General features: G+C 34.8%; 3 protein-coding genes across 3 annotated transcripts in view; 2 read left to right on the top strand and 1 right to left on the bottom strand.

Moving 5' to 3' along the window:
• The window catches only part of LOC117913061 (phytoene synthase 2, chloroplastic), a 4,944-nt gene extending 3,142 nt beyond the window's left edge, over nucleotides 1-1,802 (top strand). The window contains 3 exon segments of the mRNA XM_034827956.1: nucleotides 129-364; nucleotides 680-872; nucleotides 1,419-1,802. Coding sequence (XP_034683847.1) covers nucleotides 129-364; nucleotides 680-872; nucleotides 1,419-1,595 — 606 coding nt within the window. The 3' untranslated portion in view covers nucleotides 1,596-1,802.
• Nucleotides 1,803-16,637: 14,835 nt separating this feature from the next.
• On the bottom strand, nucleotides 16,638-18,932 carry LOC117913093 (glutathione S-transferase F12). The gene is made up of 3 exons (XM_034828007.1): nucleotides 18,710-18,932; nucleotides 18,395-18,443; nucleotides 16,638-17,254 (listed from the first exon to the last, which is right to left on the bottom strand). Exons 1-3 carry the CDS (start codon nucleotides 18,854-18,856, stop codon nucleotides 16,809-16,811), a joined length of 642 nt encoding a protein of 213 aa, XP_034683898.1. The 5' UTR covers nucleotides 18,857-18,932; the 3' UTR covers nucleotides 16,638-16,808.
• Nucleotides 18,933-42,719: 23,787 nt separating this feature from the next.
• LOC117913240 lies at nucleotides 42,720-44,252 on the top strand. Its single transcript, XM_034828199.1, has 2 exons — nucleotides 42,720-43,064; nucleotides 43,188-44,252. The coding sequence occupies exons 1-2, from the start codon at nucleotides 42,720-42,722 to the stop codon at nucleotides 44,250-44,252; spliced, it is 1,410 nt and encodes a 469-aa protein (XP_034684090.1).
• Nucleotides 44,253-72,089: the final 27,837 nt, after the last annotated feature.

The following is a 72,089-nucleotide window of genomic DNA, read 5'->3' on the forward strand; positions in this document are numbered from 1 at the left end:
ATTCTTTATTTTAGGCCAATACATACTGCTTATCGTCATGTCATTTGACTGTTAATCTCCTTGAGTCAACAATTATGGCCTTTGATTTCATGAACTGCTATCTAATTCATGGATCTATTGTTTTGCAGCCATTCAAAGATATGATTGAAGGTATGAGGATGGACCTTAGAAAGTCAAGATACAGAAATTTCGATGAGCTATATCTGTACTGTTATTATGTGGCGGGAACTGTTGGGTTAATGAGCGTTCCAGTTATGGGCATTGCACCTGAATCACAGGCAACCACAGAGAGTGTCTATAAGGCAGCCTTGGCATTAGGGATCGCAAATCAGCTGACTAACATACTCAGGGATGTTGGAGAAGAGTGAGTAAAAGGCTATAAAAAAATAACTTGCCTATGTCACATATGCTTCCCTAGAGGAGAGAAAAATGGATAAACAAATGAAACATTAGAAAACTTGAGAACTAGTCAAAAATCCCTGTTAGAGTCTTTTTTATTTATCAATTTTATTTATTATTTGTTTTTCTCCTTTTTGATCACCAGTATTAAATAGACTGTAAGTGAAAAATCAGTACCTGCCACATATCGGCTTTTGATTGAAGAATCTCTCTCATTATTAGTGACTTTTGAGTTTTCCTTTTCACTTTTCATAATTCTTTTGGGATTATTTTGATTCAGTGCAAGGAGAGGAAGGATTTATTTACCACAGGATGAGCTGGCACAAGCAGGGCTCTCAGATGAGGACATTTTTATGGGAAGGGTAACAGATAAATGGAGAAGCTTCATGAAAGATCAAATTAAGAGAGCAAGGATGTTCTTCGATGAGGCGGAAAAAGGAATTACGGAGCTCAGCTCAGCTAGTAGATGGCCGGTAAGCTGTCAGGGTCTTTGATCAATCTAATGTAGTAGTACATATAAATATCCCAAAACTCTATTGAGTTGTCTAAATAACACAGGAAAAAGAAGATAAGACTCAGAATTTTACTACTATTTGGGGTTAAAAGCATTTGTTAATAGGGTGCCAACCAATTTCTTCTATCTTCCTCCATGTTCTTCCACTTGAACAAAATAAGACTCAGAGTAGGAACTTTTAACAAGAAAATAGTTTAGATCAACCTCTGAACTTCTCAAATATGGACCTATGGTGCGGTAATGTTGGATCTGCTCTGATGCATTCCTAACTTCTTAATGTAGATTTAGTGATATCATCAAATGGTGATATGGGTCTATAATGATATTACAATTTAGAAGTCACTTTTTCTTTTCTTTCACTTTCTTGGCATCCAAACAAATCATTTTTTTCTTCTTTTTTTAAACCCCTTTAAGGTGTCAGGAAAATTTCTATAATATTCATTGGGTTCATTATTAGCAACAGATGTTTCCTGATGTATGTGTTGGAATGTCTTGGATGTTGCAGGTATGGGCATCTTTTCTGTTGTATCGGCAAATACTGGATGAGATTGAAGCTAACGATTACAACAACTTCACTAGGAGAGCTTATGTGAGCAAAGCTAAGAAGATAGTTGCTTTGCCACTAGCGTATGCAAGGTCCCTTGTGAGGCCATCAAGAACAACATCTTTAGCCAAGGCATGAATGGACATCAAATTTGTAAAACTGATTACACAGCTTCAAAAGAAAAGGCCAAATTTGTATACTAGAAAATTTTCTTAATGCAGTGAGAATTCATTGAGAAGTAGGGGAGTAACTTCAACCTTTTCTTCCTTCATATGTATAGATGTGCCATATGGGATTGTAACTTCCTGCTAATATAATTTTGAGAAGATGGACCCTACACACAAACACAAATACGCGCAGTCTATATCTAGATGGAATATCTCCTATATGAACACAAGAAGAGGGAGAATGGGGAAAAAAAATGAAAAACTTCATATAAAAGTTTAAAAAGATGGGAATGGTTCTAGAGAAGTCTGTATGAAAATGAGCAAAATGGAAATGAAAGATGTAGGCTCTCCTAGGCCGTAGGATGATAGGATTGAAGTAGCCGGGTGCAACGAGACAATGGGTAAGGAAAATTTATTAAAAGGACATTCCTCTAAAAAGGGAAGTGATATATGTATCTACTGCAATTCTTTTTACATTTATCTTATTTACATGTCCTTTTGAAAATTTAAAACTTATTAATATATTCATCTTATAATTTTTAAAATACCTAAAATACCCCTCATTCTTCTTTCTCATACCCAAGGAGGAAAATGTCGGATAAAAAAACAAATGACGTCCCAACATAAACGTCGGCCTTTTTTGCTCTGGTGCCCAACCGTACCATCGAACTGTGCTAGTCAGGGATATCACAGAGTGGCCTCCCTAGGATTCAAACTCAAGATCAAGGTCTTTTTGGTTGCCGCAACGTCCTAAGCCTTAAGGCCCACAGGACCCAAGTTCGAATCCTGAGGAGGCCACTCTGTGATGCCCCTGCCCGGATAAAAAAACAAATGATGTCCCAACAAAGCGTAGGGAGGAGAAGCAGTGAACAACTCAATCCTCCACTCCAAAGCCAAGACAAGACATCACACTCGAGGATTCTCGAAGAGTGGAGACACTTAGGTGGGTCAAATGCTGGTGGGGGGCCATTGTTGGCCTTTGGCTTCTTATTTTGTTTTTTTGATGTTGATGCTTTCACTTTTTAGACTGTGAAGAAAATTACAAGTTTATTGACTTGAAAAAACTTCACATACAATGAGAGTTACAACTGAATTTATAATGAACCAAAACTGAAACAGAAAAACTGATTCAGCCTTATCCTAGATCACTAGAATCCTTAGCAATTCAAATGATTAAATCCTTATTAGTTGAGTTCAAACTGAATCTTTATCCTCATCAGACCGCTTAATTTTATTCAAAACTTCTTCAATGGTTGAGGGCAATAAAAGCTTGGGTTCTCCCTCATTGCTTTCGCTATCGTGTTTTTAGGTGTATTGCCACTTTCTCCGACTACCCTTGTTTTTGTTTCAATCAATCCAATTGCTCCGAGAACCATGCTGATTAGCAGGAGCTTACATATCACACCCCAAAATTCATTCTAAGGACATGACAGTTATTTCATACCTCAAGTCCAAAGGTTTAAAGTAGAAATAATACAAACATTCATCTTGTAACTGGAAATTACTTATTACCAAATTCTTGTTTAGGGTAATAAAATAAATAAATTCTATAATCCCCAATTCTCAACTTTAAAAACTAATGCATCAATCAAAGTGTTATTGTTCAAATAACTCTAAACTCAAATAATTCAAATGGAAATTAAATTTTAACATCTAAATGATGTCCAAAATAAAGTTACACCATAATCCTATCAAAGAAAAAAATTTCCTAGCCTAACCATAACTCCTCGCCCGAATTGAGATTACCTGAAAAATTATCAATGAATGGGCATGAACTTAAAGCTTAATAAGGAACATCAATACAATTTCATGGATCAAACATTTTCAATTATAATTATAAACATGACATATATCATATAATTAATTTCATAAAAACCTTTGAGTTTAAAATGCTAATACAATCAAACTTTTCAACAAAACTTTCTCATATCTAATTCAAAACAATTTCTCATCAAAACCAAATCAAATACATTCAAAATATATTTACTATAGTTATCAAATAACAAAATAGTATCCAATTAGGTGAAACTTTACAAATGAGTGACTAGTTTCAAATTTGTTCATTCAAGGTGAATAAAACCAAAGATTAACAATTATAACCCGTTGACTAGGGTCATAAGGTTAACTATTATAATACGTTGACTAGAAACAAATAATATCAACTATTATAACCCGTTGATTAGACCTGAATATGTTAACAATTATAACCCATTGATTAAGGTCATAGAAACCAGAGTCAAACACTTCATTTCATTAATTCAAAACTTACAAAACAAAATATCATATCTCCACAATTTTCATTTTTCATAAACAAAGAAAATGCTCAAACATATTTTTCATACAAAACATATATTTGATTCATGCATAGAAATAAAAATAATATTTTTACACATTTCAAAATATAATATTTAAAAAAAATTATTTTCTTTTATAAAATCTGCATTAATTTTCCTTACTTTGATTATTTTGAAGAAACACTCAAAATCTTGAAGTATTTAACAAAAAAGAATTTTCTCTTCACCTAACATAATATCATACACAATATTTATTATCGATTATTTATTTAAATATATAAATTTGACAATCCTAAAAATATTTTATTTAATATTAGGGATCCTAATTAATTTCTCATGTTAATATTATTACCATCCAATATTATTTTCAACTTCCTAAATAATAATTTATTTTTCTTTTCTAATTTATCTAAATTAAATCTTTTAAAAATATTTATTTACATTAAACTATTATTATTATTATTTTATTTATTAACTTAAAATTAAATATTATTATTTTTATTAAATTTCAAGTCCAATACCAATTACCTTCTTATTCTCAATACACACACAAAACCCTAAATATAAAAACAGTGAACATCTTGTTTTTTCCCATTATTATTATTATAATATTATATTTACATATACACCTTTTTCAATACCTAATTCTCTACTTGGCAACACACGCGTCTTCCATTTTTTTTCTTTTTTAATCCCACAACACCCTACAACCATCTACATACCTCGTATGGTTTTATTTATTTATTTATTTTTATTTTTTTTTCAAATGCCGCGACATAATGCCCTGAACTCCAAAATCCAAAATCTTCTTCTTATTATTATTATTTTAGATCTACTTAGTTGAATATTTACATTTTTCATTTCATTTTCATATTTTTTTTCATCAGTAACTCTACCTATAATCACAAATTTCCAATCTTTTTAATTTTTTTTAAAAACTTAAATAAACAAACCCTAATTTAGGTTGAGATCTCTAAAGTATTCAAGTCTAATTAACGAATATATAATACTAATTTAAGGATTTAAAATCTTACTTAAAAAGATTGATCTGTAACCCTAAGCCTCCAAATCTTCAACCCCATACTCCCTAATCTCTCTTATTTTTGTGTAAAAAGATTTTCTGAATAGAGAAGATAGGAAAAATCTAATTTATACCTACGGGTTTTAAATACGAAAAGACCTTTTTGCCCTTATTACTTTAATTTAATTAATTAATTAATTTCTAAATAACGGTTGTACCCTTAAATTAGGTTTGGGGCATCACATCCGTCCATTCTTAATAGAAATTTAGTCTTCTAAACTTGAAATGCATGGGTCTTCAAATGAATGAGGATGCTTTTCTCTTATCTCTTCCTCTAATTCCTAAGTGACATCTCAAATACTAAGATTGCTTCATTGGACCTTTATCAACTTGACAATAATAGAACATAATATCTTTTCCATTTTGCACCACATAGACATAAAACCCTTAACAATCCTTCCTAAGCAAGGAACTAGCCTATAAAGTTAAGATCATACACAACAGTCAAACCACATGCTTTCCCTCAAAACTAAACTTATATTGGTCAGGAATATGAAAATCACCCTTTTACCAAAATAATTAACATATGCATAATAGGAAGCTAACAAATTTATTCCCAAAATCACATCAAAATTCTAAAGATCAAGGAGTACTAAGTCAATTTACATCTCTCTATAACCAATCATCACAAACAATCTCTAAACATTATATTGTCCACAATAGAATGTCCCATAGAAATAACAACAACCAAATCAAAGTCCAAGCTACCAACAAGCATACCCAACAAACCAACAAAAGGTACTGAAACAAAGAGTGTGTTGAGTTTGGGTCAATCAGGGCTCTAACAATTAAAGTGTGGATTCAAATAGGACCTGTCACCACATCAAAAGTGGCCTGAGCATCATAATGAGTCATAGAAAACAATCGCCCTTGGGCCTTAGGCTTTTGTTTTCGTCCTTATTCTCTTCCTTAGGCTTCCCAATTATAAACTTCTTATTCTCTAGACAATCCCGAATCATATGTCCATGCTTCCCACAACCAAAACAAGCTCCTATCTCTTTATAGCAAGGCTTACCCCAATGTTTCTTACCACAAATAGAACAAGTCGCATTTGAATTTTGCACCGTTTCCTCTTTATTTTGACTCTGAGTTGAACCAAACCTTTTTGGTGCTTAGTTATCATGGGCACCATCACCCCTATTCCTCTTCCTTTGTTGCTTTTTGTATTGCTAAAACTCCTTATTATCATTCTATGCTATAAAGGCTTTTATCTACAACCTCTGAATAGACACTAAGCTTCAAAATGGATATTTTGTTCTTCAGATAGGGTTTCAATCCATCCTAAAACTTTAATGCATTTTTCTCCTCTATAGCAATCAACTATGGAGAAAAACGTGACAACTTTGTAAATTTGGTCTCATACTGGGCCACTGTCATATTTTCCTGTTCCAAACTCTCTCACCTTTTATCGTCTAAAACTATCAGGGAAGTACTTTTAGTAGAATGTCTCCTTAAATTGTCTCCAAACTATAATCCTTGATCCTTTAAAATCCTCTTGGTCATATGCCACCAATGATTTGCTTCTTTATCTAACATAAATGTTGCATAAAAGACTTTTTCCTCCTCAGAGCAATCTATAACATCAAAGAATTTCTCTATCTTAAGAATTCAAGCTTCCGCTTCCATTGGGTCTGAAGTACTAGAAAAGTAGGGGGGACCTAACTTCTTAAAGTCATCAAATGAGCTACCCCTAGAAGATGAGGATTGTCCAAGGGCTTGAGTCTCAACAGCTCTAGCCTAACCCTCAACCGAATGAGCTAAAGTCTCAAGATACCTATAAAGCCCTTCTACATTCATGGGAGGCAAACCCTCAAGCGGAGGAGGTACATCATTATTAGTCTACCTTTTTTGGGAAGATGTTAGTCTTCTTGGTGGCATGTTGTCCTAAAAAGCATTAGGTACAACTAAATTAGTCATTAAGAAACCAATTAGACAATTTAGAATAAAAGAAGAAAACAAAATTTATACTAGATGAAATTGAAACTTAAACTAATGTGTGACTCACTTATTCCGAATCTAAATTAATTCAAGTTCCCAACAAGATCATAATTAAGTGCTCTGATACCACTCTATTACACCACAAAACCCACTCTAAGGGCATGACGATCATTTCACACCTCAAGCCTCCCACTTTAAGGGCATGGTGATCATTTCACACCTCAAGCCTAAAGGCTCAAAGTGGAAACAACAAAAACATTCATCTTGTAATTGGAAATTATCGATTACCAAATTCTTGTTTAGGGTAATAAAATAAATAAATTCTATAATCCCCAATTCTCAACTTTCAAGACTAACACATTAACCAAAGTGTTATTGTCTAAATAACTCTAAACTCAAATAATTCAATTGGGAATTAAATTTTAACATCTAAACAATGTTTAGAATAAAGTTGCAAAAAAATCCTAACAAAGAAAAAAATTCCCTAGCCTAGCTATCACTCCTTGTTTGAACTAAGAGTACCTAAAAAATATCAATGAATGGGCATGAACTTAAAGCTCAATAAGACACATCAATACAATTTCATGGATAAAACATTTTCAATTATAATTAAAAACAGGACATATATTGTATAATTATTTTCGTAAAAACTTTTGAGTTCAAAATGCTAATACAATCAAACTTTTTAACTAAACTTTCTCATATCCATTTCAAAACAATTTTTCATCAAAACCAAATCAAATACATTCAAAATATCTTTACTTTGGTTATCAAATAATAAATGGTGCCCAATTAGGTGAGACTTCACAAATGAGTGACTAGTTTCAAATTTGTTGCATTTAAGGTGAACAAAACCAAATGTCAACAATTATATCCCATTGACTAGGGCCATAAGGTCAACTATTATAACCCGTTGACTAGGACCATATAATATCAACTATTATAACTTGTTGATTAGGGCTAGATATGTCAACAATTATAACCCATTGACTAGGGCCATAGAAATGTCAACAATTATAACACATTGACTATAGCCATAGAAACCAGAGTCAAACACTTCATTTCATTAATTCAAACTTACAAAACAAAATATCACATCTCCACAATTGCCATTTTTCATAAACAAAGGAAATTCTCGAACATATTTTTCATATAGAACATATATTTGATCCATGCATAGAAATAAAAATAATAGTTTTACACATTTCAAAATACAAAATAAAAAGAAAATTATTTCCTTATTATAAAATTTGTTTTAATTTCCCTTACCTTAAAGAACCACTCAAAATCTTAAAGTATTTAATCCTAAAGAATTTCCTCCTCATCTAACATAATATCATACATAATATTTATTATTGATTATTTATTTAAATATATAAATGTGACAATCCTAAAAGTATTTTATTTAGTATTAGAGATCCTAATTAATTTCCCATGTTAATATTATTACCATCCAATATTATTTTCAACTTCCTAAACAATAATTTATTTCTTTTTTCTAATTTATCTAAATTAAATCTTTTAAGAATATTTATATATATTAAACTATTATTATTATTATTATTATTATTATTATTATTATTTTATTTATAAACTTAAAATTGAATATTATTATTTTTATTAATTTTCAAGTCCAATACCCATTACCTTCTTATTCTCAATATACACACAAAACCCTAAAAATAAAAATAGTGAACATGATGTTTTTTCCCATTATTATTATTATTATTATAATATTATGTTTACACATACCTAAATCTCTTGGAAACGCATGCTTCCCCTGTTTTTTTTTTTTTTTTTTCCTTTTTTAATCCCACAACACCCTATAGATGCATGTTTCTCATGTCTTTTTTTTAATGTCACCCCAGCACAATGTCTCAGTCTCCAAAATCCAGAAATCTTCTTCTTATTATTATTTTAGATCTACTTAATTGAATATTTAGATTTTTGTTTTCCTTTTTTTTTTTCATCAATACCTCTACTTAGACTCACAAATTTCCAATCTTTTTCATTTTTTTTTTAAAACTTGAATAAAAAAACCCTAATTTAGGTTGAGATCTCTAAAGTATTCAAATCTAATTAACAAATATAAAATACTAATTTGAGGATTTAAAATCTTACTTGAAAAATTGATCTTTAACCCTAAGTCTCCAAATCTTCAATCCTATGCTCTCTGATCCCTTTTAATTTTGCATAAAAGGATTAAAGAAGATAAGGAAAATCTAATTTATACCTATGAGTTTTAAATATGAAAAGACCTTTTTATCATTATTAAATTAATTAATTAATTAATTAATTAATTTCTAAATTACGGTTTTATCCCTAAATCAGGTTTGGGCCATTGCATTATCTTTCCTCTTTTTGTTGGTTTTCTGCTTAACTTCATTTGAGATTTTCTTAGGGATTATGAGAGTTATGTGAGTAGAGCTTTTTTATGATGATTTTGTGTTGTTTAATGCTATTATACTATATTCAGTGGCGTCTTACCATGGGTTCATGGTTTGTTACAAATTCTTGAAGGGTAGAAGATTATTTTATGTTCAAGAAATACAAGAGCGTACTTGGATTGGTCCCAATTCGAGAAGCTATTTTGATTTGTTTGTGGGCTCTTTATAATCCTTGCTTGAAAGCCTGTGGTGGGTTCATTATGAAGAGAACAGAATGGGGATTCAAGATGCGCATGAAAAGTATAGGTCCCACGCTTGAAATGATATTTAATGTACCACTTGGTTGATGCTTCTTTCTAAAAGTCACTTTTGTTGAGATATGGACTCACATATTTGACAATGATACATGACTAAGCTATTCGCTTATTGATATTTATTTTGTATCAGTTTTTCATAGTATGGGCCACCTTATGTGTAGAGCCCATTGCCATCACGGGCCTTAGATGATGGGCCTAAGACTCGTGAGGCCCAATAGCCAAAGGGTATGGTCCCTAAGGCAGGAGGGTATAAAACCAAAGGTTAAGTGTCTGTTCAATTTAATTACATCATTTGAAATAAGAACAAACTCGTTTTCTCTCCCACTCCCATCGTCTGAGAGAATCCAGAAAGAGGTGGTGCCCTCCACAGTCTTAGAAGATCCATACCTTGTTCAAACGTAAAGCAAAATGGACTCAGGTATGATTCACTCAAATCAAAGGCATATTTCTTCATATGATTTGACATGAGATTCCTGGGTAGACATTCTTGGATTTATGATGGCATTGTAAACAATTGGTATCAGAGCAACATGTTAAAATCATTAAGAAATTGCCATTTTTTATTTTATTTTTCTGGGATCGCCATGCTCTCAATTTCACTCACCAAAATCCTCAGTCGCGGCACGATTTCGGAGGCCATTAGGGAGGGTGGTGATTAGGGTTTTGTGAGAGCAAGGATGGCGCTGTGGTGGGCAAGGATAGAAACGAACCTCAGCGTGGAAATGGCGTCATTTGGCGTTGCTGCCTGTGATGGCGGTGACGCTGTTTCCGTTTTGACGCCGCCTAAGGAACACGTTCAGGCGCCATTCAGGCGCAGTCCCACACAGCGTTCAGCGCCACTTTTAGGCGCGATTTGAAACGACGTCGTGTTGGGGATCAAAAGGTGCCATTTTGGTGCCGTTCAGCGCCACTTTCAGGTGCGACTTGAGGCGTTGCAGGCGTTCGTTCAGGCGCAGTCCCACACGGCGTTCAGCGCTACTTTCAGGCGTGATTTGAGGCATTGTAGGCGTTCGTTCAGGCGCCATCTCAGTTTCAGGCGGCGCTGTTGTTCTGGCGCTGCCTTTCTGGCGCCTTTTCTAGCAGAATGGTGGCGTTTTCCTTGCGACGCCGTCTGTAGGAATGCGATAGACGCCGTCGTTTGGCATCAAGTTGCTGTGGGTTTGCATTGTTGTGCAGTATTCATTACTGTAGAATATTTTATTTTATTTTAAACTTCCCATTATATTATTGGTATTTTTCACAGCATGTCACTTTATTGGTATGTTTTATACAAAATTGGAGCCAATCGTGCACGGGGCTATGGAAAAATATATATATAATTTTTGGGCCAAAAATACCCCTGAACCATACCGCGGGGGGCTATGCCCCCCGCACCCCCCTCAATCCATAGTTCACCCACAAAAAAAAAGAATGCAAGCCTAAAGGGCAATGTCGTCACTCTACTGCATTCCATTTCACTACACTCCACTTTGCTCCCGCATTTGCCTTCTTTTCTCCCATCAATTATTATTAAGGCTTGTATATATACATAAATTTATGCACAAATAATTTTGATTAAATTATTGCTTGCTATATTTGTGTTTAACATTTCAAAATGAATAAGTTATGTATATTTGTTGCCAAAGTAACATATGTTACATAATTTTATTTGTTTTGAAATATATAAGCATGATATTATTGTATAAAATAATCAACCTAAAGGAGGATTATTTTAATATAATAATAAATAAAGTAATCATAAATATATGACATATAAAGTTTATCTTACATTTAATATGTTAGTCCAAAGACAAACATATTATTTTCGGTTTTATTATCAATATTTATGAATTAATATTGAACAAGATGCCATTTACAAATTGATATTTTTGTCCAAAGACTAAATATTGATGTTTATGCTAAATATTGATGTTTATGCTAGGTATCTTGTTATATGTCCACATGCATATATATGTTAAATTTTTATTTATTCATGTATGTGTGATGATTATATGACTGATTGTGAGCTTCATTATTATCTCAGCATCTTCTATATTTGCAAATGTTAATAACATTCTTGTGCTTAACGGCACAAATTTCAAGAAATGGAAAGAGCACGTTATAATTGTGCTCGGGTGCATGGATTTAGACTTTGCATTAAGGGAGGATCGCCCTTCAGATCTTACTAGTGCCAGCACTGCTGAGCAAAGGTCTACTATGGAAAAATGGGAGCGATCCAATCGCATGAGTCTAATGATTATGAAGCACTCAATTCCATAAGCAATAAGGGGTGCAATACCTGAGGAAACCCAAGCCAAGGCATTCTTGGACCAGATAGCAAACCGATTCGCTGCAAACGAAAAGGTTGAGACAAGCACTATTCTTAGTAAGCTTGTCTCTATGCGGTATAAAGGGAAAGAGAATATTAGGGAGTACATTATGGAAATGTCTAATCTTGTGACTAGACTCAAGGCACTAAAGTTAGAGTTGTTGGAAGACATACTCATGCACTTGGTCTTGATCTCTCTGCCTACACAATTCAGTCCATTCAAAATAAGTTATAATACACAAAAGGAAAAATGGACTTTGAATGAGCTTATTGCTCAATGTGTGCAAGAGGAGGAGAGATTGAAGCAAGAAAAGATAGAAAGTGCTCACTTGGCTTCCACATCTCAGGGATTTGGTACCAACAAGAAAAGAAAGAGGGACAATAAAGGAAAACAAACTGCAGTTTCTGGGACATCAAAGCAAAAAGAGCAAAAAAAACAAGATAAGGAGATCACTTGTTTCTTTTGCAAAAAGACTGGTCATATGAAGAAGACATGTACCAAATACGCTGCTTGGCGTGAAAAGAAAGGTACACTTCTCAACTTTGTTTGTTCAGAAATTAATTTAGCTGTAGTGCCTACTGACACTTGGTGGATAGATACGGGTGCAACTACTCACATAAGTGTCACTATGCAGGGTTGCCTAAGGAGCCGAATGCCAACTGATGGTGAAAGATACATCTATGTGAGAAATGGCAACAAGGTTGCAGTCAAGGCTATTGGTTTTTTCAGATTACAGTTAGACTCTGGATGTACTTTGGATTTGGAAGAGACTTTTGTAGTACCGTCGTTTAGACGGAATTTAATTTCTATTTCATGTTTGGACAAATTTGGATATTGTTGTTCATTTGGAAATGGAATGGTTAGTCTTTATCTACATTCAAAGGTTATTGGTACAGGTAGTCTAACAGACAAATTATACAAATTAAACATAAAGGCCACTAATGGAAATGAAACCTTGCATTCAAGTAATTATGGCATTAAGCGAAAATTAATAAATGAGAATTCATCAATGTTATGGCACAAGCGTTTGGGTCACATATCAAATCAACGAATTCGAAGGCTTGTGTCAGAAAGAATTCTTGATCCACTTGATTTCTCAGACTTTCAAGTCTGTATAGAGTGCATTAAAGGTAAACAAACAAATATGAGGAAAAAAGATGCCAATAGGTGTAGTGACATCTTGGAATTGATACATACGGACATTTGTGGTCCATTCCCTACGGCTTCTTGGAATGGACAACAATATTTTATCACTTTCATTGACGATTACTCGCGTTATGGCTATCTTTATTTGATTCATGAGAAATCTCAGTCATTGGATGTGTTCAAGAATTTCAAAGCTGAAGTTGAGAACCAACTAAGCAAGAAAATAAAGGCCGTCAGATTTGACCGTGGAGGTGAATACTATGGTAGATATGACGGATCAGGTGAACAACGTCCAGGGCCATTCGCCAAATATTTGATGGAGTGTGGTATCGTTCCTCAGTACACCATGCCAGGGACTCCAAGCCAAAATGGTGTAGCAGAAAGGCGAAACCGTACTCTTAAGGATATGGTAAGAAGTATGATTAGTCATTCTACCTTACCAGAATCACTTTGGGGCGAAGCTATCAAAACTGTAGTTTACATTTTGAATAGAGTACCAAGCAAAGCAGTAGCCAAAACCCCATATGAGTTATGGACTAGCAAGAAACCTAGTATTAGGCACTTGCATGTTTGGGGTTGTCCAGCTGAAGCTAGGCCTTACAAGCCAAATGAAAAGAAATTGGACTCCAGAACAGTGAGCTGCTACTTTGTAGGGTATTCTGAAAGGTCGAGAGGTTTCAAATTTTATGACCCCTCATCTAGATCCTTCTTTGAAACGGGCAATGCTAAGTTCATTGAGGATGTTGAGTTAAGAGGGAGAGAACCATTAAGAAAGGTGGTCTTTGAAGAGGAATCTGTTAGTATTCCTACGACTGGACATGGTCATATTATGTTTGATGACACTATTCAGAATGTACAGTCGATAACAGAAATTCAAGACACACCTGAAATTCCTCCTGCTCAAGTTATGGAACCGATTCGAGTTCATCAAGAGGTAACTCAACAACCTCAAGAACCTCAAGTACAAGTGCCACTGAGGAGATCCACTAGAGAAAGGAGAAGTACAATTTCAGATGATTATGTTGTATATCTCTAAGAACATGAGTTTGACATGGGTCTAGAAGACGATCCAATTTCAATTAGTCAAGTCAAACAAAGTTCTAACTCTGAAAAGTGGATAGAAGCCATGAAGGAAGAGATGAAATCAATGAAAGACAATGGTGTTTGGGACCTAGTAGAGTTGCCTGAAGGTGTAAAACCGATTGGTTGTAAATGGATTTTTAAGACCAAACGGGATTCAAAAGGCAATATTGTTAGGTATAAGGCGCGCCTAGTCGCAAAAGGTTTCACTCAAAAGGAAGGCATTGATTATAAGGAGACCTTTTCACCGGTTTCGTCAAAGGACTCCTTTAGAATCATCATGGCACTTGTAGCTCATTATGATTTAGAGCTCCATCAAATGGACGTTAAAACTGCGTTTCTTAATGGTAACATTGATGAAACAATATACATGGTGCAACCGGAGAACTTTGAGTCTAATGATTCAAAGCAACTTGTATGCAGATTAAAAAGGTCCATATATGGTTTAAAACAAGCATCCCGACAATGGTACCGAAAGTTTGATCAAGTGATTACTTCATTTGGTTTTAAGGAGAACACCGTTGATCAATGCATATACCTCAAGTTCAGTGGGAGCAAATTCATTATCTTGGTGCTATATGTTGATGATATTCTACTTGCAAGTAGTGATGTGGGACTTTTGCATGAAACCAAGCGATTTCTATCTAGTAAATTTGATATGAAAGATCTTGGTGATGCATCTTTTGTGCTGGGTATACAGATCTATAGGGATCGTCCAGGAGGTATACTTGGGTTATCACAAAAGGCCTACATTGATAAAGTGTTGAGTAGATTTGGCATGAGCAATTGTGCACCAGGAGACACGCCTGTAGCAAAAGGCGATAAATTTAGTTTGCACCAATGTCCGAAAAATGAACTTGAGAAAAAGGATATGGAGAGGTTTCCCTATGCCTCGGCAATAGGAAGTCTCATGTATGCACAAGTTTGTACGCGTCCAGATATTGCGTACATTGTTGGAATGTTAGGCAGATATCTAAGTAACCCAAGTATGGATCACTGAAAAAGGCAAAACGGGTTATGCGGTATTTGCAAAGAACTAAAGACTATATGCTCACATACCGTAGATCCAGTCATTTGGAGATCGTGGGATATTCAGACTCCGATTTTGCGGGATGTCTTGACAGTAGGAGATCCACTTCAGGCTACATCTTCATGTTGGCTGGAGGAGCAGTTTCATGGAAAAGTGTTAAACAAACACTTATTGCTTCTTCCACCATGGAGGCAGAATTCATAGCTTGCTACGAGGCATCAAACCATGGGATATGGCTGCGAAATTTTATCACTCGCTTGCGAATTGTTGATGGGATTGAGAAACCATTGAGAATCAATTGTGATAATAAAGCCGCAGAATTGTATTCTAAGAACAACCGAAGTTCGTCAAAGTCCAAACATATTGACATCAAGTTCTTGGTTGTGAAAGAAAGAGTTCAGAGTCTTCAAGTATCGATTGAACACATAAGCACAAACTCCATGATTGCGGATCCACTCACTAAGGGTTTGCCACCCAAAGTATATCATGAGCATGTCACACATATGGGTGTTGTACACATTGATGATGTGCTAGTATAGTGGGAGTTTGTATTTAGATTTTGTGTTCGTTTTCTTGATGTGACATTATGTTGTGTTATCTGTACAAACCTTAATTTCAAAGACTATTGTATTTGAATTCTCTGAATTGAAATGATGACTTTCAAAAGCATATTAGCATCAAGTGTTGAAAGTGGAATTTGACTAATTTTTAGTCATAAAGTGGGACCAATTGGAAATAGACATATTAAAGAACACATTCTATGTAATTTCCATGCTACACATCCATACTTGATCCATGTTGCTAATTTTGTTAATGTTGTGATCATTGATGGGTCTAGTTATAATTAAGATTAACGAAGGCCGCTTTGATCCTGTGTTAGCATAACTAGTAGACCGGATTGTTTAAGGATATTAAGTTAGAATAGCAAGATGAGCTCAATAAAGTACTATCATGAACATTGTTTTGTACTATATGTGGTCCAAGTGGGAGATTGTTGAGATATGGACTCACATATTTGACAATGATACATGACTAAGCTATTCGCTTATTGATATTTATTTTGTATCAGTTTTTCATAGTATGGGCCACCTTATGTGTAGAGCCCATTGCCATCACGGGCCTTAGATGATGGGCCTAAGACTCGTGAGGCCCAATAGCCAAAGGGTATGGTCCCTAAGGCAGGAGGGTATAAAACCAAAGGTTAAGTGTCTGTTCAATTTAATTACATCATTTGAAATAAGAACAGACTCGTTTTCTCTCCCGCTCCCATCGTCTGAGAGAATCCAGAAAGAGGTGGTGCCCTCTACAGTCTTAGAAGATCCATACCTTGTTCAAACGTAAAGCAAAATGGACTCAGGTATGATTCACTCAAATCAAAGGCATATTTCTTCATATGATTTGGCATGAGATTCCTGGGTAGACATTTTTGGATTTATGATGGCATTGTAAACAACTTTTTGTCATGGAAAATATTATCAAGGGTAGATGATTTTTCCTTAATAAGGTTTAATAACATACCAACAAGCCAACAAACCAACAAGTACAGCAGAAGATAATTGGAAAGGTGCATACATGGCCACGTAGGGAAATTAACAACATATATCAAGAAGCGAGCTCCATGACTTTTTTCCAAGCAGCCCTGTTGGAAATGTCCTCCCACCATGCGCTCACACTCTTCCTCTCAGTAACCAAGTGCGCCATTCCAGCTTCCTTCACCAAGTATCTGATGGCCGGAAGATGACTCAGATCAGCGAGAGTGAATGAATCTCCTGCAAGGTACCGGCTCTTCGACAGCCTCTGCTCATACACATCAAACACCTTTTCCAGCTTCTGCTCACAAGTGTGGGCTAAAGCCAAGTCCCCCCGCTCACCCATTCGAGGTAGGATCACTAGCTGCATGACCAGTGTGTACACCAACTCGTTGAAGTTGTGAGCTTCCACTTCCAGCCATTGATCAACTACCGCTTTCTCCTCCAAGCTTTTTCCCAAGAGGTCAGGCCCTTGCTCCGCGTACTTTGCCGCGATGTACCTTACAATCGCCCTCGACTCTACATTTTTTACACACAACAACTCATTTCATTAAAGTTTCATTCAACTTATACAATATACATTTTTTTTTATTTAACATTTTTTTTAAACTATTCTTTCAATAGAAAAGCTGGAGATAATTTTACATAGGATAAACACTATGATACTCATTTGGTGTCAAATCGAGCATGCCATTTGGACTATTAACTAATTATATGATAAAATTTTACTTGTTGAACAAGGATACAAAGACAAGAATTGAGTGATGTTTGTTTTTCTGCTGAATAAAAAAACCAAAATATTTGACTTTTTTTTATTGAGCTAAAAAAATAATTTGTTAATATTAACTAATATAACCAATATAACTAAACTGAACTTATTGATAATAAGTTCAGTTTAGTTATATTGGTTGATACTAACATATTACTTTTAACTGAATAGAAAAATTAAATATTTTGATTTTTTTTTATTCAGCTAAAAAACAAGTATTACCTAAGATATAAAAAAAATTACATTGATGTACCAAAAATGAGCCCAAATTATATCTATATATATATATATATATATATATATATATATATATATATATATATATAAAAGAATTATTTGTAAGGTACAACATGACAAAACTCAATGTACAAATTAATGAGATTCGTTGAATGGATCTTATGAAAAAATGCCACTTGGATATTTTTTTTGGTATGGTACCAAAAAGTGGCTCTTCCACACCTTTCATAACCTTGTATATATATATATATATATAAAGAGGTTAGAGAAAATATAAAATAAATTAAGAAAATAGAGAACAAAAAATAAAAAGAAAAGAAAAAGCCAAAAAAAGGTTAAAAAAAAATAAAAATTTAAAGTCAATATAAATTATTTTTATTTGGTACTTTAAACTCACTTCGCTTATTTTAATTCATGGATATAAAGATTAACCAATTTGAAATTTATAACTAGTTTTGATTATATTTGTTTTTTTTTTCAAGATAACCAAACATTAAAAAAAATCATTTTCTAACATTTTTTTTTTCTTAATACTTTATGGAGCCAAACATAACAAAAAAGAAAAGCAAATAATTTGTCTAAACAAAATTTCTTTATAAAACCGTTAATTAATTAAATCCATAGTTTGTGTAAGCCGATGATAATGATCTTACCAAAAAGCCTGAAATCGCCATCTTCTACCACTGGAACTTGCCCAAAAGGCTACAAGAGAATTAAAATTTCATCTTAGAAGTTAGAACACAACATAGCAAGAAAATTGAGCTCAATTTAAAAGAACAGTCGTGTAATTGTTGTCCTTGGTTTGTTCTACAAGGAAAGTATATACTCTCTTACCATTTTTTTTCTTTTCCCCAAAAAAGAATCTCTTTATTTTAATATTTACATGACATATCAGATCCCAGAGTACCTCTCCTTCCGCATGCACAAATAGAATAATAGAATAGTAATTGATTTATAAAATATCTCACCTGTCGAAGGAGGAAATCAGGCCGTTTTTGCTCGCCAGAGTCGAGGTCGACATGGACAACCTCAAACTCCACGCCCTTCTCTACAAGGCAAGCCAACACCCTCTGTGGGCATGCAGCCCTCACTGGGCCATACACCTTCATCACCATCTTCCACCTCTTGCTTCTTCACAATATATAATCTGGCTGTTTAGGGTTTGGTCGAGTGTAGCTGGGGAGAAGACGCCTGTTATATAGCACTAAATTTGAGGGGGTTGTCGGTCCAAACAATCCGGGGGTTGTCATGTGAGTTTGGTTCATCCCCATGTTTTGCGTACTTAGTTAATAAAAAAATATTGATATTTTCTGCTAATCTTCCATATTTTAATATTTTCAATGAGGCTGCATGTCGCTCTTCCTCTTGGGGGTTGTCACATGCAAATATATACTGGTGGGTGAGAGGAAAAGTGTCAAACCCACCAAAAACAGTCAAACCCACCAGAAAAAGATGGCGTGGCTTTTTTAAAACAGACAACAATAAATTCCTTCTTCAATGCCACAGTTCATAGAAGATCGTTCAGTAACTGTAAACATTATTGTTACATTAATGCACGCTTTCCACTTTCTGGAGCCTTGGGTTTCACTTTTCATCAACTTGGATCTGATTTTGGAGGAGATTCATCGTATGCTTCATTTCTTTCCACATGTTTATTACAGTTTTGACATTTTTAACTCTTATCATTGCTTTTTTTAAAAATTGAAGAAAAATATTAGAAAAGAAAGTTCAGGAAAAAGGGAAAAATAAATTTAAATTAATAATTTGTTATAATTGAAGTAATGAATGTCATCATATTAATTATAATAAATGTTAATTAAGTATTATTTATGACTTCCATTAATACTCATTAATGGAAACTATTAATGTTATTTGTGAGTTTCATTAATATTCATTAATGAAAATATTAATGGAAATCATTTGGAAAACTTATAAAAGAATTTTTCATTCTCAGTAATATGCATCCTTAAATAGAAAGAAATTTCTTACTTTCTCTCATTCTCTTTGTCTTTCATTCTCTCAACTTTTTCAACTCTCTTCTCTAATTCATTCTTCCCATTATATATATTTTTAAAGTAAGAAATATTTTATTTATACTACTTTATTTACGTTGCATCTATCCTTCTTTTACAACATAATTTTTAATTTATATATTTATTTAAACTCATTCAATATCCGGAGGGACAACTTCCTTTAATATTTCATGGAATCCATATGTGAGATAACTATTAAGTGATATATATGAAATCTACTAGATTGAGATTTTTAATATGATGTATTTATGTTCGCCCACAACGATATTTCATTTTCCCCTCATATTTGAAAAAAAAATAATTATAAAAAGAAAATAAAGAAAAAGAAAAGAAAAGAAAAATAAAAAATAAATTAAATTAATAACTAGACATTAAATAATAGTTTAGATATACTTACTGTTTTTTATTTTTTAAATTAAAAACTTTGTAGAAAATAGAACATATCTTATAAAAGGTATAAGTTCTCATTTCTTTAACCTTGAATCGGGTTTTAATCATTTCATATAAAAACTAATTAGTATTTGAGGAGGGTACAATAAGCCTTTTTATAACAATTGACGTCCATTATTTGGATGATCCCTTCAGTGGGATGATATGACATCGCACTATCATCATTTAAGTGGCCCATCCATTAAGCTTACATTCAACTGGGTTTAAAAGCCTTTTTATAAATTATCATCGTTTGGATGACCCATCCACCACGATGGTATGACATTCGACTATCATCATTTGGGTGACCCATCCATCGAGTTGACATTCAATTGGGCTTAAAAGCCTTTTTGTGAACCATAATCATTTGGATTATTGGGTTTTAACTGTATCATTGCTTTTTAAAAGATTTGAAAAAAAAATATTGTAAAAAGAAAATAAAGAAGAGAAAGTGAAAAATAAAAATAAAAATAGACTTAAATTAATATACAAACATTAAATGTCTATTTGGATATACTTACAGCTTTTTAATTTTTAAATAAAAAATTTATATTAAAAATTAAAAAATGATATAAAATAAAACACTTTGTACAAAACTTATAGGTTTAACTTACATTTTATTATTTTTATTTCTTTTTTTTTTTAAATAATTGTATACAAAATTGAACATTTTATACAAAAAGCATAGGTTAATGTTATATCTTGAATCAGGCTTTGACCATCTTATATGAAAACCAATTGGCATCCAATTGAATAAAATAGTATATTTTGTATAAAAAGTATAGGTTTATTGGATTGGTATCCAATGGCCCATCCACTAGGCTTACAATTGCTCTTATGGCTCAAACTTATAATCTTCGCTTTGATACCAATTCTTGAATCAAGCTTTGACCTTCTCATGAGAACAAAATTAGAAAAATAGAAAAAGAAGAAAACAAGAAAGTAAGAGAACTTTGTATATTCTATATTGATGAAATGATGACTATTTAAAGATACAAGGGATGCTCCTTATATACAACTTTGGAAGAGGGAAAAAAATCTTATTATAATAGCATAACAACTTAACCTCTCTAACTCTCTCCATCAAATTGATTTTGAGGAGACTATTAACTTTCCTTTAAGTTTTTTAAATAACTGAGAAGAGAGACACTTTGTGATTATGTCTGCTACTTGGTTAATAGAAGGAATATGATTGACAACCTATTGCTTTTATAACACATTTTCTTGAATAAAGTATAAGTCTAATTCCATGAGTTTGGACCTTGAGTGAAGAATAGGATTAGCCAACAAAGCTACTATGTTAAGGTTGTCACACCACACCATCAAATGTTTCACTTGATTTTCAACTCTATTAAAAGGGATTGAATCCATATAAACTCAGAAGCAACATTAGCTAAACTCCTAGACTTAGCTTTAGTAATGGATCTTGAAACCATGTGTTGCTTCTTGGGCCACCAAGGAACCATGTTATGACCAAGAAAAATATAAAAACTAATAGTTGATCTACAATCATCAACATCATTACCCTAGTTTGTATTAGAAAAAAAAAAAAGTGAGATTGAGAGTGTCTGACCTCCTGAAAACAATCCCTTGGTATGTGGTTCCTTTCAAATGGTTCAAAATCCTCTTGACAACCTTCTATTGAGTATCCATTGGTTTTTCCATATATTGACACACTTTGTTAACACTAAAGTAAATTTCAGTTCTAGTGATAGTGATGTATTGGAGAGCTCCTACCACTCTCCTATACTCATGAGCATTCTCTATAGGATCACCTTTTTGAGAAGAGCATTGGAAATTAACCACCGATCATTGACATAGGTAGAGGATTAGCATTCTCCATCTTTACTTTCTTAAGGAAGTCATTGATATATTTCCTTTTAGACAAGTGGAACCCTTATGTAACTTTCTTCATTTCAATACCAAGAAAGTAGTTTAACTCTCCCAGACCTTTAAGAGGAAACAACCTGTTTAAATGACAAATAAGTTGCTTTTACTCTTAATTGCTATTCCTAGTTGCAATAATATCATCTACATATAGACTAGGATAAAGACATATGAGTTGGTTATGATCTTCAGAAGAAGAGATTGATCTATTCTAGATGAGGTGAACTTTAGTGAATATAAAGAATATTTTAATTTCTCGAATTAGGTTATTGGAGCTTGCTTAAGGCCATAAAGAGCTTTATATAATTTGCAAACTAAACCTTTCCCTTGCTCAAAACCTTGTGGGTTGGTCCATATACACTTCCTCTTGAAGACTTCCATTTAAAAACACATTGTTAACGTCTTACTATCTCACTTGCCATCCATGAGCCAAAGCTATAATCAAGGCAATTCTAATAGATGTAGCCTTCACAGCAAGTAAGAATGTTTTTATGAAATCAAATCCAAGAGTTTATAGATACCCTTTTGCAACAAGTTGTGCCTTGTATTTATTAGTTAAACCATTTGGATTCCTTTTAAGCTTAAAAACCCATCTACATTCCATTGATTTCTTATTCGGAGGTAAAGGCACTAAAGCCCAAGTCTTGTTTTTCACAAGCACTCCATTTTCTTCAATCATTGTTGTCTTCTACTTTCCATCTTGAAAAGCTTCAACAAAACAAGAAGGTTCCTATATAGAAAGATCAGTAACCAAAACCTTGGTGTAGACCCCAAAATTTGTCCTTTTTTTTTTTTTTTACATTAACTTTGAGCCCAATTTTGTCCTTAGATTTTAAATTCCAATTACATATATTTTTTGGTCCACTCACCATTTAATAGCTTTTATTATTTTGTATATAATTTTATTTTATTTTATTTTATTACTAATACTTTTATTTTATTATTATTATTACTATTATTTTATTATTATTATTATTATTATTATTATATCTATTTTATTTTTTTCTTTTCTCTCTTCCCTCTCCTCTCTTTTTCCTACTCCCCAACCACCCCACCATTTTCTTCTCTCTCTTCCCACACAGCCCGCCCTCCCCACTTTCCTTTCCCCCCATTTTTGTTTTTCTCCCCATTTTGCCCCCGATTTTCCCCCCAATTCCCAAGATTTCCTCCTCTCTTTTCTCTCATTTTTCCTTATTTCCCCTTACCGAGACACACCGGACCCCCCTCCCACTCTGATTTATTTATTTATTCATTTTCCTTTTTTGGCCGCAGCTGGCCATTGAAGAGTTTTTTTTTTTTTTTTGGGGGGGGGGGGGGGGGGGGGGAGGGTGCTTTTTTTTTCTTTCTTTGGCTACTACTCCCTCTGGAGACAGGGGAACGGACCCATTTTTTTTCTTTTCTTCCTCCATTCCTCTTCTTCTTCCCACAGCCAGCCCCCACTTTTTTTCTTCCCTTCCTTCTCCATTCTCCATTTTGTTTTCTTTTTTTAGTTTTTCTCCTCTTGTTTTCCCAAGAGAGCCGACCCCCATTTTTATTTTTTTATTTTTTATTTTTTCTTCTTCCCCCAAAAACACCCGACAACCAACTCCCCCATTCCTCTTCCATTTTTATTTTTTATTTTATTATTTTTATTTCAGTTTATTTTATTTTATTTTATTTGTGATTCCCAAAAAAAACCATCCACTACTATCGACAAGATCACCGGTCGGGCGTTGTCGGCTAGCGACCTCCTTCATTTTCTCTCGTTATCTCACTTCCCATATCACTCATTTTCCATTATTATTATTATTATTATTATTATTATTATTATTATCATTGTTATTGTTATTATTATTATTGTTATTGTTATTGTTATTATTTTATTTTATTTTAATAGTAATTGTTGTTTGTGAAATTTGGATTGTTGAATTAATATGAAATTTGGGGTTAATTTGTTGTGGGTAGATTAATACGTAATTTGATTTAATTTATTGTTAGTGAATTAATTTAAAATTTGTTAATTTGGGTATGTGGGTATATTGTATTTGGTGATTAATTTGGGGATATTTGGATTATATCAATTGCATATTGTTTATTTGAACTTGGGCCTATTGTTAAGTTGTTATTTGTTTGGGCTTATTGGATTGGGCTTGGAATATTATTTCTCTTGACCATGTATTTTTTTATGTGGGCTTGTTAATTGATGTGAATTTTGGGGCCCATAATGTGGGTGGGATTTGTTGGATTATTTGAATATTTGATATAGGCTTGGCTAATTTGAATTGTTTAATTTGGACATGGGACAATTGTGGTGTATATTAAACTAGACTTATATTATGAAATATTAAAGTTAGGTCTAGTAGAATTTATTTTAATTTATTCAATTTTAGGTTTGGTTGATTGTGTTTGTATTTTTGGTTATTAATTTGGATGTTCTGGGTTAAGACCTATAGTAATTTGGGCTCATTTTAATTGACGAAATTTATGAGACTAATTTGAAATTGGAATTTGGGTTTGAATATTTGTTTGAGATTTTATACATCTCTGGATATTTACATCTGTGTTATTCTTGTTTTTGCATGGACCCATTCTACAATCTCGTTGGCTGAGTACGAATTGATGACACGTGGAGCTTGTTGTAAGTTTATTTGGGCACATATTTTATTTCCCATTTTTATTTGGTTTTATTTTTATTAGTTCTAGTAAATATTTGTTCGTATATATTTATTGAGTGTGCGCAGAATTGAACATCGAACAAACTAGAATTTTTTTTTTAAATGAGAGGACGAAGTCAGTAAATGTGTTTCAATAAAACAACAATTTTAAAATATTGTTTTTAATAAAAGAAAGTTTTTTTTATTTATAAAAATTCAGAAAAATGCATTTAGAAAAATCCAAAAAAAATTATTTTTAATAGAATTTGAAAAATTGTTTTTAATTACATTGTTAAAAAATTTCTTTGTTTAATAAAAATTGTCCAAAAATTGTTTTGTAAATAAAGTTGTTCCAAAAATTAATTTTTAGTAAAATTGTCTAAAAATATTATTTTCAAATGAATTCTTTTTCCTTAATTAAAATGAGATTAAAAGTGTGTTACATAAATAGAGAATTTAAATCTTTGTTCTTCTTTTTAATTAAAATTTCTTTTGCAAATAAAGTTATGTCATTTTAAATAATTTATAAAAATCACTCTTTTAAATGAAAATGAATCTAATACTTTTGTAAATAAAATTGTAAAAATTCATTATTTTCTAGTAAAAGTAAGTAAAAATAATTTTTGTCTTCAAATTGAAATTTTGTAATAAATTCTTTTGATACAATATGTGTAAATAGTTTTTTGTTTTTTTTTTTTTACAATTGAATACCAATGAAATTGAGAAAATAAATTGATTCTTTTTTATAAGTAAATAAATGGAAATCATTAATTCAAAATCATTTTTAATAAAATCCTTTGAAATTTCTTTAAATTTTTTTTTAATATCTCTTATTTATTTAATTCAATCAATCATTTTGCATAATTCTCTTATTATTTATTTTGTGTATTTTTGTAATTAGATTTTATCATTGTTTTTGTGCATATTAATTTTCACCATGACTTGTATATTGATTATTTTTTCTTAGTATCTATAATTAATTGATTAATTACCACAATTTCCTCAATTTCTTTAGTAGAGGCCGTACATATACGAGCTTAGAAGGATGCTGCGGCTCACCTCCGTACCTTCCTAATGAGTAACCTAACCCCCAGAGCCAGACTCGGTTTTTCACAGACTCGTTTTTTTCCTTTCAGGAGTCACACTTAGGGTTTTTCTTTCTTATTTTGTTTTTTCCTTTAAAAATAAAACAAATATAAGTAGCGACTTCAAGTCTTTTCTAAAAATCAATTTTCACCAAATAAATAAAACAAAAAGCGAGTTTCACCTTTTGGCAAGGATGAAAATATCGGTAATCACGGATATATCGGTACTTCGATTTTACGGATATATCAGATATATCGGAGATATATCAGTGGATATTCTGGAAAAAAATATCGGTAGACTTAAAATTGTTAAAAACTCATGGAAATGCAAGGAAAACCTCATAATAATATAATTAGAAGTATAATGGACATTTTAAAGTTGTTTTATTGAAAAATTTGATATATATATATATATATATATATATATATATATATATATATATATATATATGATATAATGTAATTATATCATGTCGATTTATAAGAAATGTTAATTTTGTAATTGTTCTCATTATAAAGTCACATAAAATATTTCATTTCATTAAATATCAATAATTTGTACACATTAAATTCATTAAATAAACATATTTTATATTCAAAATATACTAGTTCATGTTAATTAAATTAATTAAATAATTTAGCTAAGTTAACTAGTTTAATTTAATTCTAAATGTGAAAATAAATCACAAATAATTATCTAAAATAAACATATCAATTTATAATTAAATAATCAAATTAACCTAAGTTAATTCAATAAAAATATAAAAATTAATTGCAATTGAATGTAAAAATAGCATTAAATAATCCATATTGCAAACATACTAATTAATTGAAAATACATGAATTAATTACAATTGCAAACAAAATTAATTACAATTTAAAACAAATATACCTTAAAATGATTAAATAATTGAGCAACCTTAATAAAAATTGGAGTAATGAGAGAGCAAATAAAGAATGAAAGCAAAAATAGATGAAATTTGGGCCAAAATAGCCGTTGGAACATTAATTTACCGTTGAAAATCAATTTTGGTCGTTGGATAAAAAATTGGGAGCAATCTGGCCGTTGGATCGCCATATTACCATTGGAATCACATCTAGGCCGTCGAATCAACACGGGCGTGATCTGGGCCGTCAGATTACGTTGCATGAAGGAGAGGAAATATCACAAAAAATAAGCGATATATCTTCGATATATCACCGATACATCACCGATATTATTCCACTAGAGGCGATTTTTTAAAAAAATCTCCGATATATCTCTCTGAACCGATATATCGCCGATATTTTGGCGATATTTACGGAAATATCTCTCCTCCGATTTTTCTTCACGAAATATCGTGTCAACCCCTCCCGATACACGATATATCCCGATATTTTCCTCATTGCCTTTTGGGAACACATCGAGCGAAGTGTGGGGTCCACACTTGGGCTTAAAAATTATATTTTTGGACTATGTGACCATATGATGGAAATTTAAATTAAGTATTGGAGTAAGTTCAGCCATACCAACAACATTAATATTAGTTGTAGCACTACAAAAAAAAAATAAACTTTTAATAATAAAATATTTTATCACTAAAAGTTTGAATTTCGCTTATAAAAACATTTCCCAATGAAAAGTATTTTGTGTTATGTTCGTCACCTTAGACCCGTCACTAAGATTATCCCAACAAAATCCCCATTTTGTAGCCCAAAGATTTTCCTAATGAAATGAAATTTCATCATTGAAGGTTTTTCCCAATGAAATATTATATCAGCAAAAGTAACTTCTTTAGTACTAAAAAACAAAGTTTATCTCAAAAGTCATCAATAATTAATAGTGACAAGATTGTTTTCATTGACAAATAAAATTTTCAGCAAAATAATTTCATGTACCCATATTGATTACTACTCCCAATGAAAGTCTCATTTCATAACAAAAAATTTTCCCAAATAAAATAAAATTTGTCCCCAAAACATATCATTGATGAATTAGAAATTTGTTGTACATGATATGAAAATATTTTGTAATAAAAATGATTTGTCTTGAAATATTTTTAGTGACTAATTTTTTTAATCAAGAAAAGTATTTACAATTTTGAATTTTCATATTATAATTATATATTTTTTTATTACCATCTAAACCTAATTTAAATAATACAATGAATTTTTTTATTTTAAAACATGTTTTCAAAAATAAAAATATATACTACATAACCCCATTGATAATATAAAAACCATACTTAGTGATCATAACAACAAAAAATATATATGTTAATAGCCACATAACATAACATAACAAAGTATTGGTCTAATAAAATGTTAATTACAAACTAATCGATCAACATAGACAAAAACAAAACAAAACAAAACAAAAAAAAAAAAAATGAGGATCCATCAGATGTGTATCATAAAGAAGGGATCATAAGACCCTTGGCTTGCTTGTAAATGACACAAGATATCTTCAAATTGTTGTTGATGTTATTGATTTGGTTGTTGCAATAAGGCCTCCCAGCGGTTAATCTGCTCCTGCTAGGTATCAAACTGCTATTGTTAAGCCTCCATAAGTAGTTGAGTCTTGGAAGCCTATGCTCCAACTCTACCTCATGTTGAGAAGATGATGGTCTAGATTTAAAAGCAGAACTCGGTTTTAGACTAAAACCAAGGTCCTTGACATATTTTGATCATTGCCCCAAAACATTCTCACAAATTTCTACCTTAGTCATGGTCATAACTCCCTCTACTACCAACTAGTTATGGACTTCCAACATTTTCTCCTATGAATGCAGAAAAAAAAAAAAAAAAAACTTTTTTATCAAAATTTTGGTATGATCTCTCATATTTCTTAGACATTTTTTCAACTTTTATATGCTACATAATCAATTTATCATTGAAATTTCAAATTAGCCAATTAAAGTTTAGTGCAAGGAAACTTCTAAATGCCTATGATTGGCATCACATGATAAATAATATAAAGTTTCAAACAAGAATACAATATTTATATGCTAACATTGTAACACTTTGGAAGGAGTCCTAATCCCAAAATTAATTTTAAGTAAGAAAAATAGTTGTAGCTATAGCAAGTTAAAATATTAAAATTCTTATAAAATTTCAGCATTGTCCCTTTTATTTTTAATCTATTTCCAAAATTTTATTAGTTATGCAGTCAATTTAAAAACATTAAAATCTCAAATTAGTCATGACTACCAATACAAAATTTTAGTATAAGTACCCAAGGAAATATCTAAGCTTGTTTTCACATAGTAAATAATATTAAAATTTAAACAAGAATTTAGTTTACATACTAAATTGATAACACTTCAAAAGCATCAAGAATCCCAATTTAATCTATGGCAAAGAAATTTATAATAACAAGTTATATATTATTTAAGTTTTGTATAATCCCTTCTATTTTTTAATCATTTCCAGAATTTTACATACAATGCATTCAATTTAAGAATATAGAAAATCCTATTTATTTCTTAAACTTTTCTAAAATTTTATATAATCAATTTAATAACAAAGAAATTTAAAATTATGAACAACCAAATTAAAATTTATTTCAAGGATAATGCCTAGGTTGAGTTTAAACTTGTCATCACATAATAAATATAAAAGTTGAAATAAGAATCTAGTATATATATATGCACATAATAGTACTTTACAAGTATTAATAATCTCAAACTTGATTTAAGTAAAGAAAGTTATAATAACAAGTGGTTAATCTCCCCTATTTTAAGATATTTCCTAAATTTGGTATGTAATTAATTAATTTAACAACATTAGAATTTCAACTTGTTAATAAGCAAATTAAATTTTAGTGCATGGTAGCTACCAAGAAAATTTCTAAGCTTAGTTTTAATCAAGGGAAATTGTAATAACACACTATTAAATTAATATTTTTATAGAAATTTTAACATGGTACCCCTATTTTTTAGACATTTGTCAAATTTTACCTACTATTAATCAATTTAAGAACACTGAAATTTCAAACAGGTGATAGTCAAATTAAACTTTTAGTGTATAGAAGTTGCTAAGGAAAGTTCTAAACTTCTCATCACATAGTAAACAATCTGTTATGGTGACACTTCCACAATGGCTCATAATCTTAAACTTGTTTTAACCATAAAAAGTTATCATGACAAACTTTTTGAATTTCTAAGCTAAATTAAACTTGCACAACAATCTTCAACCTCTTGATAATCAATCATCCTGACTATTCCAATGAACTAGTTTGAATAGTTTAATTTAGCCAAGCATCTCTCCATGCTCTATCAATTGTCAAATATTATACATTCATATGGAGTAAGAATAAAAATTTATAGAAATAATTAAAAATAATTAAACAAGCTTAGTTTCATATTTTACCCCTTGTAAACCATGTTAGCGAAATGAACAAGACCTTCCTCGATGATGGAAATATATCTTTGATCTATTTGCTAAATTCATTGTTGAATGACATTGAAATAACACTCATTATTGAAAAATAATGTAAATATAATTAGTAAAATATTTAATAAGAAATATCTTTTGAATGATTGTTTATCACAAATTTTACCTTAAATTCTTCACTAAAAAATCATTAGCAAAGATAGTCCCAATCCTCCTAACTTGACATAGATTCATGAGGGTTGCACTTATCCTCTGCCACAATTAGAAATTTTTTAAAGTGCTTATGTAGGTCACATCTCCAATTCCTAAAGTGATCAACCAATTGTTTTTTTAAACTTTCCTTGACATGGTTTGTGTTAAATCAACGACAAACTTTTCCTTCAAATCTAAAAAAGAAAATCACAAATATGAGATAAATTAAGCTTGGAGACAACTAATAATGAATTGTAATTACATAGTATATATATATAAGAAACTTTACTTTGATTCGGTCAATCATTGCATTGATTTCAAATTGAGACATTTGCTTCCATTTTTCCACTCTCATAGGTGCATATTACCTTACTATTAACCCAATTTCATTGTACAATATCTCATAGTATTTACCCCTTTGCCTCTCATTTGATGGTTTAAGCATGATAGGGAGAGGGTTGCCCTTATTAGCTTCAATAAGTCAGTCCAAAATGACTTCTTTAGTTTTTCCGCTAACATTTCTTTTATTAGGTGTTGTCATGAAGTTATATCTTATTAAAATTTAAAAACTTAAAAAGAAAATGCAACATTTTCTCAATCATAACATGCAAATGCATGAATAAAGCAATCAGAATCACATAAAAATGAAAGGTAGTTAATAAAACACCTTATAAAATTATAATAGTTAGAAAGTGTGGGAAATTTCTTACAGTTGCTAATGCCCTCATCAAATGTGGGCACTAGAGCTTTAAGGGAAGGAGGTGTTGTGGGTGCCACTATGGGTTAAGGATTTAGACGATGAGGTAACCTTTTTCATCCAAGAGTCATCTATAATCAATGAACAATAAAAAAAAAAAGTAATAAATACATAAGGAGTGTTATTAAATGACAAAAATTTAAAGATATGTAACTAGATTAAATTTTATTTATTTTTACATATAATAAAGTAAATAAAAAATAGTTTACAAGGTCTTTAATAATTTTCGCTTTCACTGTCATACTTGCATGCATGGATTGAATTGTATCCTAGACCCAATTCCCTTAACATCTTCGTAGCATCATAGTATGTTTTCGGAATGTTTGATCATTCTAGGAAAGCAACAACTAACACTTAGAATAACCTGTCAAAGGACTTGTCACTCCAACAATTGAGGACTTTAACTTGCATCAACTTCACAATAAAGGTCAGTGTAGAAAACTTTCTACAACCTGGATACAATTCTTTACTAGCTTCACGAAATAAGTATTCAAAATTTTCATGACTAGTAGATTCCTTTAAGTTTATATCTCTGTTTACTAGTCCACATACATCATTTAATGGATCAATAACTCCATTGAGGGCATCATCATCAACTATACCAATCATTTCAACATCAACTCTCATATCATTTTGTCTAATGGTTAGACATTCAGGTTCTTCCCCATGAGAGTCCATCTTTGATAACTCCTTAAAAACCCAAACCCAATCAAATGACGTTCAACTATAAACACATCATTAAATCCTGCATTTTGACAATCTCAACCTAGACAACGTGTTTTATTATCACATTGCAAGTGTTCCTTAGCAATTTGAATGAATGACCTAACCTCTTTAACGTAATCTCAAGACAACCTATTAAACAACCACATCCAACCCCTATCCATTCTTGTTATCGTGTAAATTCTTTAAAATAATTAAAAATAAATAAATCTCACATTTATCTCATCAAAATAAAAATTGAATTCTATTTCCCTATCTTAAATTGCTCTTCATAAAAAAATTAGACCATTTCCCACACACTCTCTTACATATTTTCCTAGATAGATGTGAAACCAAGGTTTGCTTAATCTTAGTTTTGATGATAACAAAACAAGGTTTGAAACTAATGATTATATTTTAAGTGTGATTAGGCAAAAAAAATTTCAAAGTGGTAATCATAAAGACAAAATCAAGTCAAACGAAAAATTAATAAGAAGAAAACAACCTCAAAGAAAAGTGTTTTTCAAGACCTAAGCTTCATAGGATCTCTTTGTAAGGTTTTTGGTGCACTAGGTTGTTCATGCATTACATTATTAATTTATGTACCAAAATCATCCAAAAGTAATTTCATTTTAAATCCTTTAAAATTGGATGATTTCATGTTTTCAACTAAAACCTTGTGTCAAATGTTTTCCAAACTTGTTTAAAAGGTTTTAAGTTGAAAATGATGGTTGTTGAGCCAAAAACGACCCAACCAGTTGAACCGGATCAGGAACTGGTCGACTTGTTTAGCTCAACTGGTCGAATGGTGCAAAAACCTTATCTCTTCCAAAACTCTTGTTTAATCGGTTGAGGTTCAACCCCAACCGGTCGAGGTCCAGTTAAGGGGTGGTCGAACCTGCCAAGTATTAAATGCTAATGGCTAGTCAATCGGTTAACCCCCATCTCGACCGGTCGAACCCTCAACGACTAGTTTGGTCGTTTTCCTCTATAAAAAGGCTTCAATCTTCATTGTTTCAAGAGCTTAACCTTTTTAAACATTTCTTGAATATATTTGACCCTTGGGAGAGTGTTTTTTAGTGCACAATTATTCTAAAACTTGCATATCTTTAGTGCACCGTTCAATCCTTTTTTTTTTGTATCATTTGAGCCTTAAAGTTTTGTACCAGGATTTTGTGAGATCATTTATTATCTTCATTTGTAAATCTTTGAGAGGAAGAATCTAAGTGCAAGGTATCACTTAGGGATTCTCAAGTGTGGGGTATTACTTGAAGGGTTATTCAAGAGTGAGGTATCTCTTAAGGTTTGTAAAGGGTGTTTGGAGCCAAAAGTCCAAGAGAGTGGATTGAAACCATAATCCAATTATATTGCTTAAAGGCTTGGTTTAGAAACCTTGAATTAGTGGAACCTCAAGCTTGGGATTGAAGCTAAAGGAGAGTGAACATGGGTTAGGTTGTGCCGAACCACTATAAAAATCCTATGTTTACATTCTTTATTCCCTACTCTTTTATTTTATATGTAATTGTCTTTATATTATTTTATTATATATTTGCATATAATTATCTCTTGCATTTACATAATTTAAATTTGCAAAAAGAGACCATCACCCTATTCATCCCCCCCCCCCCTTTAGGGTGATTATCATAGGTTGGATTAGCTTAATTTTTTTACCAATAGATATGATTAAAAAATCAGACAACAAATCATACTTTTATATCAAACTTTTATTTGTTGATATATTTTATAGTTTTCTATCAACAATGACCGACCAAATAACACAAATGTAAATGAAAAAAATCTTATGCATGCCCTTTACTTTTCCTATTGTAAATAAGGTGGTGGTTCTTATCCTATTTAGGATTGCATAAAATCAAAGAGTCGACCACCAAGTTGCTTAAATCCAAATTAAGAAAAATTTGATAGCATTTCCCCATTGGTCTCCAAATACATGACTTAGCCAAGATATAAACACACTATTAGTTTGTTTAATTAAGCAACTAACAATATGTCATCTTGTCTAAATATGTACCCAAAGAACAAGAGGAATAACTATCATAGTCTTTCAATATGCACAAAGCACCAACAAATGACTTAATAGATATTATGTATTCCTAAACTGTCCAAACAGACAATTCAAGCATCGTTTGCAGACCAATTACCAATCACATGCTAGACATATTAGTTGTAAACTTGAATTTGGCTTAGAGAGAAAGTCATTTTCATAAATTTTCAACTTATTTGTCTTAAATACGTGATAAGAGACATTAATTGTCTTACAATGATACTTGAAAGAGATATTTAAGGTTTCATGCATGCAATTCCATTAGTAATAATTAAATGTTTATTGTTCTTCCTATACTTCTTTTATCAAGTTCAATTTATCAAATTTGAATTCTAATAATATGACAAAATTATGATTACGACATGATTTATAATATATATAATTTATATTCAATGACATGAAACCTAATAAATAAATTACTTAAAAGGGATTATTTAAAAATACAAGATATAACTAATGCTCATTTGACAAAGAGAATTATGAACAAACTATTTTTTATGTTATGTAAGTTTTCAAAAATCCAAATAAATTATTTTGTGATAATATAAAAACAAGGAAAAAAAATAAATTGAAAATTAGCTCAAAAAAGAAAAAAGAAAAAAAAGATAAAGATAAAATTATAAACACCATATTCGTACCTGGTCCTTGAAGCCAATCTAGGTAGCTAGCTAGTAGAGTAAGAATATATGAAATTATGTAAACATATTCTGTATCCAAAGAAAAATAATAAATAAATAATTTTTTTTTTGAAGTTTTCAAAGATAATTCTCTATATACCTATTTAAAGGTGTTGATATAATATCACGTAATTATTATATATATATATATCATCTAATTATATATCTAGTAAGAATATCTAATATATATTAGACATCATGGCTCTTGTTATTCATATAATATGATGACAGCAACTCTGTATTTAAAAATTAAAGGGAATGATAATAGTTATAAAAGCCACCACAAACAACTCTTAAAAATGGAAGGAAAAAAAATTCTTTTTACAAAGATAAGAAATGAAACAAAATGTGCATGCTTGTTATTGTGATTAAATAATAAAAAATAATACATTTTTTTTTTCTACACAAGGAATTGCTTTTTATATTTTGTTTTCCTTTTAAAAAACTTTCCCTCAACTTTCCATAAGCTAAGTTCACAAACAAGTGAATAACTAAGGACTTGTGGGATATACTTCTTGTTTTTTTTTGTTTTTGTTGCTTTTTTTTTTATATTTTAAAATATGATATTAATTCCTATCTTAAATATAAGAACTCATTGAAACTTACCCTAAAAAAAATAATATTACCACCTTAAATTTAAAGTAATTTTAAGTCTATACCTTTTTATGTAAGAGTTACTATATTTTTTTTAGAAGTTACCACTATTCTCTATTTAAAAAATAAAAATAAAAAGCGTATCCAATCAAACACTAAATGAAAAAGGGAACAAATAAAAGATTTAATTAATCAACATTGTTATTATTTTCATTATTTCTATCACGTACTATTATAATTACCAATTTTCTTATATTTCTTTTCCAATTTTTTATTTCCTTTTAAAATAGGAAGTTTGTCATTTTTCAAACAAGTGGATTTATTATTTTTTCTAATTAAATCTAGAAACTTTCTCTTACCAACTATGTAATACATTTCCATCAAAAATAGAATTAGCATATTATTATTATTATTTTGCTAATAAACATTAAAAATTGCATTTTGATTCACAATTATTTTGCTAAAAATTGTGTTCCATATATTAAGGAAAAATTATTTATAAAATGTTTTGATCATTGTTATACTATTTGAAACATATTTCTCCATCAAAAATATTTTTCCAATGAAAATACATTGATTTCCAAACAAAAATAAGAATTTAATTGATCAAATATGCCTAGTGAGGATGAATAAGATAAATAAAATGAATAAAATTAACCAAAACCCACAAAAACTCAATAGCATCTCAATAGTATTATTATTTATATACATAATTTTAAATTTAAACCCAACCCAACTCCACATGACCCATAATGCATGGTATTGTAAAACTAAAAAATAAAATGAAACCAATGAACTCATATTGCATGGTGTTATAAATCCAAAACCCATATTAAACCATTACAAAAATCAAACTCACATTAACCCATAATATATGGAGATAAAAGGTTAAAACCCACATGAAACTAGGATTAAGGATGATAATTTCATTGGTTTTCCGGGTCACTCACCCCCATTAGGAAGGATATATGAGCTTAGTAATCGAGAATTAGATGGGTTTGGATTTATTTTTTAAAACCCGGATCGAGTTCGAGGCGGGGTCAAGTTTTGTAATAATTTAACCCATTTCGTTTTGCTCCAAATGTGAAAATACAAATTTATCCTTTGTATCCTACAAAATACCAAGAAACTCCTTCTATAAATATCTTCCTCCTCTTCCATTTCTATGGTTTCTCTTACCCAATGCAGACATGCTTTTCTCAATTCTCATACTTTTTTTTTTCCAGACCCATTTTCCAAATTCAAAAATTTTATAACTCAAATTTTGAGCCGTTAGTTTTAAATCCATATTCATTTTTCTAATAAAAATTATTTTTATATTTATTTTCAAATATTAATCACCAAAAACTCACTAAAAACCAAAGAGTAACAAAGAAAGAGTTGGAGAGTAAGCGATGATGAAGAGAGAGACGCCAATAGCAATGGTGTTTTGGGGGCTTTCATCATCTGTTGACAAGTCAATTCATAGCATTTTCAATGGTGGTTCCATCTATTACATTTTTTTTTCTTTCTTATTTCTCCTTTTAATGTTAAGAAAATACAAGAAAAGATGAAACACTAGAAGAACTTTTGGTGGTTCTAAACTTCTTCATTTTTTTTCCTCTTCCTACATTTTTTGAGCACCAAATTTCTTTGAAAATGCTTGATCTATTTCTCACGATCCATTTTCCATTTTGGTTTCATTTTCCAAACAATGAAAGCAAGACTTAACTTGACCTAACCCAAAAATACTTACTCGGGGTAGGACGGGATTGAGCAAGGTGGGACGGGGACATGATTTTAATATATGTTTGAAAATGAGAATGGGAGTGCATACCCTGCCCTGCCCCGGGTTTGGGACAGGGATGAAAAATAATTATATATTTTGGGACGAGAATGAGATAAGGGTGCCATGTCCTAAACACGCCTTGTTGTCATTCCTGACTAGGATCCATAATATCATAAAACCATTTCATTATGTTTTTTTTTTTTTTTAAAAAAAAAAATCAACTTCCATACATGAAAGCAAAGTGCAATGCAAGGTACTAAAAAATCAAACCAAGTGAACAATGGGTTTCAAAGTGACTATTATTTTTGTAATGGGGATGTTGAGTTGTACAGTGTTTGGCCAGCGAGTTGACAAAGGCCTTGGGAGGAGTTGGGTTTGAGATGGTCTTGCTCACGTTGGTGAGTTCACAATAGGTGCATGTCTTCATTATGGTGCTAGGGATCTCGTGGAGGCTTTGAAGGATTGCAACGATGTGGAGGCTCTGTAGGATTGTAAAGATGGTAGTGAGATGTGAGAACATGGGCTAAGGTTATTGATGGCAGTGGTGGAGTGAGTTGTGGGGCTATGTCAGGTTAAGAGGTGTGTGAATGCATTTAGAAGAAAAAGGTGAAAAGGCAACCCCCCCTCCCCGCTACCATTGAAGCTTCCCCTTTAATCATTTCAACTCCCTTGAGTACATTAAAAAGGGCATGTAGCTATTCAGCCTATTAAATGCACTTAATTTTTTTTTTTACCATTTCAATTATCCATTATTATTGTTGTAATGAAATAATGTACACTGCAAGAAGGCCAGTTTATAGCTGCGGAAAAATTTCCGCAACAACAAGTAGATACATTGTCACTATAAGATTTAGGTGCGGACAAAGTAGGCCGCGACATAGCATGACCACAAGGGGTACAGATAAATCCTACAGCTACAGCCGCATGTAAAAATGTAACTAAAGTTTGTGAAACTATGACTGCACCATCTCTTTTCCTCCACTAAAGACTCTATATAGGTAGGGCTATGATCTTCGTTGCTATAAAGATATGATGTCTACATATTTAGTACTATTTGGTACTTATAAATAGGACTTTTTGTAGGCCGTTGTTATAAGGCTTCATTTGGATGCCACTTCTCCTTGGTTGCTACCTAATCTATGATGTGGACACAGTTTATGATTGGCCACAATTTAAGATCTTGAGAAATTTTTTTAATTCCTTTTTATGCCACTTTTCCTTGGCTGCTACTTAATCTATGAGTGGACATAGCTTATGCTTGGCCGCAATTAAGGTCTTGAGTTTTATTTTATTTTTTAATATTTTAATTAAAATTCTCATTGCATGAAGAGATGTTGCTGAATTTTCTAGCATATATTTTCTATTATATATAAAAAAACTTCATTTGAAGCAACAAAATTTTAATCTCTGATAATACATATATCCAAACTATATATTCCAAAAATATATAAAACATATTTTATATACATATCCAAATTGGATAATCCGATAATAATTTACAATACAAAGTTTTTTTGCTAAATAACAAATTACATCAACCAACTTATAGGCCAAACAAAAAACCATAGGCCATAAAATTGAAACATTATTTCAATAGACAAGATGTACAAGTGCAGAGCAACTGCCTCAAGGATACCACTCCCCTAATCACATAATTTATAAATCATCATTTACACTTTTAGGCAGCCATCTAAATTTATCTCCAATGAATCATATCTCAAAAGGTATTTCTAAACTCTGTGGAAAATCACGTTGATAAGCCACAGAAGCTTGGGATTTAAAAACCATAGAAAATCACATCTTGCCCCTACAAAAGTAATCATTCATTCAAAAGCTAGAAAAAAAATAGCTTTATTAAAAGAATTCACTTGAGGAAGATTTATTACAACAATCCAGAGAATATATATATCAATAAAAAAAGGGGCATTAAGAAGTAATATTTGAAAATCACTTGCCTAGTCTACAAAATACAGTAACATTATTGAAATTTTGCAACCTTTCATAGAATTCTTCAACAAGCTCAACAACAAATGGTAATTAAGAAATGTCAGCTTCACGAATCTGAACACCCAACCAGACAAGCATATTAATATCCAAGAAGTCACTATAATAGCTCATTAGGAAATATTCATAATGCAAAAAAAAGGAAAAAAACATGAAGTGACAATCCAAAAGGCCTTAGGGCTATACATTGAGCTAACACTACATGATTATTGTGAACTTACACACTAAGTGCTAAGGGTTGGATGTTTTACAACTTTGAAAGGGATGTACCCAAAGTGAGAATAACATTAAGTGATCAGCACTGTCACTTACCATCACCTTAAAAATAACCAAGAAAGTAATTTTTTTTTTTTTATTTAAGAAACAACTAGTTTTTTTTAGTTTTTTTTTCTTTTTCTTGTTTGCACAAAATTTTATGCATGAACACACACTTAATTCAAGAAACAAAAAAGATGAGGTATAATTCTAGATCTTTAGATCACTCTCAACTCTTAATGATAATGATAATTATAACTATCTGGAAAATGAATAATAATTGGATTGAGAGAGTAAAGGGAAGTCATGATTTTCTCTGTGTTGAAAGAAAAATAGTGTGATATATTTAGAAACCATCACTAGAACTCATTCTTTGGTTAAGTTGCTTAATTCAAGGCTTTGTTTGTAACTCATAGGAAAAACAACATGGATTTTCACACATGACTATTGTGAGGTGATGGCTTGATTTGAAGTTCTCATATTGGATTTGATCTAAAAACAAGAACATGTTGTAAGAGAATTATATGTGCTTATCTCAATGTTGTCAGTTTGTTCAAAAATGTCTAGAGTGTTAGATGCATGGAGATCTTATTCATGTACCTCTCTCAGAGTTGTATGCTTTGACATCGCTATGGCCATTCTCAGTATGGTGTATTGATATCATTGGAAAGATCTCGTCAAAATTTTCCAATGGCCATGAGTTCATCTTAGTAGCCATAGATTATTTTACTAAGTGGGTAGAGGTTGATTACTACTCAAAAAGTGCTATTTTATAACCTAAAATTAACTTTTTTCAAACGTTTTTGAGTAGTAATTAACACCTTTTAACCCAATTGGCACATTAAGGACCTTTGCAAATATACTAATCAAATTTTGGTAAGTTTTGGTGTTGTTAATAGCTTTTTTATCAATAAAATGAGCCAAGAATGAGGGAGTACTTTGTTTCGTTCATAGCAAAGCTAGTTGAATCTCAAAACATGAAGAATCCAAGTCTTGGAGAGCTTTGAAGCCTTTGCCAATTCAATCAAGTAAGCAAGGAGGAGAATCAGAGAAGGAATCTAACATTCATCAATTTCGCAAGTTCCTCTTTCAACTTGAGAAACTGGTGAGGAGTTTGTACTGTAGGACAGAGAGCAACAAAGCTGAAGGAATTTCGCAAGTCCCTGTTTTAACTTGTGAAAATCCTCCCTGTGTAAATTTGAGATATTTTCCTACCGACTCCATTAGATTTTTATTTCAAGATATTTTGTGTAATTACCCATTCTCTCCTTGTAATCAGCTGAAGATATTTTTAGATATTGTAATCAGCTAAAGATATTTTGTTTTTAGATTTTTTAGGATATTTTAGTGAGGGGTTGCAAATATCTCTCTATATATGTCTTAGAATATCTCCATCTCGATATCTTGAACTTTCGAAAGAAGTTCTTGGGGATCACTTGTACATTCTTATTAGTAAGTAAAAATACAAAGCTTTGCTCTGCCTTACCTTCTCATTTTATCTTTTATTTTCTTTCTAGCCAAACACCCTCTGAGGACGTTTTCTCAGAGGATGAGTGGCTAGACCTTTTCGTTTCTTGGACTAAAAGAAGTTAGGTAAAGGATCTGGATACAATATTGGGAGTTTTCCTTGTTTCAGTTTTAATGAAAGGAGGTTGTGACCCGCGAATGGTTTCTATTTTTCTAGTTAACTTAAAATCCCTTAAAATCGCCTAGGCCAACACTTGGTAAGCATTTGGACTTAGCCCATAGAGATCCATTAAGTTATCTCTTACGAGCCTCTAGGAGGTGGTTTAAAGGTAGAAGTACTTAGAATAGCCAACACTTGGTAAGCTTTTGGACTCTTCGGAGACATCCATTAGTTATCTCTTACGAGCTTTTGAAGGGTATTCCAAGGTTAATGACCTCCTTGAATGGCTAATACCAGGTGAGAGGTATGAACCATTGCAAGGTGAGTCAGTGAGAGGTTTTAGGGTTGAAACCATTAATGGGAAGCAACTGTATCACACCGGTTCTGGAAATAACTACATGTTAAATCCCTAATTCGAGGAAAAGATCCGGAATTTTCTCTTTTTGTATAAAGGACTTGAACCTAGTGACCTGGAAGTCCAAGAAACCTTCTCTTTGTAATTAATCATAGTTATTATTTTGATTAGCTTAAACACAATCTTTTTCAACCAAACGATTATGTTTTCTTTTAAAGCTAATTGGTAAAAGGAAAACCATATTTTGAAACTAATATCATGTGTGATATGAAAACCCATCCCTGTGAATGATCCTAGAGCCACTATGCTATGCTAGCTATGCTACCCTAGTATATGGTGAATCAGGTTTATAAATTTTGTTGATAACTCCCATCTGAAGACCGAATCAAGTTGCACACCGTTAGGAACGAATCAAATGGCGTCGTTGCCGGGGATGGTGCCACTTCACAATGATATGATTTTCTCAAAATACTTGTGATCTTCATCACAAGTTCGATGATTTTTCTTTTCTTTTACTAACCCTTTTTAATCGCTTTATTTTAATTTGTGCTTGTTTTAAGTTACCTTTGGATTTCTTTTAGTTAATTTTAATCTTTTTCTAGATTAGTTTTCTTTTTTTTTTTCTTTTTTTTTTCTTCTTGTTTTTGTTTCAATTACTGCTACTTATGTATGCCATATTGGATACGAGACAGTGGGGGAAGACTTGTGAAAATTGAAAATCCTCACAAGACAGAGTTGGATTTGTGCTTGAATATCATGGAGCCTACACCTAAAGATCAGCATAGTCAACACGCTCAGGAGGATAATCTCAATGCATTTCGCTCTATGCGGGATCGCATGCACCCACCTCGTATGAGTGCACCATCATGTATAGTGTCATCTACAGAGCAGCTAGTGATCATACCACATATTGTCCACTTCTACCTACTTTCCATGGCATGGAAAGAGAGAATCCCTACACACATATCAAAGAATTTGAAGAAGTTTGTAATACGTTTTGAGAAGGAGGAGCGTCCATCGACTTAATGCGGTTGAAGCTATTTCCTTTTACCTTAAAGGATAAGGCCAAAATTTGGCTTAATTCTCTGAGGCCAAGAAGTATCTGAGCTTGGACAGATTTACAAGCTGAATTTCTCAAGAAATTTTTCCCGACTCATAAAACTAATGGCTTGAAAAGGCAAATTTCAAATTTCTCAGCTAAAGAGAATGAGAAATTCTATGAGTGTTGGAAAAGATACATGGAAGCAATCAACGCTTGTCCTCACCATAGCTTTGATACATGGCTGGTGGTGAGCTATTTCTATGACGGAATGTCTTTCTCAATGAAGCAGCTCTTGGAAACGATGTGTGGAGGAGACTTCATGAGTAAGAATCCAGAGGAAGCCATGGATTTCTTGAGTTATGTAGCTAAAGTTTCACAAGAATGGGATGAACCAAATGCCAGAGAAGTGGGGAAAATGAATTCTCAACCTAATGTTTCCAATGCTAAGGCTGGGATGTATACACTGAGTTAAGACACTGATATGAAAGTAAAATTCGCAGTTATGACAAGAAGATTGGAGGAGCTGGAAATAAAAAAGATACGCGAGGTACAGGCCATTGCTGAAGCCCCAATGCAAGCTATGCCATGTTCAATTTGTCAATCTTTTGAGCACGTGGTGGCAGAGTGTTTTACAATTCCGGTTGTGAGAGAGATGTTCGAAGATCAAGAAAACGTTATTGGGCAATCTAAACCCAATAACAATGTTTCCTATGGTAACACCTACACTGCAAATTGGATGAACCATCCAAATTTCTCTTGGAAACCAAGGGCACCTCAGTACATGCAACCCGACCAAGCACCTCCACAAGCATCAAATCTGGAACAAGCCATTGTAAATCTTAGCAAGGTCATGGGAGATTTTGTTGGAGACTAGAAATCCATCAATGCTCAGCTCAGTCAAAGAATTAACAGTGTAGAGAGTTCATTGAATAAAAAGATGGATGGGGTGAAAAATGATCTATCTCAAAAGAGAGATAATCTCCACTACTCAATCTCTAGGCTTACCAACCTCAACACAGTGCAAAATAAGGGAAGGTTTCCTTCCCAACCTCATCAAAATCCAACAGTTGTCCATGAAGTGGAGGCTGAAGAAGGAGAATCTTCGCAGATGAGGGAAGTAAAAGCAATGATCACTCTAAGGAGTGGTAAAGAGGTTGATCTGCCAATAACCACGCCAGAGCAAGAAACAGAGAGGGAAGTAGAGGAAGAGAAGAAGGAGGAGTTCAAAGGAAAGAAACCAAGGAACAACACGAAGAAGGAAGACCATGATTTTACTGTAAAAGAAGGACCGGAAAGGAACATTGCCAAAGAAGATATGAGGAAGAACCACATGCCTCCACCTTTTCCCCAAGCTTTACATGGGAAAAAGGGAATCAACAACGCATCAGAAATTTTTGAAGTGTTGAGGCAAGTGAAAGTTAATATCTCGTTGCTAGATATGATTAAACAAGTTTTGACGTATGCAAAATTTTTAAAGGACTTATGCACTATAAAAAGAGGGTTGAACGTGAGCAAGAAAGCCTTCTTGACTGAGCAAGTAAGTTCCATTATACAGTGCAAATCCCTAGTAAAATACAAAGATCCGGGCTGCCCTACTATCTCGGTGACGATTGGAGGGGTGCCATTGGAAAGAGCTTTGTTGGACTTAGGAGCAAGTGTAAACTTGCTACCATACTCTGTCTACGAGCAATTGGGGTTGGGAGAGTTGAAACCAACATCAATCACTCTATCTCTAGCAGATAGATCTGTGAAAATTCCAAGAGGTATAATTGAAGATGTCCTAGTCCAAATTGACAAATTCTACTACCCAGTAGATTTTGTTGTCTTGGACACGGATCCAAATGCAAAAAGAACCAACTATGTCCCTATTATACTTGGGAGACCATTCCTAGCTACATCAAATGCCATTATCAATTGTAGAAATGGAATGATGCAACTCTCTTTTGGCAATCTGACAATGGAACTCAACATCTTCTACTTATGCAAGAAACAATTCCATCCGGAAGAAGAAGAAGGCCAGAAGAGGTGTGTATGATTGAAAACCTATTGGAGGAGTATTGTGATCAGAAAATGTTAGAAGAATTCAACGAGAGTCTTGAGAATCTTGATGAAGGGTCACATGAACCCTCAAAATTGCTTGCTACTTTTTACCCTTTGAAGAGGCGGGAAGAAATTCTACCTTTATTCAATAAGGTGGAGACGTAAGAAGCCATTACCCGCTGAGTTGAAATATGCATACCTGGAGGAGAACAAGCTGAGCCCTATTGTTATTTTTTCATCTCTTACCATTACTCAGGAGGATTCTCTGCTGGAAGTCCTTAGGAGATGTAAGAAGGCGATAAGGTGGAAAATCTCTTATCTAAAGGGGATTAGTCCTTTAGTCTGTACTCATCATATATATATATGGAAGAAGAAGCTAAGCCAGTTCATCTACCCCAAAGAAGATTGAACCCTCACTTGTAAGAGGTGGTTCAAGCTGAAGTGCTTAAATTACTTCAGGCCGGTATTATTTACCCTATATCAGATAGTCCATGGGTGAGTCCTACGCAAGTCATGCCAAAGAAATCAAGGATCACTATGGTGCTAAATGATAAGGGAGAGGAAGTTTCTACACGCCTCACTTCAGGTTGGAGGGTGTGTATTGACTACAGAAAGCTAAACGCTGTAATAAGGAAGGACCACTTCCCATTGCCGTTTATGGATCAAGTGCTTAAGAGAGTCTTAGGCCATCCTTTCTATTGTTTCTTAGATGGCTACTTCGGGTACTTTCAAATTGAAATTGCTATTGAAGACCAGGAGAAGACCACCTTTACATGCCCATTCAGAATGTATGCCTACAGAAGAATGCCTTTTAGCTTATGCAATGCACTAGCAACATTCCAAAGATGCATGTTGAGCATTTTTACCAATATGGTGGAGCGTATTATGGAAGTCTTTATGGACGATATCACCATATACGGAAGCACATTCGATGAATGCTTAGCTAACTTGGAATCTATTCTTGGTCGATGCATTGAAAATGACCTGGTGCTTAATTGGGAGAAATGCCATTTTATGGTACACCAAGGAATTGTCCTTGGACATATTATCTCCAAGAGAGACATTGAGGTGGACAAAGCAAAGGTAAACCTTATTGTCAAGCTGCCGTCTCCTACTACTGTTAAAGGAGTGAGGCAATTCCTCAGCCATGTTGGGTTCTACAGGAGGTTCATTAAAGATTTCTCTAAACTCACCAAACCTCTGTGTGAATTGTTGGTAAAAGATGCAAAATTCGAGTGGGATGATAGACGTCAACAAAGTTTTGAAGAATTGAAGCAAATTTTGACAACCACTCTAATAGTGAGGGCACCTAACTGGCAATTACCCTTTGAAGTGATGTGCGACGCCAGTGACTTCGCTATAGGAGTCGTCCTTGGGCAAAGAGAAGAAGGAAAGCCTTACGTGATCCACTATGCAAGAAAAACGTTGAACGAGGCACAAAAAAACTATATAACCACAGAGAAAGAGTTGTTGGTTGTAGTCTTTGCCTTAGACAAATTTCGAGCTTACTTGGTGGGGTCTTTCATTATGGTTTTCACTGACCACTCAGCTCTGAAGTATCTGTTGACCAAGCAGGATGCAAAAGCGAGGTTGATCAGATGGATCCTACTGCTTCAAGAATTCAATCTTCAAATCAAAGACAAGAACTGAGTTGAAAATGTGGTAGCCGATAATCTCTCGAGGCTTACCATGGCATATAATTCCCATTGTTTGCCAATCAATGATGATTTTCCAGATGAGTCGCTTATGCTAACAGAAATTGCTCCTTGGTATGCTCATATCGCTAACTATTTAGTTACCGGAGAATTGCCAAGTGAGTGGAAAACTCAAGACAAGAAGCACTTCTTTGCAAAAATTCATGCTTACTATTGGGAGGAGCCATTCTTATTCAAATATTGTGCGGACCAAATAATCCGGAAGTGTGTCCCTGAAACAGAGCATCAGGGGATCCTCAGTCATTGCCACGAAAGCATATGTGGAAGCCACTTTGCTTCACAGAAGACAACTATGAAGGTATTGCAATTGGGTTTCTATTGGCCCTCACTTTTCAAAGATTCTCACACCATGTGCAGGAGTTGTGAAAGATGCCAAAAGCTTGGGAAGCTGACAAGAAGGAGCATGATGCCTTTGAACCCCATTTTAATCATTGGTTTTTTCAATGTCTGGGCATTGACTTCATGGGACCTTTTCCTGTATCCTTTGGCTACTCTTACATCCTAGTGAGGGTTGATTATGTCTCTAAATGGGTTGAAGCAATATCGTGCAGATACAATGATCACATAATTGTTCTCAAATTTCTAAAGGAAAACATTTTCTCAAGATTCAGAGTACCCAAAGCCATTATTAGTGATAAGGGTGCTCATTTTTGTAACAAACCATTCGAAACTCTCTTAGCCAAGTATGGGGTAAAGCATAAGGTAGCTACACCTTATCATCCTTAGACTTCTGGCCAAGTCGAGTTAGCAAACAGGGAGATCAAGAACATATTGATGAAGGTGGTCAATGCAAGTAGAAAAGATTGGTTAGTTAAGCTCAATGACTCATTGTGGGCTTACAGAACAACTTATAAGACCATTCTTGGAATGTCGCCTTACCGCCTCATTTATGGCAAAGCCTTTCATATCCCTGTGGGAGTAGAATACAAAGCTTGGTGGGCAATCAAGAAGCTCAATATGGACTTGAACAAAGTCGGCATGAAAAGGTTCTTAGACCTTAATGAGATAGAGGAATTGAGAAATGACGCCTACAATAATTCAAACATTTCAAAGCAGAGTTTGAAGAGGAGGCATGATCAGTTGATCTCCCGTAAACAATTCCAGAAAGGACAAAGAGTCTTGCTGTATGACTCTAGGCTCCACATCTTTCAGGGAAAGCTAAAGCCAAGGTGGATAGGTTCATTTACTATTCACCAAGTATATTCAAATGGAGTAGTTGAACTACTCAATCTTAACAGCACCAGGAGCTTTAAAGTCAATGGTCAACGTCTCAAGCCGTTCATGGAGCAATTTTCTTGAGACAAGGAGGAAATCACCCTCCTTGAGCCACATCAAACTTGAAAAAGAACGGGTTAGATGGGCTTAGTATGTCGAAAGACTACTGAAGTCCATATTTTTTTGTTTGTTCATAGTTTTTTGCTTTATTGTTAATTGAAAGTTTCATTTATTTATTTCTTGTTTTAAATTTGATCTTTTTGTTTCAATTCTAATCTATAGTGATTTAATTTACCTTTTAATTATTAATTGCAGGTAGATTACAAAATAGATGGAAAGATCTATGAATATTCTTCAGGCGGAGAAAAATTCTGAAAAAGAAAAAGAAAGCATGTTTCGCAACTTCAAATCCAACTTGCGAAATTTTCGCAACTTCCCATTTACCCTGCGAACAACTTGCGAAACCATTTCGCAAGTCTATTTATCTTGCGAACAAGTTGCGAAAATTTCGCAACTTAAAATAGCCTTGTGAATCCCAATAGGCATCTGAATTCAAAAAGCCACTTGTTAAAACAACTATTTAAACGCGACAAGCCCTATTTTCATTTCGCATTCCTACCTGAGCCTTGCGAAACCTCTCCACCACTTTTCAAAACTCAAGTGACCCGCGGCTAACAAATGATACCTCTCATTTCATTCCAACCATGGCGTGCATCAGAGGAGGCCACACCGACCCATCAGGTTCTCGTGACCAGAGGCCAAGAGTCTCCTCACCTCTAGATTCTTCTCAAGCCCTCGCACCTCAGACATACCGTCATCCAAGGGAGGAGCACCATCTAGCTCTCCTTAACGAAGATACGCCACGCGGAGACCACCGACGTCTCCACCCCCTGAGCCATCAGTACGCAGAGCCCCACCTAAGAGAGCCAGGACCTCAGGCCCTGGAGAGTTTTCTAGGCATCCACAGCCTGAGCCGAGGGCCCCTTCAGATTCTCAGATACCTTCCGGCTTTGGTCCGGAAGCCATCATCAAGAGGCCTATGGTTACTATGCCACCCATTGAGGGAAATTTTGACTGCAGAGCCTAACCTTTTCATTTTGGGCTTTATTTTGACATAAAGGCCTTGCGACAGCAGCCAGAGCTTTAGGATCCGGTTTACTTCAGAGGTACCATCTGGAGCACCTCATGACCCCTAGGGAGTTTTTCTATCCTTGAATAACCATGGATTTCTACCAAACCATGACTACCCGAGATGTCTCGAGCTCGACAGCCATCCATTTCATCATTGACGGATGATAGGGGATCCCAAAGGCGAGAGACATAACACAGGCTCTTCATATTCCATATGAGCTAGCTGACCCAGCAAACTTCAGAGAGTGGTATCGTATATCTCAACAGGACATGGTCCGTATCCTATCCAGGGGGACCTCATCAAACTCATATATTATCCATAAGGAGCTTGATTCGCGTGCCTAGCTGGTATACCTTAAGTTTGGCCCTCAAACAGGAGTAATCAACAAAATTTATAACCTATATCACCATGCACTAGGATAGCCTTAGCTAGTATAGCATAGTGGCTCTAGGATCGTTCACTGGGAAGGGTTTTCAACTTACAATTGATACTAATTCAAAGTTGAATTGATGGTTTTTCATTTCAAGGGTAGCTTCAAAAGAAAATATAAACTTTGGTTCAAAAATGATTGGTTTTAAGCTAACTAAAATAAAGTAATGGGAATTACTTATAAAGAAAAACGTTTCTTGGAGTTTTAGGTTCACTGGGGTCAGGCTCCTCATGCAAAAACAGAGTTCCGATCACTTGAATCTTTTCCTCGCATTAGAGAATTAACATATAGTTAATTCTTTAACCGGTATGGTACATATGTTTCCCTTTAATGAGTTCAAACACTAAATCCCTCTCACTGATTCATCTTGCAATGGCTTGTGCCTCTCACCTAGCATTTGCCATTCAAGGTGATCACTAACCTTGGACTTCCCTTCTCAAGCTCGCAAGAGATAACTAATGGATGTCTCCTTAGAGTCCAAAAGCTTACCAAGTGTTGGCAATTCTAGAAAATCCTACCTTCAAGTCACCTCCCAAAGGCTCGCAAGAGGTAAACTAGTGCATCTCAATGGACGGAGATCACTTGTCTTACCAAGTGTTGGCCCAAGTGAATTAAAAGCTTTTTAAGTTAACTAAAAACATAAAAACCATTAACAGTTCACACTTTCTCTTCATTAATAGCTGAAACAACAAAACTACCAATTCTTGAACTCGGGACCTTACCCAGCTACCTTAGCTCCAAGAGACAAAAAGTCTAGCCACTCATTCTCTGAGGAAACATCCTAAGAGCTTGTTTGGCTAGTAAGAAAAATACAATCAAATTGAGTAGGTAAGGCAAAGCAAAGCTCTGTATTTTACTTCCTTCAAAACTATACAAAAAGTGGTCTCTGAGAACAAGCTCTCGAGATATCTCTGTACTGAAAATTACAAACAATATATATGAGGTTATTCACCCTTTGTTCTTACTTAATAACTAAGGAATCCTATGATTGGTGGATTACAAGGAGAAAATGGGGATTTAAACATCAAATATCTGAAGAAAAAATCTAAAAGTGTCGGTCGCAAATATCTGGAAGCACTCTGGAGGAAAGGTAGTGGATAAAGCTTTGTTAGACTTGGGAGCAAGTGTGAATTTGCTACCATACTCTATCTACAGGCAATTGGGACTTGGTGAATTAAAGCCAACATCAATCACTCTATCTCTAGCAAATAAATCAGTGAAAATTCCAAGGGGGATAATTGAAGATGTCTTAGTTCAAATTGATAATTTCTACTATCCAGTAGACTTTGTTGTTCTTGACACAGACCCAATTGTCAAGGAAACGAATTATGTTCCTATCATCCTTGGAAGGCCATTCCTTGCTACATCAAATGCAATTATAAATTATAGGAATGGACTTATGTAACTCACTTTTGGCAACATGACACTAGAGCTCAATATCTTTTATATCTCCAAAAAGCTAATCACTTCGAAAGAAGAAGAAGGTCTAGAAGAGGTGTGCATTATTGACACTCTAGTGGAGGAGTACTGTAATCAGAATATGCAAGACAAATTGAATGGAAGTCTTGGGGATCCTGAAGAAGGGTTGCCTGAACCCTCTGATGTGCTTGCTACTCTACAAGGTTGGAGAAGGAGAGAAAAAATTCTACCTTTGTTCAATAAAGAGGAGGCACAAGAAGTTGCTAAAGAAGAGACCCCAAAGCTCAATCTGAAGCCTCTGCCCACTGAGTTAAAATATACATACCTAGAAGAGGATAAACAATGCCCTATTGTTATATCTTCATCTCTTACGCGTCCTCAGGAGAAGTGTCTACTTGAAGTTCTCAAGAGGTGTAAGAAAGCAATAGGATGACAAATATCTGATTTGAAAGTCATTAGTCCTTTGGTTTGTACACATCATATATATATGGAGGAAGAAGCTAAACCAATTCACCAACCTCAAAGAAGATTGAATCCTCATTTGCAAGAGGTGGTGCGAGCTGAGGTACTAAAGCTACTTCAAGCAGGTATTATCTACCCTATATCTGACAGCCCTTGGGTGAGTCCTACTCAAGTAGTACCAAAGAAGTCAGGGATTACTGTGGTTCAAAATGAAAAAGGAGAAGAAATTGTTACACGCCTCACTTCAGGTTGGAGGGTGTGTATTGATTATAGAAAATTGAATGTTGTGACAAGGAATGATCATTTTCCATTGCCATTTATTGATCAAGTGTTGGAGAGAGTCTCTAGCCATCCTTTCTATTGTTTCTTGGACGGGTACTCCAGGTATTTTCAAATTGAAATTGATGTTGAAGATCAGGAGAATACCACTTTCACATGTCCATTTGGAACATACGCCTACAGAAGAATGCCTTTTGGTTTATGTAATGCACCTGCAACATTCCAACGATGTATGCTAAGTATGTTCAGTGATGTGGTGGAGCGAATTATGGAGGTTTTCATGGATGACATCACCATATATGGAAGTGCATTTGAAGAATGCTTAGTCAACTTGGAAGCGGTCTTGAACAGATGCATTGAAAAGGACTTGGTGCTCAACTGGGAGAAATGCCATTTTATGGTACATCAAGGAATTGTCCTTGGCCATATCATCTCCGAGAAAGACATTGAAGTTGATAAAGCAAATGTGGAACTTATTGTCAAATTGCCATCCCCAACAACTGTAAAAGGAGTAAGACAATTCCTTGGCCATGCAGGGTTCTACAGGAGGTTTATAAAATATTTCTCTAAGCTTTCAAATTCTCTTTGTGAACTCTTGGCTAAGGATGCTAAGTTTATATGGGATGAAAGATGTCAAAAGAGTTTTGATCAACTGAAGCAATTCTTGACAACTGCTCCAATAGTAAGGACTCCTAACTGGCAACTACCCTTTGAAGTGATACGTGATGCTAGTGACTTTGCTATAGGAGCTGTGCTTGGCCAAAAAGAAGATGGAAAGCCCTATGTGATCTATTATGCAAGCAAGACATTGAACGAAGTTCAAAGGAACTACACAACTACAGAAAAAGAATTGTTAGTTGTAGTGTTTGCCTTAGACAAGTTTCGTGCGTATCTAGTAGGGTCTTTCATCATTGTTTTCACTGACCATTCAGCCTTGAAGTATTTATTGACAAAGCAAGATGCAAAAGCAAGGTTGATTAGATGGATTCTCTTACTACAAGAGTTCGATCTCCAAATCAGAGATAAGAAAGGAGTGAAGAATGTGGTAGCTGACCACCTTTCAAGGTTGGCTATAGCACACAATTCCCATGTCTTACCTATTAATGATGACTTTCTTGATGAATCACTTATGTTGCTAGCAAAAACTCCTTGGTATGCTCATATTGCTAACTATCTAGTTACTGGTAAAGTTCCAAGTGAGTGGAAAGCACAAGACAGGAAGCACTTCTTTGCAAAGATCCATGCTTATTATTGGGAAGAGCATTTCCTTTTCAAGTATTGTGCAGATCAAATAATCAGGAAGTGTGTCCCTGAAGAAGAGCAACAAGGAATCCTCAGTCAGTGCCATGAAAGTGCATGTGGAGGCCACTTTGCCTCTCAGAAAACAGCCATGAAGGTGTTTCAATCAGGGTTTAGTTGGCCATCACTTTTCAAAGATGCCCACATCATGTGTAGGAGCTGTGATAGATGCCAAAGGCTCGGGAAGCTAACAAGAAGAAATCAAATGCCCATGAACCCCATTCTAATAGTTGATCTCTTTGATGTTTGGGGCATTGACTTCATGGAACCTTTCCCAATGTCTTTTGGTAACTCTTATATCTTGTGGGGGTGGACTATGTTTCTAATTGGGTTGAGGCAATCCCCTGTAAACACAATGATCACAGGGTGGTTCTCAACTTTCTTAAAGAGAACATTTTCTCAAGATTTGGGGTGCCCAAGGCCATAATCAGTGATGGAGGTACTCATTTTTGCAACAGACCTTTTGAAACCTTATTAGCCAAGTATGGGGTGAAGCATAAGGTAGCTACACCTTATCACCCTCAAACTTCCGGGCAAGTTGAGCTAGCAAACAGGGAGATCAAGAACATTTTGATGAAGGTGGTGAACACGAGTAGAAGAGATTGGTCTATTAAGCTCCATGATTCACTATGGGCATATAGAACAGCTTACAAGACTATTCTTGGTATGTCTCCCTATCGCCTAGTCTATGGCAAAGCATGTCATCTCCCTGTGGAAGTTGAATATAAGGCTTGGTGGGCAATCAAGAAGTTAAACATGGACTCGATCAGAGCTGGGGCAAAGAGGTGCTTATACCTTAATGAGATGGAGAAATTAAGAAATGATGCTTACATCAATTCCAAAGTTGCAAAACAGAGGATGAAGAAGTGGCATGATCAATTAATCTTCAACAAAAAATTCCGAAAAGGACAAAGAGTCTTACTCTATGACTCAAGGCTCCATATATTTCCTGGGAAGCTGAAGTCAAGGTGGATAGGCCCTTTCATTATTCACCAAGTGCATCTCAATGGAGTGGTGGAATTATTGAATTCCAACAGCATTGACACTTTTAAAGTCAATGGTCATCGTCTTAAGCCATTCATTGAGCCATTCAAGCAAGAAAATGAGGAAATCAACCTCCTTGAGCCACAGAAAACCTAATAAAAAAATGGTTAGATGGACTTGGTCTCACCAAAGTCCATATTTTTTATTTAATTTTGTTAATTTAAAAGCTTTATTAATTATTTTGATATTAATTTTGGTCTTAAGTTGTGTTATTTATATGTAACTTAATTCTTTTTAAATGATCTAATTTAGGAGGAATTGCAAAGAAAGAAAAGGAAGGTCTATGGGAGACAAAAGAAGCTCAGGAGCAAGAGAAAATTCATGGTCTGCAAAATTTTGCAGCCTAAAAGAGGCCCCTGCGAAAATGGCCATTGGCTACGAAATAATTTCGTAGCCCCAAAAAGCCCGCTGCGAAATCAAGGCTTGGCTGCGAAAAAGGCTTTTCGTTGTGAAATCATTTCGTAGCCCTATCACCACCCTCTGCGAAAAATTTCGCAGCTGCGAAACACCCCCTTGGCACACGAGTGCCATTTCGCAGCCCCTACCCTCATTTCGCAGCTGCGAAATGCTCTGAGAAATCCCCAAAGCCATAAAAATCCCAATTTTGCAGCCATAGCCCCATTTCACAACTGGTTTCGCAGCTGCAAAACCACTCCTTGGCACCCGAGTGCCATTTCGCAGCCCCCCCTTTCATTTCGTAGCTGCGAAATGGCCTACGAAAAGGGCCATCCACTGTGAAATTGGCCCCCTACTGCGAAAACGCCTCTCCGCTGCGAAAACTCCAATCGTCCCTTGGCATCCATTTTTAAATGTTATAAATTCCAAATTTCATTTTTAAACTGGTCATTTGAACTTCCTTTTGGTGTGAACGAGGAGCCAAGCCAGAACACCCTTCCATCTGACCCCCATCTAAGCCCAAACCATTCGTGCACCTCCGACTATCTTCTCTGAGATAGCCATGGCAAAAACCCGAGGAGCTAAGTCCTCGTCTCCTTCAATCTGCCTTAGAGCCCCAAGAGAGACCTCTGTTCAAGGCTCCATACTCGAGCCCCCACCCTAGCCTCGACCGTCTCAACCACCTGTCACAAAGTCTCAGATTCCCTCAGGGATGACTCCTAAGGTGGTTATCAGGCGTCCCATGGTCACTCAGCCTCCCATTGAGGGTAATTTGGATTGTAGGGCTAGGTCATTCCACTCTGAGCTTTGCTTTGACAAAGCTACCATCAGGCTTCAGCCAGAGCTCAAAGATTTCTTCCATCTACCGTAGAGATACCATATAGAGCATCTGATGACTCCCAAGGATTTCTTCTATCCCCGTGTAGCATTGGACTTTTATCAGTCCATGACTACACACCAGGTTCGGGATCCTACTGTCATCCACTTCACCATAGACGGACGCCATGGTATTCTGGGAGCTAAACACATAGCAGAGGCCCTGCACATTTCCTACGAGCCAGCACGTCCAAAGGATTATCAAGTCTGGACTCATCCTTCCCAGAGCGACATAGTTCATATTCTGTCCAAAGGGGCATCCACACGCCCTTATCTATCGAGGAATGAGCTCCCTCCCAGCATGTTCTTTATAGATGCACTCCTACGCCATAACATCTATCCGCTTCAGCATTTGGCGTAGAGAAGAGGAGTTTTGCTGGAGGCATTGTTCAGGATATCTGAGGGATTCTTCTTTGGCTCTCATCATCTCATTATGGCCGCTCTTCTATACTTTGAAGAGAAGGTCCATAGAAAGAAGCTGCTGAGAGCAGATGCTATTCCACTACTCTTCCCGAGATTGCTATGCCAGATTTTGAGCACTTGGGATACCCATCTGAGCCTCAGCTAGAGCGCATACACATTTGCCGAGAGATATTCACTCTCGACAAATGGATGAGTATGACAACATACGATACAGAGTCAGGAGCCCCAATTGGACCAGAACATCCAGAGATTCCACATCCAGAGCATCCAGAGCATCCAGAGGAGCCACAACCGGTTGAGGTACCAGCTGACATGAGAGCACTTGCCCCTACAGTGCCCTTTCCAAGACCTATTCCTGATATTGCACCCTTTCCTCCTCCTGCCATACCAGGGACTCCGCCTGTTGTACTAACTACATCAGAGTCCTCTCCTTTATCTGAGTCTAGGATTGCCATATCCATTTCCGAGTTCAGAGGCCTATGTCACACTTTGCAGGCATTGACCACTTCTCAGAGCATCCTGACTCAGCAGATGACAGCTCTTCGTGCCCATCAAGATCAGATTATCGCCACCTAGGCCTAGCATACTGCCATCCTTAGGCAGATACAACAGCATCTGGGTATTATATCGACTCCTAAGCATGCCATTCCTATTCCATCAAAGCTCATAAAGCCATCACAGGCCCCTCCTCTCACATAGCAGACTATACCCCTTGAGGAGCCGTCTACAGGAGAGATTGAGACATCCATCCCGAGCATTCCAAACTCGACAGCTGAGCCATCATCTTCACATGATCCTCCCACCACTATCTGATCATTTGCATAGTTTTCTTTCTGTATTTCTTTACTATAGTAGAACTTGTAATCCCATGCTTTTGATGTTTTATATATTGGGATTGGTTGTATTACTTGTTTTACTTTATAGTGTATTTTCATGAAGTAATACAAATCTATCATTTTTTAGTACCCTTACCATTATTTTATTTTAATTCCTCTACTCATATCTTTTATTGTTTTTGAAACATGTAGTTTCTCCTATATGACTCAGACTCCATGTCACTCAGGAAACACCACTTCCTCCATGTTTTTCAATCGCTCATGCCACATTGAGGACAATGTTCAACTTGGTTGGGGGGAGAGTTGAGAAAGGAAATTTTGTTATTAATGCTAAGTTATTTTGGTAACTTAGTTGCTTTTTGCTTAATTTTAAATTTTTTAAAGTTTTTATTCTACTCTCCATGGTTATTAAGGAAAAATTCTCAAAATGAAATGGGAGAAATTGAATTTTTATCTTTTTACTTGACTTAGAGTTTGTATTATGCTTACTAAAGTTGATGAATTGTTGAACTTCTATTGAATTCAACCTTAGTTCTTCCACTTTAAGCTATTCACACATTGTGCACAATAGGTTCCAAGTATAAGATGAAAAACTATTTCCCTCTTGACTTAGGAAAATTTAGACTTGGTACCTTTGACCTCATTTAATAGTGTTGGGACACCTTATAAAAGGCTAATGAGCCTTTGGAAAAAAAAAATGTTTGCTTGCCTTGAAACCTAAGCAAGGTCTAAGGGGTATATGGTGAAAATATTTAAAACCTGGTGCCCTAAGCCTTCATTGGTTGGGAGTCACCGACCTCAATGCTTGTTACAAGGGTGAAAAGGTAGAGTTTAACATATTGTAGGTGCTTGGGTATTAAAATTCATTCTCAAAAGTCCGGGGTAAAATCCGAGGAGTTAGTGGTTGAAAGATCCTTAAAGCTTGATGCCCTAAACCTTAATTGGTTGGGAGTCATCGATGGACCCCCGTTCCATGGACAATTTAGAAAAGAATACCTTTAAGCCTTGCACTCCTACAATAAAAAAAAATAAAATTGTGAAACAAAAGGGTGCGTTCTTAGCCTAGTGAATTTGATCAGTTTGCTAAGTGTTGAAAAAGAACTACGTTGGAAGGAGAGATTAGTTCAGCATACTATATTCAGAAGCTATCAAGTAATACTTAGATTTTTGTGGAAGAGTAAGGTTTGGTCCTTTGGAAGTGGAAATGATTTTAAAGCTTCAATTTGCATAATGCATTCTCTTTATGAATTGTGATTAGGTAAAGTTTTTGATAGCTTTTGTTGAAATTTGAGTTTTATATTTCTTTAATGTTCCATGTGAGAGTTTATAATCATGCCACTCAAATTTTTTTGAAGTGATCAGCATGATTTTGTAAAGTATATTATTGTTTATTTTACTTTTTCTCTCCTTAATTGCTAAGGGATTAGCAATGTGTCGGTTGGGGGGAGTGATTACTACTCAAAAAGTGTTATTTTGTAGCTTGTAATTAACTCTTTTAAACACTTTTGAGTAGTAGTTATTACCTTTTAACTCAATTAGCATATTAAGTACCTTTGCAATCGTTTCTAATCAAATTGTGTAAGTTTTGGTGTTTTTGATAGTATTTTGATCACCAAAGCAATCCAAGATTGAGGAGAGTTCTATGGAATCCATGGCAAAGCAATTGGAAGTTCATTAACATGAAGAACCTAAGCTTTGAAGCTTTATAGTCCTTTGCCATAAGCAAATCATGAATGCAAGGAGGGAAAGCAAAAAGAAAAATCTAACATGAAGAATTCAAGAGGACAACAACTATTGGACACTTTTGGAGCACTTACTAAAGCTTAATTCATGCATACTATATGTTGTTTTGAAGCTCGGGAAGTAAAAAATCCAACGCTTCAAATGGTGCACGAATCGAAGTTGAAATGAAGAAGTTAGAGCCATTGGAAGCCAATCACACCAAGCTGAAGGTTGATTTCGCAGGCTGCGAAATCAGCCTTTGGCTGCGAAATCACAAGGTGATGGCTGTGAAATCAGTCTTTGGCTGCGAAATGGAGACCTTCAGCTTGCGAAATTTCGCAGCCATCTTGCATGCCTACAAAATCCTCCAAATGGTAGGACATCTTGGATCTTTGTACTTCAAATGAGACTTGCATTGTATGATAGCACTTACTTGCTCAGTCAAGAAGGCTTTCTTATTCACATTCAACTCTCTTTTGATAGTACACAAGTCCTTTAGGAATTTTGCATATGTTGGAACTTGTTTAATCATATCCAGCAATGGAATATTGACTTTCACTTGTCTCAATACTTCAAGAATTTATGATGCATTTCTGATCTCCTTTTTCCCATGCAAAGCTTGAGGAAAAGGTGGAGGTGTGTGTTTCTTTATCACATCTCCCTTAAGAAGTAATTTCTCTGGATTTGCATTCACTGTTGAATCATGGTCCTCTTTCCCTTCACTGATATCTTTCTTCTTTCCTTTGATTTTCCCCATCTTCTCTGTCTCTTATTCTTCTTCTTCCTCTTCAACATGTGGCTTGGGTGTTGGCAGCTCAACCTTTTTACCACTCCTTAGAGTGATCAAGGCCTTAACATCTCTCACCTGTGAGGACTCTCCCTCATGAGTTTCCACTTCATGGATACCCTTGGGGTTTTGGTGAGGTTGAGAAGGAAATCTACCCTTCTCTTGCACTGTGTTCAAGTTAGTGAGCCTTGAGATTGAGTATTGGAGATTATCTATCTTCTGAGATAAGTCATTTTGCATCACATCCATCATTTTATTCAATGTATTCTCTACACTGTCAATTCTTTGACTGAGTTGAGCATTGATGGATTTTTGGTCTCCAACAAAATCTCCCACAACCTTGCTTAGATTCACTATTGCTTGTTCAAGGCTTGAAGCTTGTTGAGATGGTTGAGCTGGTTGTTGGTACTGAGGTGCTCTTGGCTTCCAAGAAAAATTTGGATGGTTCCTCCAACTTGAGTTGTAAGTATTTCCATAAAAAGCACTGTTATTAGGCTTGAATTATCCAATGACATTTGCTTGTTCTCCAAACATTTCCCTAGCAGCTGGAATTGTAGGGCACTCCTCCACCAAGTGCTCATAAGATTGACAAATAGGACATGGCTTGACTTGCACTGGTGTTTCAGCAACAACTTGTACTTCATGTATCTTATTTAGTTATAGCTCCTCCAATCTTCTTGTCATAGCTGCAAACTTTGCCTTCATATCAACATCTTCATTCAAGGTGTACATCCCAGTCTTAGCATTGAAAGCATTCGGTTAAGACTTCATTTTCCCCATTTCTCCTTTGTTCGGTTCATCCCATCCCCTTGAAACTTCAGCCACATAACTCAAGAAATTCATAGCTTTCTCCGGATTCTTACTCATGAAATCTCCTCCACACATTGTCTCGAGGAGTTGCTTCATTGAGGAAGACATCCCATCATAAAAATAACTCACCAATAGCCATGTATCAAAACCATGGTGAGGATAAGCATTAATGGCTTCCATGTATCTTTCCCAACACTCATAGAATTTCTCATTCTCTTTAGCTGAGAAGTTTGAAATTTGCCTTTTCAAGCCATTTGTTCTATGAGTAGGAAAAAACTTCTTAAGGAATTCAGCTTGTAAATCAGTCCAAGTACGGATACTCCTTGGCCTTAAAGAATTAAGCCAAATCTTGGCCTTATCCTTTAAAGTAAAAGGAAATAGCTTAAGCCTCATCAAGTGGATTGAAGCTCCTCCTTCTTGGAATGTATTATAAACATCTTCAAATTCCTTGATATGTGCATAGAGATTCTCACTTTCCATCCCATGGAAAGTTGGTAGAAGTGGAACAATATGTGGTCTGATCACTAGCTGCTCTGTAGGGGGCACTATACATGATGGTGCACTCATACGAGGTGGATGCATGCGGTCCCTCATTGATCTGAATGCGTTGGGATTGTCCTGATGACCATGGTGACTATGCTGATCTTTAGGTGTAGCTTCCATGATTTTCAAGCTCAATTCCAATTCCTTGTTATGAGGTGTTTCACGTTTAACAAACCTTTCTCCACTATCTCGTATCCAATTTGGCATACACAACTAGTATCAACTATAACAAAAACAAAAAAAAAAACAAAACAAAAAAAAAAGACTACAAAAAGACTAAAATTAACTAAAACTGAATTAAAAGATATGTTAGAATATGAACAAGTAAAAGAAACAATTAAAAGAGTTAATAAAATAAAAGAAAAATCACCAAACTCGTGATGAAAAAGCACAAGTACTCTGAAATAATATCACTGTGAAGTTGGCACCTTTCCCGGCAGCGGCACCATTTGATTCGCGTGCCTAGCTAGTGTACCTTAAGTTTGGCCCTCAGACAGGAGTAATCAACAAAATTTATAACCTATATCACCATGCACTAGGATAGCCTTAGCTAGTATAGCATAGTGGCTCTAGAATCGTTCACTGGGAAGGGTTTTCAACTTACAACTGATACTAATTCAAAGTTGAGTTGATGGTTTTTCATTTCAAGGTTAGCTTCAAAAGAAAACATAAACTTTGGTTCAAAAAGGATTGGTTTTAAGCTAACTAAAATAAAGTAATAGGAATTACTTATAAAGAAAAGCGTTTCTTGGAGTTTTAGGTTCATTGGGGTCAGGCTCCTCATGCAAAAACAGAGTTCCGGTCACTTGAATCTTTTCCTCGCATTAGAGAATTAACATATAGTTAATTCTCTAACCGATATGGTACAGATGTTTCCCTTTAATGAGTTCAAACACTAAATCCCTCTCACTGATTCATCTTGCAATGACTCGTGCCTCTCACCTAACATTTGCCATTCAAGGTGATCATTAACCTTGGACTTCCCTTCTCAAGCTCGCAAGAGATAACTAATGGATGTCTCCTTAGAGTCCAAAATCTTACCAAGTGTTGGCAATTCTAGAAAATCCTACTTTCAAGTCACCTCCCAAAGGCTCGCAAGAGGTAAACTAGTGCATCTCAATGGACGGAGATCACTTGCCTTACCAAGTGTTGGCCCAGGTGAATTAAAGGCATTTTAAGTTAACTAAAAACATAGAAACCATTAAGGGTTCAACTAATTTACTAATTTAGTTGTTTTGCTTAAATTTAATTTTTAATTTTTTATTTTTTAAAGTTTTTACTCTACTCTTCATGTTTATTAAGGAAAAATTCTCAAAATGAAATGAGAGAAATTGAGTTCTTGTCTTTTTACTTTAAGTTTAGAGTTAGTATTATGCTTATTGAGGTTGATGAATTAATTAAACTCCTATTGAATTCAACCTTATTTCTTCCACTTTAATCTTACCACACACTGTGCACACTAAGTTCCGTTTATAAGATGAAATTTTTTTTCACCCATTGACTTAGGAAAATTTCTACTTGGTTTTTCTTTGAACTTGTTTTAATAGTGTTGGGACACCTTTTGAAAGGCCAATGAGCCTTTAGAAAAAAAAAAAAAAAAAGAACAAAGTGTTATGCTTGCTTTGAAACCCGAGCAAGGTCCTAGGGGTATATGATGAAAATCTTTAAAACCCGATGACCTAAGCCTTGATTGGTTGGGAGTCACCGACCTCAATGCTCGTTACATGGGTGAATGGGTGGAGTTTAACATAATGTAGGTGCTTGGGTATTAAATTTCAAATTCAAAAGTCCGGGGTAAAATCTGAAAGGTTAGTGGTCGAAAGATCCTTAAAGCTTGATGCCTTGAACCTTAATTGATTGGGAGTCATCGATGGACCCCCGTTACGTGGACACTTTAGAAAACAATACCTTGAGCATTGCATTCCTACAATGAAAAATAAAATAAAATTGTGAAATCAAAGAGGTGCGTTCCTAACCTATTTGTTTTGTTGGTTAGTTTACTAAGGACTGAAAAAGAACTAGGTTGAGGGGGAAAGAATAGTTTGGCATACTATTTTTAGAAACTAATAAATAACATGTAGAGTTTTGTGGAAGAGTAAGGATTGACCCTTTGGGAGTGGAAATTCCTCTGATGCTTAAATTTGTATAATGTCTTCTCTATATGAATTGTGATCAAACAAGTTATTTGATAACGCTTGTTGAAGTTTGAGTTTTATATCTTTAATGTTCCATGTGAGAGTTTGATCAGTCATGCCACTTGAAATTTTTTGGAGTGATCAGCATGATTTTGTAAATTAAGTACTGTCTAATTTTTGTTTTTCTCTCTTTCATTGTTAAGGAACTAGCAATATGTCGGTTGGGGGGAGTGATTACTACTCAAAAAGTGTTATTTTATAGCCTGAAATTAACTCTTTTCAAACGCTTCTAAGTAATAATTAACACATTTTAACCCAATTGGCACATTAAGGACCTTTGCAAGTATACTAATCAAATTTTGGTAAGTTTTGGTGTTGTTAATAGCTTTTTGATCATTAAAATGAGCCAAGAATGAGGGAGTACTTTGTTCCGTTCATAGCAAAGCTAGTTGAATCTCAAAACATAAAGAATCCCAAGTCTTGGAGAGCTTCGAAGCCTTTTCCAATTCAATCAAGTGAACAAGGAGGAGAATCAGAGAAGGAATCTAACATTCATCAATTTCGCAAGTTACCTTTCAACTTGCGAAATTTTTGCAAGTTACCTTTCAACTTGCGAAATTTTAGCAAGTTCCTCTTTCAACTTGTGAAACTGGTGAGGAGTTTGTACTGCAGGATAGAGAACAACAAAGCTGAAGGAATTTCGTAAGTCCCTGTTTTAACTTGCGAAATTTTCGCAAGTCCCTTTTAACCTGCGAAAATTTCCTCTGTGTAAATTTGGGATATTTTCCTGCCGACTCCGTTAGATTTTTATTTCAAGATATTTTGTGTAATTACCCATTCTCTCATTGTAATCAGCCGAAGATATTTTTAGATATTGTGATCAGCTGAAGATATTTTGTTTTTAGATTTTTTAGGATATTTTAGTGAGGGGTTGCAAATATCTCTCTATATATGTCTTAGAATTTCTCCATCTTGATATCTCGAACTCTCGAAAAAAGTTTTTGGGGATCACTTGTACATTCTTATTAGTAAGTAAAAATGAAAAGCTTTGCTCTGCCTTACCTTCTCATTTTGTCTTTTATTTTTTTTTCTAGCCAAACACCCTTTGGGGACGTTTTCTGAGAGGATGAGTGGCTAGACTTTTTCGTTTCTTGGACTAAAAGAAGTTAGGTAAAGGATCAAGATACAATATTGGGAGTTTTCCTTGTTTCAGTTTTAATGAAAGCATGTTGTGTCTCGTGAATGGCTTCTATTCTTCTAGTTAACTTAAAATCCCTTAAAATCGCCTAGGCCAACACTTGGTAAGCATTTAGACTCAGCCCATAGAGATCCATTAAGTTATCTCTTGTGAGCCTTTGGGAGGTGGTTTAAAGGTAGAAGTACTTAGATTAGCCAACACTTGGTAAGCTTTGGGACTCTTCGGAGACATCCATTAGTTATCTCTTACGAGCTTTTGAAGGGTATTCCAAGGTTAAGGACCTCCTTGAATGGATAATACCAAGTGAGAGGTATGAACCATTGCAAGGTGAGTCAGTGAGAGGTTTTAGGGTTGAAACCATTAATGGGAAGCAACTGTACCACACCGGTTCTGGAAATAACTACATGTTAAATCCCTAATTCGAGGAAAAGATCCGGAATTTTCTCTTTTTGTATAAGGGACCTGAACATAGTGACCCGGAAGTCCAAGAAACCTTTTCTTTGTAATTAATCACAGTTATTATTTTGATTAGCTTAAACACAATCTTTTTCAACCAAACGATTATGTTTTCTTTTAAAGCTAACTGGTAAAAGGAAAATCATCTTTTAAAACTAATATCATGTGTGATATGAAAACCCATCCCTGTGAACGATCCTAGAGCCACTATGCTATGCTAGCTATGCCACCCTAGTGTATGGTGAATTAGGTTTATAAATTTTGTTGATAACTCCCATCTGAAGACCGAATCAAGTTGCACACCGTTAGGGACGAATCATAGGTTGCATCATATGCAAAATTGAAATCTGCTAGAGTTGTCAATTTCATCCACATATTATATGTTGTTATGGAGTTCCTCATGAGTTGATTTTAGATAGGGAAGCACACTTTAGAGCTAAAGTTTAAACTTTGGTACATAAATATGGTAGTCAACATCATAAATCATTTGCATATAGGTCGCAGACTAATGGAGCAGTAGAGGCCACAAATAAGAATATAAAAAAGATTCTAAGAAAGATGGTTGAGATTTCTCGAGATTGGTCAGAGAAGCTTCCTTTTGCTTTATGGGCATTTCATACTTCTTTTCACACTTCTACAGGAGCTACACCTTACTCCCTACTCATTACTACTCAAAAAGTGCTATTTCATAGCTTGTAATTAACTCTTTTAAACACTTTTGAGTAGTAGTTATTACCTTTTAACCCAATTAACATGTTAAGGACCCTTGCAATCAATTCTAATCAAATTGTGTTAAGTTTTGGTGTTTTGATAGCTTTTTGATCACGAAAGCAATACAAGATTGAGGAGAGTTATTTGGAATCCATGGCAAAGCAATGGAAAGCTCAGAAGCATGAAGAACCAAAGCTTTAAAGTCCTTTGCCATAAGCAAATCCGGAATGCAAGGAGGGGAAGCAAAGAAAAATCTGCCATGAAGCATTCTTGATGACAGTCATTTCAGCCACTTTTGGAGCACTTCCCGAAGTCCATTTTCTACATGCTATATACCATTTCAAAGATCAGGAAGTCAAGAATCCAACGCTTCAAACCGTGTACGATTTGAAGCTAAAGTGAGGAAGTTACAGCCATTGGAAGCCAATCACTCCAAGCTGAAGGAAGAATTTTGCACTGCTGCGAAATCACCCTTTTGCTGCGAAATGATTTCGCAGCCTTTTTGCACAGTGCTGTGGAATTCCTTCTAAAGTTTCACGACACGATGGAAGGTGGCCACCACAAGCTGAAAGACCATTTCGCAGCGGTGCGAAATCAGCTGGTTGCTACGAAGAAATTTCGCAGCCCTTTTTGTACATCTGCGAAATCTCGCAGACCTCATTTTCACCTGCGAAATGGTCCTTAGCGCTTCCCGATATTTCTGACCGACACTTGGAGATATTTTTCTTCAGATTTTTGATGTCTAAATCCCCATTTTCTCCTTGTAACCCACCAATTATAGGATTCCTTAGTTATTAAGTTTGGAAAAGGGGTGAATAACCTCAGATATTTTGTTTTGTAATTTTCTTTATATATAACTCTCGGAGGAGCATGTTCAGGGAGACTCTCGGAGGAGCTTGTTCCAGGAAATCCATTATATAGATATATAATTATATAGAATATACAGAGCCTTGCTCTGTTTTTCCTTCTCTTTCATTTTCATTTTCTTGCTAGCCAATCAAACTCTGAGGATTTTTCCTCAGAGGATGAGAGGCTAGGCTCTTCGTCTCTTGGAGCTAAGGTAACCGGGTAAGTTTCCACATGCATAAATTGGAAGTTTTGTTGTTTTAGTTTTTAATGAAGAGACAGAGTGACCCGTTAATGGTTTTTATCTTTTTAGTTAACTTAAAATGCCTTTAAATCACTTGGGCCAACACTTGGTAAGGCAAGTGATCTCCGTCCATGGAGATTCACTAGTTTACCCCTTGCGAGCCTCTGGGAGGTGACTTGAAGGTAGGATTTTCTAGAATTGCCAACACTTGGTAAGCTTTTGGACTCCAAGGAGACATCCATTAGTTATCTCTTGCGAGCTTTTGACGGGTAATCCAAGGTTAAAGATCACCTTGAATGGAAAGTGCTAGGTGAGAGGTATGAGCCATTGCAAGATGCATCAGTGAGAGGGATTTAGTGTTTGAACCCATTAAAGGGAAGCATCTGTACAACACCGGTTGGAGAAGAAACTATATGTTAATTCTCTAATGCGAGGAAAAAAAACAAGTGGCCGGAACTCTCCTTTTTGTATGAGGAATCTGAGCCTAGTGATCTGAAACTCCAAGAAACACTTTTCTTTGTAAGTAAAATCAGTTACTATTTTTGGTTAGTTTAAACCAAACCTTTTTCATTCAAACATATTTATGTTTTCTTTTAAAGCTAACCTTGAAATGAAAAGACACCAATTCAGCTTTGAATTAATATCATTTGCAAAGTGAAAACCCATCCCAGTGAACGATCCTAGAGCCACTATGCTATAGTAGCTTTGTCTTTGCTACCCTAGTATATGGTGTAATAGGTTATAAATTTTGTTGATTACTCCCTCAATCAAGGAGCACCAGCTGGACACGAATCAATTGAGACACCAATTGAGCACGAATCACCTACTGTACGATATGGAGGTTGTTTTGCTCGTTGAGATAGAAATGGGTTCATTTAGAGTAGCCCTTGAGCAGCAGGTTTCAAAGGTAAAGTGAGCTCAAGCTTGATTTGATGAGCTTAACCTTTTGGATGAAAGAAAGTTGAGAGTTGCAGATCTTATTCAGGCTTACCAAAGGAAGATGGCTTGTGCTTTCAAGAAACAAGCCAGGGCTAGGCCATTACAGTAAGGAGATTTGGTTTTGAGGATTCTTAGAGGTCTGATTGGAGACCCTAGGGGGAAGTTTAGACGTAGTTGGAATGGACCTTATGTTATTCGAGAGCTGACTCCAGAAGGGGTTGCATGGTTGACTGACCTGGATAGAAACCAATTTTTAGAGCCAACCAACGTGGATAAGCCAAAGAAGTATTACATAGATCATGGTTGAAGGATGGGTGGCCATCGTTTCGGTTAACCTTATATCTTATCACACCTATTTCACATACAACCTATTGCTAACCCTTTGAGCCTCACGAGTACATCATAACATTTCTTTCTTATAGCTTTGCTTACCTTTCATCACCGAGATAGGGGCCCTTGGTTGTGTATGCATGTTTTATTTGGATAGTCTCATGAGTTTCAACTCTTTGATCTATTTCCTTTTTTTTGTTACTATCCTCTTACTATTCCACTTCTATTATGTTTTATTATTATTCCTTTTCCGTCTATTTCCGTGTTTCGTCTTCTCTTATTTCATCCCACTCTCTTTATTTCCTCCAATCGATGACTTTTCACATTTGTAGTGCATCAAGGTAGTCATGTCACACCCTTCAGTCCACCCATTGACTTTGATCTAGATTCCTTAGCTTGAGAGGTGACCTCAGGGTTGGGGCTTTATATACATGTTAGTGATTAGAGTCGGCATACTTCTAGGGTTTGTGTATGATTCATATTTTCATCGGTATTGAGGAGAGTTTATTAATTTCTATTCTTTGCTTAGTGAAGTTTCAGTTTGTTGATACTAGTGTTTTTAAAAAAACAAAAACAAAAAAAAACAAAAAAAAACAACAAAAAAAGTGCAATGATAAGTTTGTTTATAGTAGTGTATTCCACTAAGCATACATTGATATTTGAGGGTTGTTCATTAGGTTATCTATCATTGAGCTCGTATGTGAGCTTTTTGAGAGCATCCCACTCCTTGTGATACTTATGTTTTCAGAGTGACAACAGTTTGGTGAGAATTTTATGAGATCTTTCGCTTCATGGATCAGGGTTAATATACATTGGGTGTGAGGATTGAGTAACCCATCACTAGGGTCTTTGGATCACTGTCTTCACTACCATTCCATCTTTGGTGATATGTTTTTCTTTGGTTACACTAATATGAGTTGGTCATCATTCTTTGCATCTTCTTACTTATCTCATTCATTTCCCATCATCTCTTTTAAAGCTGGTCATTCCATATTTATTCCTTTCTTACATTGATATACATCTTTAATTTATTAGTCTTTTCATATCGATTGCATACTACATTGACAACCTGACCATTTCTCTTTTCTCTTATATTTCGTCATTGACACTTCCATTGTTTGCTATCGAGTTCGTGGGCTCACGAGATTATTCTACACTTTACATCTTATACACGAGGGTATTGGGTTTAATCATTAGGTACTTGAGCTTAGTTTTCCTTCATTTCTTTCACCCTATTACCCTAAGCCTACATTACGGTCTGTGTCGTAAGACCACCCTGAGGCCATGAGATTAAATGTTATCTTCGACAATCTTCAATTGGACAGGTTTTAGTAATTGGTTGAAATATGGGTGTTGTCGTGCTTTCCCTTATGGAAAATGCTTTGAGTGACATATGGTTCTTCTTCTACTTAGTCTGATGATGTTTGGCAGAACCTGAGTATGGAGATAGTATTCAGTTGGTGATGTCAGTTCCGTTTCTTTGACACACTAGATGCCTATACTGGGTCATATTACTCTCATCATGGGATTTTCTTAGTTGTCATTGGTTTGTACGACTCCCACATCCATGATTTGTGGGGATGCTTGATTAGTAATGATAGACATTTTTCATACACTATGCATTTACTTTGTTACACCTTGTCCCAGTACTTTAGGTCATCATTATATAAGCATGTTATCTTTCCCTTGGGATGCTAAGATTTGTTTGACTGTTGGATGCACAAATGGATAATTAATGTTGTCCGTTCCTCCTGAGATTTATACATCTGATGTTATACTAAGGGATTTTTCCTTTTCAGTTGAGATCTATAGATCTTCATGGATTTACATGATCATCCTCATCTATGAGATACATACCGAGTTGGTAATCTATCTTTATTTTATCATGATTTCCCAGTGGAGCCTTTCTTGAGTCATTCAGTCAGGATCATACTATTTGATATTGTCATGATTCTCTGATGGAGTTATTTCACGGCACATAGACTCTCATATCATCATTTTAATGGAGTACATGTTAGATTTCCTAGAGATCCTCATTAAGGTATTCTTGAGTCAACGACAGACAGGCTCGCATTCACCATTCCTAGTGGGATATTCTTGAGTTGATGACAAACTCCTCGTTCATTCCCTAGCTGATCATTTTCGAGTCATTGACAGACTCGCTCACCTGCATTATCCCTAGTGGAGCATTTGGGTTGATGACAGACTCTCTCATTGGTTACCTTAGTAGATCATTTTTTAGCTATTGACGGATAGGTTTCCTAAGTGGGTCGTTGTTGAGCCATTAATAGGCAGACTCACGTTCCTTTTTTCCTTAGTGGGGTACTTTAGAGCCAGTGATGGGTAGGCTCTTACACATTGATTCTCAATGAGATAGTATAGTTTGATCACCTCCGGTCATCATTGGTTTCCAGTCGAGTCACTAGGGCAGACTAGTATACCTATACTTTTTGAGTCGTGGATAGTTTGACTCTTTGATACAAAGGTGATTGGCTTGAACCATTTGGCTACTTGCATGCTAGGATGCATCAGTTGCTATACTGGGACATATTCCCCATTTTTTCTGTTATCGAGATGATTGATTTCACACTTAGCTTTTATGGCCTTCTTTTCTGGTCATAGTTTCAATGATTTTGTTGAGACAAGCCTTCAGAAGAGCGTGACTTTTAAGCTTTGATTGTTCTAGTAACTATGACTCCTTGGTAGACTATTATGTTGAGGCGATGATAGTTTCTCCAATGGACTTTTTGTTTTAAACCCTTTTAGTGAATCAAGAGTTGTGGCGACACGCCCCATCAGGGCATATTTCCCCTCATTATGCCTTCTCGCATAGGCGTTCAGAGCCACCATTTGTATAGATGTTCAGAGCCACCATTTTTATAGGCATTCAAAGCCACCACTCACATAGGCGTTCAAAGCCACCATTTGCATAGGCATTCAGAGGCACCATTTGCATAGGCGTTCAGAGACACCATTTGCATAGGCGTTCAGAGCCACCATTTTCACAAGTGTTCAGAGCCATCATTTTCATAGGCGTTTAGAGCCATCATTTCCATACACATTTAGAGTCATCATTTCCATATGTGTTCAAAGCCATCATTTTCATAGGCATTCAGAGCCACCATTTGCATAAGCGTTCAAAGCCACCATTTTCATAGGTGTTCAGAGTCACCATTTCCATAGGCGTTTAGAGCCACCATTTTCATAGGCATTCAAAGCCACCATTTTCATAGGCATTCAAAGCCATCATTTTCATAGGCATTCAGAGACATCATTTCCATAGGCGTTCAGAGCCATCATTTTCATAGACGTTTAGAGCCACCACTTGCATAGGCGTTCAGAGCCACCACCTGCATATGCGTTCAAAGCCACCATTTTCATAGGCGTTCAGAGCCACCATTTGCATAGGCATTCAGAGCCATTATTCCTATAGGTGTTCAGAGCCATCATTTGCATAGGCGTTCAAAGCCACCATTTTCATTGGCGTTCAGAGCCACCATTTTCATTGGCGTTCAGAGCCACCATTTCCATAGGTGTTTAGAGTCACCATTTTCATAGGCGTTCAGAGCCATCATTTCCATAGGCGTTCAGAGCCATCATTTCCATAGGCGTTCAGAGCCATCATTTCCATAGGCGTTCAGAGCCATCATTTCCATAGGCGTTCAGAGCTACCATTTGCATAGGCGTTCAAAGCCACCACTTACATAGGCGTTCAAAGCCACCATTTTCATAAGCGTTTAGAACCACCATTTGCATAGGCGTTCAGAGTCACCATTCCCATAGGCGTTCAAAGCCACCACTCTCAGAGGCGTTCAAAGCCACTTTCTCTATTAGGCTTTCAGAACCGTTCATTTTCTCATTCTTAGCATTCAGAGTCATAGTTTCCTAGTGTTTAGAGATGATAGTCTCCATTCTTTGTCCTCATCATTCCATTGCATTTGTCAAGTCGGTCAACCCATTGCTTTGGTTTCCTATAACCTCTTATTTAGGGTATTTCTTTCGTTGTGACTAATCTATCTTGTGACTTATCAAGTCACGTGCTAGGACAAAATTTCTAGTCTTTTCTTAGTTCTTCGGTATAGTTCACTTCATTCTACTCATTACTCGTATTTCTACTCGCATTCCTTACACTCATGATCTCTACCGAAGAGAGGCATATTTGTAGACCCTCCATTTTGTCTCCTTAGAACATACCTTGATTAAGTACTCTTTCAATACTTTATAGCAGCTCACATATCTTACCTCTTTGAATCATTCTAGATTCTAGATACACATTTATGACAATTTGTTTATACTTATTTTGGCCCATTATATTTCATTTTATTATTATTATTATTATTATTATTTATTTATTTACTTTATGTTTTTTTTGTTTTTTTATATTTTTTATTTTATTCATTTTATTTTATTTTATTTTCATTTCTTGTTTTTTTTTTCAAAATGCTTATTTTATTTTATTATATTTACTTAGGCAATATATATATATATATATATATATATATATATATATGTGTGTGTGTGTGTGTGTGTGTGTGTGTGTGTGTGTGTGTGTGTGTGTGTGTGTGTGTGTGTGTGTGTGTGTGTGTGTATGTGTGTGTGTGTGTGTGTGTGTGTGTGTGTGTGTGTGTGTGTGCAGCATGGATTCACTATTGAATTACACTTCAGTTAAGCCTCACCAATCGCCTAAGTTCTTTCGGGGTCCCACCTTTGCATGGCTATGCATGACCATTTGGATGCAAATCATCTTCTCCATATGCATGCAATCAATTTGGCATGAGCACCAAAATTGGAAAGGTAAGGAAAAAGAAAGGAAAAGTGAGAATTGGAAAAGAGATATGTTGGGACTTAAGGAATGAAAAGGGATGGGAACGACATAGGAAAATATGAGGAAAATTGGGGGTTTTTCGAAGGGTTTCGGCATAGGGAAAATATGGGAGGATTGCAGAAAAAATGGAGAATGGGGCTATTTTTAGAGAATGAAATATTCAGATTGAGGGAGGGGTGAGAAGGAAAGGCACAAGGATTTTTTCTAGGACGCAATGGAAAAAGACATTGAAAGCAAGAAAAACAGAGAGTTGAGCAAAAGAGATTGAGAGAAGAAGCAAGAGCAAATATGAGAGGTTTTCAATAGGGGGAGGACGTTGAAAAAAAAAAGAATGGAGCAAGTGAAGTGGGGAGAAAAACAGAGAGAGGGTAAAGAGAGAGTTGGATGAGAAGAAGCAAAACAAGTTTCACTTGAGGAGCTCAGGTATGACCACTACGGGTACCCTTACTATGGGTTTTCTTTGTTTTCCTTTCTTGCTATTGCTATTCTGAGTATCATCTACTATTGGTTTGGGTATGGATATCATGTCATGCATTTGGTTTTATTTATTGATATTCAGATTCTTTGGTTTAGGCCATAATGTCTACATGTTTCATTTTTGATTGGTTTTGTTGAGATTATTTTGACCCTATTTTAGTTCCTTTATGAGATGCTCGTAGTCATATTTTGATCCTTATTTAAAATACATTTTTGGCTCACTCACCTGCAACTAAGCCTGTTGATCAGAACATGAAATGTGGTTTTCACCAGTTTTTTTTTT

Source organism: Vitis riparia, chromosome 4 (genome assembly GCF_004353265.1).
Source record: "Vitis riparia cultivar Riparia Gloire de Montpellier isolate 1030 chromosome 4, EGFV_Vit.rip_1.0, whole genome shotgun sequence".
NCBI lineage: Eukaryota > Viridiplantae > Streptophyta > Magnoliopsida > Vitales > Vitaceae > Vitis > Vitis riparia.

What these genes read in the sequence shown, in the direction of transcription:
- LOC117913093 (XM_034828007.1), bottom strand. Translation starts at nt 18,856, where the DNA reads ATGGTGATGAAGGTGTATGGCCCAGTGAGGGCTGCATGCCCACAGAGG. An exon ending in CTGATTTCCTCCTTCGACAG is followed by an intron (nt 18,444 to 18,709) that starts GTGAGATATTTT and finishes ATTCTCTTGTAG; the next exon opens with CCTTTTGGGCAAGTTCCAGT. An exon ending in TGGCGATTTCAGGCTTTTTG is followed by an intron (nt 17,255 to 18,394) that starts GTAAGATCATTA and finishes TAAAAAATGTAG; the next exon opens with AGTCGAGGGCGATTGTAAGG.
- LOC117913240 (XM_034828199.1), top strand. Translation starts at nt 42,720, where the DNA reads ATGACAAGAAGATTGGAGGAGCTGGAAATAAAAAAGATACGCGAGGTA. An exon ending in CCATTGTAAATCTTAGCAAG is followed by an intron (nt 43,065 to 43,187) that starts GTCATGGGAGAT and finishes CTATCTCAAAAG; the next exon opens with AGAGATAATCTCCACTACTC.